General features: G+C 50.8%; 5 protein-coding genes across 5 annotated transcripts; 2 read left to right on the top strand and 3 right to left on the bottom strand.

The window, feature by feature from the left end:
- Nucleotides 1–9769: 9769 nt before the first annotated feature.
- LOC137846073 (olfactory receptor 14C36-like) lies at nucleotides 9770–10696 on the bottom strand. Its single transcript, XM_068663694.1, has one exon. The coding sequence runs from the start codon at nucleotides 10694–10696 to the stop codon at nucleotides 9770–9772; it is 927 nt and encodes a 308-aa protein (XP_068519795.1).
- Nucleotides 10697–27200: 16504 nt separating this feature from the next.
- On the top strand, nucleotides 27201–27783 carry LOC137846093 (olfactory receptor 14C36-like). Its single transcript, XM_068663782.1, has one exon. It carries the CDS (start codon nucleotides 27201–27203, stop codon nucleotides 27774–27776), a length of 576 nt encoding a protein of 191 aa, XP_068519883.1. The 3' UTR covers nucleotides 27777–27783.
- An 8885-nt stretch (nucleotides 27784–36668) lies between these two features.
- Nucleotides 36669–37250, bottom strand: LOC137846072 (olfactory receptor 14J1-like). Its single transcript, XM_068663693.1, has one exon. The coding sequence runs from the start codon at nucleotides 37248–37250 to the stop codon at nucleotides 36669–36671; it is 582 nt and encodes a 193-aa protein (XP_068519794.1).
- A 15670-nt stretch (nucleotides 37251–52920) lies between these two features.
- On the top strand, nucleotides 52921–53943 carry LOC137846071 (olfactory receptor 14C36-like). The gene has a single exon (XM_068663692.1). The coding sequence runs from the start codon at nucleotides 53017–53019 to the stop codon at nucleotides 53941–53943; it is 927 nt and encodes a 308-aa protein (XP_068519793.1). The 5' UTR covers nucleotides 52921–53016.
- A 12834-nt stretch (nucleotides 53944–66777) lies between these two features.
- Nucleotides 66778–67353, bottom strand: LOC137846070 (olfactory receptor 14C36-like). Its single transcript, XM_068663691.1, has one exon. The coding sequence runs from the start codon at nucleotides 67351–67353 to the stop codon at nucleotides 66778–66780; it is 576 nt and encodes a 191-aa protein (XP_068519792.1).
- Nucleotides 67354–70080: the final 2727 nt, after the last annotated feature.

Genomic DNA, 70080 nt, shown 5'->3' with positions numbered 1-70080 from the left:
CCTTAGAGACAGAGGGCATTAAACAATTATCTACCTTGCCTGGTCTCTCAGAGGACCCCTCTGTTGTGGGGTTGCTGAGGGTCGAAGAACAGCAAGTGCCAATCGCTACCACAACTGTGCACCGGCGGCAATATCGCACTAACCGAGACTCCCTGATCCCCATCCATAAGCTAATTCGTCAATTGGAGAGCCAAGGAGTGATCAGCAAGACCCATTCACCTTTCAATAGCCCCATACGGCCAGTGAGAAAGTCTAATGGCGAGTGGAGACTAACAGTGGACTATCGTGGCCTGAACGAAGTCACCCCACCACTGAGTGCTGCAGTGCCGGACATGCTGGAACTTCAGTATGAACTTGAATCGAGGGCAGCCAAGTGGTACGCCACAATTGATATCGCTAATGCATTTTTCTCCATCCCTCTAGCAGCAGAGTGCAGGCCACAATTTGCCTTCACTTGGAGGGGAGTCCAATATACTTGGAATAGGCTGCCCCAGGGGTGGAAACACAGCCCTACCATTTGCCATGGGCTGATCCAGTCTGCGCTAGAGCAGGGGGAAGCTCCTGAACACCTGCAGTACATCGATGACATTATTGTGTGGGGTGACACAGCAGAGGAAGTTTTCGAGAAAGGGAAGAAAATAGTCCAAATCCTTCTGAAAGCCGGTTTTGCCATAAAACAGAATAAAGTCAAAGGACCTGCACGAGAGATCCAGTTTTTAGGAATAAAATGGCAAGATGGACGTCGTCAAATCCCAATGGATGTGATCAACAAAATAACAGCTATGTCTCCACCAACTAACAAAAAAGAAACACAGACTTTCCTAGGTGTTGTGGGGTTTTGGAGAATGCACATCCCAAATTACAGTCTGATTGTAAACCCGCTCTACCAAGTAACCCGTAAGAAGAATGAATTTGAATGGGGCCCTGAACAACGACAAGCCTTTGAACAAATCAAGCAGGAAATAGTCCATGCAGTAGCCCTTGGGCCAGTTCGAACAGGACCAGATGTAAAGAACGTGCTCTACACTGCAGCCGGGGAGAACGGCCCCACCTGGAGCCTCTGGCAGAAAGAACCTGGGGAAACTCGAGGTCGGCCCCTGGGGTTTTGGAGTCGGGGATACAGAGGATCTGAGGCCCGCTATACTCCAACTGAAAAGGAGATATTGGCAGCATATGAAGGAGTTCGATCTGCTTCGGAGGTGGTCGGTACTGAAGCGCAGCTCCTCCTAGCACCCCGATTGCCGGTACTAGGCTGGATGTTCAAGGGAAGGGTCCCCTCTACGCATCATGCAACTGATGCTACATGGAGCAAGTGGGTTGCACTGATTACTCAGCGGGCTCGAATAGGAAACCCCAGTCGCCCAGGAATATTGGAAGTGATCATGGACTGGCCAGAAGGCAAATACTTTGGGATATCATCAGAGGAGGAGGTGGGTCGTGCTGAAGAAGCCCCACTGTACAACCAGTTGCCAGAGAATGAAAAGAAATATGCCCTGTTCACTCATGGGTCCTGTCGTATTGTGGGGAAGCATCGGAGATGGAAGGCTGCTGTATGGAGTCCTACGCGACGAGTTGCAGAAGCTGCTGAGGGAGAAGGTGAATCGAGTCAGTTTGCAGAAGTGAAAGCCATTCAGCTGGCTTTAGACATTGCTGAACGAGAAAAATGGCCAGTTCTCTATCTCTACACCGATTCATGGATGGTAGCAAATGCCCTGTGGGGATGGTTACAGCAATGGAAGCAAAACAACTGGCAGCGTAGGGGCAAACCCATCTGGGCTGCTGCATTGTGGCAAGATATTGCTGCTCGGGTAGAGAACCTGGCTGTGAAAGTAAGCCACGTAGATGCTCATGTGCCCAAGAATCGGGCTACTGAAGAACATCAAAACAACCAGCAGGTGGATCAGGCTGCTAAGATTGAAGTAGCTCAGGTGGACTTGGATTGGCAGCATAAAGGTGAATTATTTATAGCCCGATGGGCCCATGACACCTCAGGCCATCAAGGTAGAGACGCAACATACAGATGGGCTCGTGTTCGAGGGGTGGACTTGACCATGGACGCTATAGCACAGGTTATTCATGACTGTGAAACATGTGCTGCAATCAAGCAAGCCAAACGATCAAAGCCTCTTTGGTATGGAGGACGATGGCTGAAATATAAATATGGAGAGGCCTGGCAGATTGATTACATCACACTCCCTCAAACTCGCAATGGCAAGCGCCACGTACTTACAATGGTGGAAGCAACCACCGGATGGCTGGAAACATATCCTGTGCCTCATGCCACCGCCCGGAACACCATCCTGGGCCTTGAAAAGCAAGTCCTATGGCGACATGGCACCCCAGAAAGAATAGAATCAGACAATGGGACTCACTTCCGAAACAACCTTATAGACACTTGGGCCAAAGAACATGGTATTGAATGGGTGTATCACATCCCCTATCATGCACCAGCCTCCGGGAAAGTTGAACGATACAATGGCCTGTTAAAGACTACCTTGAAAGCAATGGGCGCTGGGACGTTCAAAAACTGGGATACGCATTTGGCAAAGGCCACCTGGTTAGTCAATACTAGGGGATCTACCAACCGAGCTGGACCTGCCCAATCAAACCTGTTACGTACTGTAGATGGGGATAAAGTTCCTGTAGTGCATGTAAAAAATATGCTGGGTAAAACAGTCTGGGCTACTCCTGCCTCAGGAAAAGGCAAACCTCTTCGTGGAATTGTTTTCGCTCAGGGACCTGGATACACTTGGTGGGTGATGCAAAAGAACGGAGAGGTCTGGTGTGTACCTCAAGGAGATTTAATACTGGGTGAGAATAGCCCATGAACTGAATTGTACCATGTTAAATAGTATATTATACTGTATGTTATCACTACCATGATTACTATAGGTGACTAATTAGAATGTATGGAAAAGAGTGTAACCTGAGCATGACATAAATGGTATGGAATAAGGGGTGGATAGATGTCCTGGTTTCAGTTAGCACAGAATTAATTTTCTTCCTAGTAGCTGGTGGAATGCTGTGTTTTGGCTTAGGATGAGAAGAGTGCTGATAACACCCCGATGCTTTAATTGTTGCAGAGCAGTGCTTATACTAAGCCAAGGACATCTCAGCCTTTTGCTCTGTCCTGCCAACGGGCAGGTTGGGGGTGCAGTAAGAGCTGGGAGGGGACAGACCCAGGACAGGTGACCCAAACTAGCCAAAGGGGTATTCCATACCATCTGACGTCATGCTAAACAATATATAGGGGTGGCTAGCTGGGGGGTAGGGGCCGGACTGCTCGGGGTTAGGCTGGGCATCGGTCAGCGAGTGGTGAGCAATTGCATTGTGCATCACTTGTTTGTACATACTATTATTACTTTCCTATTATCACCATTGTATTATTATTGTTATTATTTTATTATTATTTTATTATTATTATTATTTTCCTGTCTTATTAAACTGTCTTTATCTCAACTCACGGGCTTCACTTTCCATTTCTCTCCCCCGTCCCAGAGAGGGAGGGGGGAGGGTGAGCGAACGGCTGCGTGGTGTTTAGCTGCCGGCCGGGTTAAACCACGACAGACAGCAGCTCTGAAAGCAGACAAAAGCCTTCAGGCATTTCCCTTTTAGGAGGGCAATGCTGTTCTGGAGGCCAGTTGTGTCACCCAAGTGCTGACTGCCTGTCCCTGCCTGCAGTCTCAGCACAGCCACACAGCAGCTCTGGCATCAAGCTAGAGGAGCAGCCAGGCCTTACACCACCAGCAGGGCTCAGAAGGAGAGGGTGGCAGTGTCAGGAGAGCAGCTCTGGATGGACCAGAGCTGGTGCTCCCTGGCCGTTCTGCTCGGCCTGACTCATTTTCTCTTCCCCTCTGCACATGGCTGCTGCCCATGCAGATAAGGTCTCCCAAGAAAGATCTAAGAAAATGTCACTTTAATTGGATAACATACAGAAGCAAAATGAAGAATTATATTTCTTTGTGGACAACTTTCGTAAGAATAAAACCAAGAGAAAAATAATCAGAACAAGGACATAAGAGAGGCTTTGCTTATCAGGAGTACCTTTAAGAAGGATTTGCAGAAATAGGCTGTCAGTTTATTGCTTATGAAATACAGCTGCTCATCAATTTCTGTACAGCATCCTTGAGATCCTCGTTCCTCATGCTGTAGGTGAGGGGGTTCACTGCGGGAGGCACCATCGAGTACAGAACTGCCACAACAAGGTCCAGGGAAGAGGAGAAGATAGAGGGGGGCTTTAGGTGGGAAAACATGACTGTGCTGACATTTAGAGAGACCACAGTCAAGTGAGGAATGCACGTGGAAAAGGCTTTGTGTGTGGGAGACAAAGTGTGAGTTGAGAGCCTATGGGTGAGGATTAAAGGGCAGGCCAACAGGGGTGACATTGTGGTGGTTGTTTACCACAGGCCACTGGATCAGAAAGAGGAAGTGGATGAGGCCTGTAATAAATGACTGAGTCCCAAATAGGATTGCAATTAAAGTTTACAATTTATTAAATGACTAGAGGCAAGCAAACAGTGCTGGGTGCGCCAAGAGTCTACTGACTCAATTTCTGGTAAGAAGAGGAGTGAAAGATGACCTGTATAAAGTGAAACTATTGCTAAAGTTCTTACAAAAAATGGGGCCCCCAGCAACAGCTTTGGTCGTGTTTGAGGTAAAAACTTGGGAGAACACAGGGACAACTATATGGGATGCTGCCTCATGGGGACATACAACAGCTGCTGAGGTGATGACGACCTGGCACTTAGTAACTGAGACACTGAGATGATGGCAAATGGAAAAAAGGGTACAGACAGTGGCCGCTCAGGCTACGCAGGCGGGTGAAATAAAAAGCGGTGACTGCATACTGCCAAAGGAAGTAAACCTGACAGACTTGGGAACAGAGGCAGAGACAATATCTCAGCATGTCAGCATTGCCACTGCCACCGCCCACAAGTCCAGCGGCACTGCCCACGGGGGGTCCCTTTGATCCCTGAGATTGTTCAATATCTCAGCAGCCCTCAGCGCCCCGCTGTTGCCACTGCCCACAAGGCCAGTAGCGCCGCCTGCGGAGGATCCTTTTGACCTTTGATCATTGGAAATAACTTCATAGAGAAGCAATAAAGGGGAAGGGGAGGGGCGGGGGGTGAAAGAGGGGGCAGGGCTCATTTTCCAGTCCAAGTTCAGGATCGTGGGCAAAATGACTGGAACTGCTTCCAGCGGTACCTTATTAAAGAACTGTGTAAGACGGTGATCACTTATGGGTTATTGGCCCCGTGTATGCAGTCCCTGCTGGAGAATGTCATGACAGGACAGCTTTTAACCCCCCTTTGACATACGACAAATGGCGGCCATGATATTAACTCCGACACAAAAATCATTATGGGAAGAGAAATGGAGAGCCTTGTGTGAACACGCAGTGCTCCAAAATTTAGAAAGGCAGTCAGGGGATCTGCTTTTCAGATCTGGTATGCCTCAACTGATGGGTACAGACCCGATAGTGGATCCACGCCTTTAGGCACGTCTAGATCCAGATATCCTCTGGCTGACTGCGATCCTAGCCCTCCAGGCAATGTTAAGAATCCCAGAGACTGCAAAGCCCGTGCAGTCCTTTACAAAGGTCCAGCAGGGGGTGTCTGAACCATACATGCAGTATATAGATCAGCTTTGCGAGGCACTATATAAGCAGATTGGCAATCAGGAAGCAAAAGGAACCTTGCTACAAAAGCTAGTGGTAGAAAACACAGATACCAATTGTAAAAAAGATGTTACAGGCTCTGCCTGTGAATACAACAATAGCTCAGATGATAAAGGCGTGTAACTGAGTGGGTTCTATCGAACATCATACTGAATTGCTGGCATCCGCTTTTGCAACAGCACTAAGCATCAGTCAGGACCCCAAGGATCAGAAAAAATGCTATTGATGTGGAGATCTGAGCCACCTAGTCTTCGCATGCCCCCGGCAGTTCCATCCACTTTGTGTCCCAGGTGTGGGAGGGGACACCACTGAGCAAGCCAATGCCGCTCTAAATTCAATGCAGAAGGGCAGCTTTTGCTGCCACGTCAGGGAAATTGTAAAGAGAAGCGCTGGGCAGGGCCGTGTGACACAAGCACCCCTGCCTCCAGGTCAAAGAAGGAACTTTCCACAAGGGAGGGCTCCAAATGTAATGCTAACACAGGGTCCAGTGCCACCTGTAGTCCCACTGCCATGGTTACCACCATGGACACCCTCTCAGCCAGAACCAGAGAGAGCACAGGAGTGGATGTCTCCACAGTAACAGATGCAACTTTGTGGGCTACTCATGTTCATAAAGTTCCATTGAATGTCAAAGGACCAACTGGGAATGACTACAGTGCATAGCAGCTAGAACGATCAAGTACAGCCTTGACTGGATTGTTTGTTTTTCTGGGGATAATTGATGCCAAGCATAATGGACAAATCCAAACTATAGCTTGGATGCCGTCTCCACCGTTGTCAATACCAAAGAGAACTATAATTGCTCAATCGATTCTTTTCCAAGCAGTAGTACTGGCTCTGGACTCTATCAGGGGAGCAACCGGATTCCCCAAGGTGTTTTGGGCTGCCGACATAACCTAGCATCAGCCAATGCTTACTGTTACCCTTTGGAATAACTGAGCACCCACACTCCAGTCAATGCAAGATGCTGGTGGACATTGGAGCGGATGTTACCATCATTCCCATTAAAGACTGGCCCTCTGCTTAGCCCATGACAACTCCCACAGGCAGATTGGTTGGAGTGGGAGGAATGTCAAACACCTTTCAGAGTGCCACGATGCTTACTATAAAAACCCAAGATGCTTACTATAAAAACCCAAGAAGTGCCATGATGCTTACTATAAAAACCCAACTTACTATAAAAACTATAAAAACTCCCACAGGCAGATTGGTTGGAGTGGGAGGAATGTCAAACACCTTTCAGAGTGCCACGATGCTTACTATAAAAACCCAAGAAGGTACTACGTGCACAGTACACCCTTACATTGCTAATATCCCCATCAGCCTGATGGGGTGAGATGTGATGGGACAATGTAAATTCACCATCTACTCCCCTGAAAATCTGTGCCAGGGCTCCACTGGGCCTGGCAGCAGGGGTGCCAGCATCTCATGGACCTCCGTTTCCTGGTGCCGTGGCTGACTCTGGCCCTGATGTTGTTGGAGAGGCCAAGAACCACCTTTGTCCCAGAAGCTGTGGTGCCTTCCAAGGGGATGGGGCTGTGGTGAGCATGCCCAGAGCCCTGCAGCAGCCTGTGGAAAGGCAAACATAAGCACAGCGGCCACAAGCCCTGCCTGCCCTCCTCCTGCCATGCTCTGTCAGGCAGCTGCAGCAGAGGGGACCCACAGCCAGCCCCTGGCTGGGCTCTGCCAATCACCTCTCCAGTGCCATCACTGCTGCCTTGGGGCACTCTGTGACATGCTGGGTGACCTCACAAGGCCTGCTAGCCAGCACATCTCCTGGAGGGCAACCAGGCCTCACAGCGCCTGGGACCTCACCACCATCCTTCCAGCCTACTCCTCTCCCATTCCCTCAGCCCTGGCCTTGTCTCTGCTGGCAGGAGCAGCCTTAGGAGGCGCTTCCTGGCTTCTCCTCGCCTCCTGCCAGCTGCTGCCCACTCAGGCTCCTGTCTCACTATTTCAGTCCCTGACAAAAGGTCCCTCCCCAGCTTTTCTGTAGGCCTCCTTTAGGTACTGGAAGGCTACTGTAGGGTTTCTCCAGGCTGAAGGGAACCAGCTTTCTCAGCCTGTCTTCACTGAAAAAATACCCTGGCCTTCCTATCATCTTTTTGGCCTCTTCTAGACTCATTCTCATACCTCTATGCCCTTCCTGAGCTTGCGGCCCAGAGGTGAATGCAGTACTCCATGTGGGGTCTCATGAGAGCAGCATAGAGAAAAAAAATCACTTCCCTTGACCTGCTGGACAAAATTCCTTTGATGCCACCCAGAAAATGTTTGGCTTTCTGGGCTGCAAGCACACATTGCCAGCACATGCGGAGTTTCTCATCCACCAAAATGCCTACGTCCTTCTCCTCACAGCTGCTCTCTATCCATTCTCCACCCAGCCTGCATTTGTGCTTGGGATTGCCCCAAACCAGCTGCAGGACCCTGTACTTGGCCTTGTGTCATGTCATGAGGTTCTCACAGGAAAATCTCTCAAGCCTGTCAAGGCCCCTGTGGATGGCATCCCTTCCCTGCCACGTGTCAACTGCACCACCCAGCTTCGCATCATCAGCAAACTCACTGAGACTGCACTCAATCACACTGTCTACATACCAACAGATGTTGTACTACCAATGCTGTAAGCCCATTGGAGATGGCCACCAGGGTTGCTGGGCACGATCTGCCCTCAGTGAAGCCATGTTGGCTGTCACCAACAGCCACCAGTTGGCTGTCACCACCAGTCCAGAAAGACAGGGTAGCATGACATAGCAGAGAGGGATACTTGCAATGAAACTGTGCAAGAAGGGTGGCAGAAATGTCAAGGGAACACTGGGGCCAACCACCCAGAATAATGTCAGGGCTCTGGGAGGTCCCCATATCTGAGCTGGCCTCGTGCACTGCTCATCCACGTAGGGCTGGTCAGAGACACAAGTCCCTGCCTTGCACACCCACACAGGCAGAGTACTGAAGCGCTTGTAGGGTCCCCTTGGCTCCTGCAGCCACTGCCAGAGGCTGGGAGGCACGTCAGCCCTGTGGAGAATCACCCTGCTCTGCCCTCCTCTGAGATGCCCCGAGGCAGGAGGAATGGGCACAGGACCTTGGAGGTTCAAGGAAGCACATCCCAGAGCTGCATTCAGGTCTTGCACTTTGGCCTCCAGTTGCTGCATGGCCACACAACAGCACTAGCACTAAGATACAGGAGTGGCCAGGCCTTTCACAGGAGCTGCATTTAGGTCTTGCACTTTGGACTAGTCAGTCTCTGACAGTGCTTTCCACCTGGACTATTCTGTGCTATTCAGGCAGATGCCCCATGGACGTTACTCTCAGGATGAAAGGACCTAGAGATGCTGTCTGCCCCACTGGCCTTCATGTCACCCCTAGGGATAGGTGATGGCCTTTGGGCTCACTCTTGTTCCTCTCTCCACGTGTGTACGATGTGCCTGTTGGTAGTATCAGGTGCAAAGAGTTTCTGTTCCCATGTCTCCCCTGCACCCAGTCTGCTCTTGTCTCCCGACATCCTATGTCCCAGGAAGCCTTTGGGATGCTCTTTGAGCATGTTCTGATGTGACAGCAACCCCAAAAGATGACCTGAGCCTTCAGACACGTCCCTTTTAGGAGGGAAATGCTGTTCTAGAGGCTAGCTGTGTCACCAAAATGCCCACTGGCCCTGCTTCTGGTCCCAGCACAGCCACACAGCAGCAAGCTAGTAGCTAGCACCAAGCTACAGGAGCAGCCCGATCTTACATCACCAGCAGGGCTCAGCAGGAGAGGCTGGCAGTGGCAGGTAGGATCAACTCTGCTTAGACCCAGTGCTGGTGCTCCCTGGCCATGTTGCTGGGCCACGACCCTTTTCCTTCCACCTCTGCACATGGTCACTGCCTCTGTAGTCACACAAAAGGCCTCAGAGAAAAGATATAAGAAAAAAAATATACTTCATATGGTTTAAATTTAGAACAAAGATGAGGGATATTATTTCAAAGTGAACAAAATTACTCAGAATATTACAGGAAAGTAAGAACAAAACCAAACAACAAATAAAACCAATTGGCATCGCCTATGGTGAGTAAGGTTTTCAATGGTTTTCAGAGGAGGAGAGGCAAGAATGTTAATTGATTATGAAAAACACCTGGTCATCACTTTCCACATAGCATTCTTGAGCTCCTGGTTCCTCATGCTGTAGATGAGGGGATTCACTGCTGGAGGCACAACCGCATACAGGACTGCCAGCACCAGGTCCAGGAATGGGGAGGATATGGAAGGTGGCTTCAGTTGAGCAAAGATGATGGTGCTGATGAAGAGGGAGACCACAGCCAGGTGAGGGAGGCACGTGGAAAAGGCTTTGTGCTGTCCCTGCTGCGAGGGGATCCTCAGCACAGCCCTGAAGATCTGCACGTAGGACAGTAAAATGAAAAGAAAGCACCCCCCAAATAGAATAGCACTGACCACAAGAACTTGAACTTCCCTGAGGTAGGAGTCTGAGCAGGAGAGCTTGAGGATCTGAGAGATTTCACAGAAGAACTGGTCCAGGGCATTACCACAGCAGAGAGGTAGTGAAAAAATATTGGCAGTGTGCAGCACAGCATGGAGAAAGCCACTGCCCCAGGCAGCTGCTGCCATGGTGGCACAGGCTCTGCTGCCCAGGAGGCTCCCATAGTGCAGGGGCTTGCAGATGGCAATGTAGCGGTCATAGGCCATGACCGTGAGAAGAGAAAATTCTGCTGAAATTAAAAAGACTAGCAAAAAGACCTGTGCAGCACATCCTGAGTAGGAAATCTCCCTGGTGTCCCAGAGGAAATTAGCCATGGCTTTGGGGATAGAAGTGGAGATGGAGCCCAGGTCGATGAGGGCAAGGTTGAGGAGGAAGAAGTACATGGGGGTGTGGAGGCGGTAGTTGCAAGCTACAGCAGTGAGGATGAGGCCGTTTCCCAGGACAGCAGCCAGGTAGATGCCCAGGAAGAGCCCAAAGTGCAGGAGCTGCAGCTCCCATGTGTCTGCAAAAGCCAGGAGGAGGAACTCAGTGATGGAGCTGCTGTTACACATGTACTATCTCTGAGCAAGGGAGCCTGTCCAAAAGAAGCAAAGACAGTGCAAAATTTAATTTCTTCTCTGACTAAAATCCATTGCATGTCTCATAGAATACCCTACAAACACCACACTGCCTCATTGGCTTCAGGAAGAGCTTTCTGCAGCTCCTTGGCTTACCTCTGGTTGGTGCTCTGAGGGTGCCACAACAAGCAGGGGGCTGTGCTGTGGACTCTGTAGCAGTCCGTCCTGGTCTACGGCATCATGTAAAAGGGAACCAGGAGTCATCTGAGAAGTCCACAGGCCAAGGACATCTCTCTGATCTCAGAACATGAGGAGAAGGTCAAATAATCCCTTAAGAAACAACAAAGGTGGCTCAAAGCGGCAGCAATGCTCAAGGAGCCTTAGTCTCTAATACGGATGTTACTACTCCATTACCATCCCTCTGCCTCAGCACCCAGTCAGAGAAATGGAAACAGAGACTGTAGAAATTGCATTGCCTTCAGGTAGCTCTTGCCTTGCAGTTCTACTGTGCAATGCCCTGCAGAGGTGTGGGGCTGTAAGCAGCCTGCCCCAGGCAGCAGACTCTGGGCAGCAGCAGGATCCTGCTCTGCCCTGCCGAGGGTCATCGTTCCGCCCACAGCTTCTCACCACAGCGCCTGGGCAGCTTCCCGGGCAGGCTGAGTGCTGAGCCTGGCAGGCAACAGAGACCCTGCCCCAGCACACAGTCCGTGGAGCACAGCAGGGACCCTGCTCTGCACCACAGCCCTGGACACTGCTGTCTCCATCTCTAGCTTCACAGCCTGCAGCTGGCCCCAAGATGAGGGAATCCTCGGGCCCTGCACGCTGACCCTGCAGCACACAAGCCCTGCATGCCCTTCAACTCCAACACCGAGTGTCCTCCTGACAGCTCCCATCGGCTGAGGGCTGTGCCAGCTCCAGGAGAGCCTGGTGGGATGCACAGTGGTATTGCCCTGCACCCAGAGACCTACCATGGGGAGGTGGCTGTGAAGATTTCTCCCCCAGCCAGCTCTCCTCTCCCTTCCCTCGCTCCTACACCCAGGGCGCCTTGAAACTCTATCCCCCTTCTCTCCTCTCTCCATGTCAGCTGCACACAGTGCCCCCAGCCCTGCTGCACCTTGCAGAGGAGCTGCTGCGGGGTGGCTGAAGCAGCTTCACAAGTAGTCCAAACCTGAGACAAACCCCACAGGCTCTCACAGTGTTAATGGCCCCACTGAGGAACATTACTGTGAGTGCCTCCCCAGGGACTTGTTAGAGCAGAAAAATGCAGGCAGTGATGATGGGGACACCAAGACCAAGTAAAGATGGCCCTGAGGCTGAGGAAACTTTGATGTGTCTCATCAAGTCCAACAGTTAGGCACTAAGCCCATCTTCCAGGAAGGGAGATCCTGTCCCTCCGGTGGGGTTTACGGCTCTTGCTTGGCCAGTTCAGGATGGGGATGGACAATGCCAAGTACAAGGCTACAGGAGGATATCTCATGGGCTCCTGGACTCCTGCAGGTCTTCAGTATCCACGCTGCTTCCCCACGTTGTTCTCACCTGAACACCATCCTGACATGACCAATGTCTCTCCATCTACATCAGTACTCCATGAAACACAAAGCCAGTGGCTCTGGGTGACCTCTGTCCTTCAATAAACCTTTCTCCTCCACCTCAGTCTTAGTGCTCGCAGCTGCATTTTGTGATATTCATTCATTCTCATGCTCTTTCCTACTGGGCAGAAAAGCACCTACATGTTGGAAGCCACCCCTCTTTGCACACTTCTCTACTGCCTGGAGCCACCACAACACAGGGCCAAAGGAGACCAGGTCTCTCAAACTGTTCATTTCATGTGCTTCTAGCCCTGAAGCCCACATTGGCAGACCTCCCTTCCACACTCTTCACTTTCTCTGCACTCCTGCAAAACCTGGAGCCGCACCCTGAGATACACTGCTCCAGAGGTAGCCACAGCAGCACTGAGCCAAGGGGGATAACTCAAGTGATCTGGGTTGCCCATGCTGCCCCTAGTGCAGCCCTGTAAGGAGCTGGCCTTGCTCCCTGTCAGCATGTCCCACTGGCTCTTAAGGTGTCCTCATAGTACCCAGGCCTTCTCATCAGGGTCCCCTCTCAGCTGCTTACGTCCAACCCTGCACTCATGGATGCAGGTATTCTGCCCCTGTGCAGCACTGGCCACGTCTCCTTGCCAACTTCAGGGGTTTCTGTTGGCTGAAGGCTGGAGATTCCCAAGGTCAATACCCCCTGCACTGAAGCTGCATTTTGTCACCTATTCATGGTTGGATCCACATAGCTCACTCTGATGGTCAAGTTGCTCATAGGATAACAGCATGAGGAGTGCCAGGACTCTACAGGCACTGAAAGAGGTACTCATTTAGAGGAAATTCTGACCAGGGCAGGAATTGCCATGAGAACCATCTCTGAAACACCCAATGACACTACAAAGCAAGCAAAGCCAGGACCAAACTGAATGAATGTTGGGCTTGTTCTCTGCTAGGGTATTTTCTGGTTGAACATGCACCTGTACAGACACACATACAATATGCACCCCTCCAGCAGCTGGACTTGGACCCTCTGTCTAGCCAGGAGCATGCCCCATGATCCCCTACTGGTCAGGAGTGCCTTCTCATTCATGCCAGCCTCCTGCCACTTTGCTTACTTAATGTGTGTCAGGTTGGACCATTCATGAGCTTGACGAGGAGACGATAGACCAAGGAGAAATGGTTTGAATCCCAAAGAAGGGGAGATCTAGATTAGGTATGAGGAAGAAATTCTTTTCTTATCAGGATGATGAGTCCTAGGAAGAGGCTGCCCAGGGAAATTGTGGATGCCCCATCCCAGAAAGTGTTCAAGGCCAGGTTGTTCAGGGCTTTGAGCAAGCAGGTCTAGTGGAAGGTATCCCTGCCCATGGCAGGGCTGTTGCATTTATAGAATCTTTAAAGTCCCTTCCAAAAGGCCATATCCCAAAGGAATCCTCCAGGAAGGTCCCTCCGCAGACCCTGCTCACCTCAACTCCACTGCTTTGCCTTGGTCCTCTCTCTCAGCATCCTCAGCTCTACCCTCTCACCTCTTTCAAATCCCTGAGCACTTCATGTTGAGTTCTAAGGATGAGGTCCTGCAGGTCACCTCACTTCACTGGCTCCTCAGTCACCCATGTCAGCCAGATGTCATCAAGGAGCTCCCAAAGCCTCCTGGGTGGTTTGTGTAAGGGTACGCAGAAGTGTGCCTTTTCCAGTGCAGCGACGGATGCTGATAAGGGAGACCATGATGGGAGCCAGACCTGGTCAGTTGTGCCAATTGGTAAGGAATGGGACAGAACATGGGGATGCTGACACACACAAGGCGGTCTGACTGAGGAGTTCTAAACTGAAGGAGGAATTTGAAGGGGCATTAAAAAAATAATGAGCAATGAGTTTGAGACATGAGTGTACTCAGGTGGCCAACAAGACCATCAGTATCTTGGCTGGGATCAGAAACAGTGCGGCCATCAAGGCGAGGACAGCGACTGTCCCCCTGTACTTGGCTCTGCTGAGGCCGCACCTCGAATACTGTGTTCAGTTTTGGGCCCCTCACTACAAGGAGGACATGGACGTGCTTGAGCGTGTCCAGAGAAGGACAACAAAGCTGGTGAGTGATCTTGAGAACAAGTCTTATGAGGAGCGACTGAGGGAGCTGAGGTTGTTTAGCCTGGAGAAAAGGAGGCTCAGGGGCGACCTTATTGCTCTCCCAACTCCCTCTTAAGGGGTTGTAGCAGGGAGGGTTTTGGCCTTTCTCCTAAGCAGCAAGCAACAGGAGAAGAGGAAATGGCTTCAAGTTTCACTGGGGGAGGTACGGGGTGGATATGAGGCAACATTTCTTCCCTGAAAGGCTTGTGAGGCCTTGGAAGAGGCTGCACAGGGAAGCAGTTGAGTCACTGTCCCTGCAGCTATGCAAAAGTCGTGTAGATGTGGTGCTTGGGGATGGGGTTTGGTGGTAGACTTGGCAGCGCTGGGTTAGTGCTTGGACTTCAGAAGACCTCAGAGGTCTTTTCCAGCCTACACGATTCGACGATTCTATGATAATAAACAGAAGTGCTGAGACGCGGACCTGACCAAGCAAATATAGAGACAAGGACAAGACACAAACCATGAGGATTCTTCTGAACAGAAGAGTAAAGAAAGCAGCTAGAAATAAATCTTTTTTAAGAGAACTATCCAAGCTAGAGAAAGAGGAAAGCATATGTCTGTAACTTTAAACTTTCAGAAAATTAAAAGCTTGCTAAATATGGACAAGAAACACACAAAGAAATAAAACCACCATCACTTTTGATTAAAACTACAAGAATTGTTTGTTCGTCATTACCTGTGAGGCTTATGGAATTTGCCAGAACTTTTTTGTTTTGTTTTTCTGGGGGTGAATCTGTCAAATTCTTTTAAATTTAACTGTCACTGACAAACCTTTGAGTTCAAAGATATAGATACTGAGTGGTGTCCCAGTGGGCAGGAGGGCATTGGTGGCTGTCTGATTGAGGTGTCCTAGTGGGGCAGGGGAGCAGCTGTGGCTGTGTCAAGCAGGTGTCAAAGTGGACAGGAGGGTAGCACTGCCTGTGTCACCCAGGTGTCACAGTAGGCAGGGGGGCAGAGGTGCATGTGTCACCAAGGTGTCATAGTGGGGCTGTGACATGGCAGCCCACTGGTGAAAAAGGGCCAGGGGTGCAGAAAGGCCTCAGTTGGGATAGAAGCCCCTGGCAGCAGGCAGCAGAGGGCAGAACAGGGCAGGACAGGGAGGGGAGTGAGCAATGGCCAAAGTCCTGCTGCAGCCTGAGCAGGGGCTGGCTTTGAGCAGCCCCCACAGCACAAGGGGAACCAAGTGTCTGCTGCAGAAACGGTGTTGCAGACCTTCAGCCCAGGCGGTGATATGAAAGTTTCTGGGTGTGCTGGGAAGATGCTTGGGTACGCTGGGGAGATCCCTGGTTATTCCAGGAAGAGGCACGGGTTCTCCAGGGATAGGTTTTGGTGTCAAGGGAGGTGCTTGCTTGCCCTGAGCAAAACAGTCAGGTGCTCCAGGAAGATGTTGGATTCACAGAATCACAGAATTTCTAGGTTGGAAGAGACCTCAAGATCATCGAGTCCAACCTCTGACCTAACACTAACAGTCCCCACTAAACCATATCCCTAAGCTCTACATCTAAACGTCTTTTGAAGACTTCCAGGGATGGTGACTCCACCACCTCCCTGGGCAGCCCGTTCCAGTGCCTAACAACCCTTTCAGTAAAGAAATTCTTCCTAACATGTAACCTAAAACTCCCCTGGCGTAACTTTAGCCCATTCCCCCTCGTCCTGTCACCAGGCACATGGGAGAACAGGCCAACCCCCACCTCGCTACAGCCTCCTTTAATGTACTTATACAGAGCAATAAGGTCACCCCTGAGCCTCCTCTTCTCTAGGCTGAACAAGCCCAGCTCCTTCAGCCGCTCCTCATAGGACTTGCTCTCCAGGCCCCTCACCAGCTTCGTCGCCCTTCTTTGGACCCTCTCAAGCACCTCGATGTCCTTCTTGTAGCGAGGGGCCCAAAACTGAACACAGTACTCGAGGTGCGGCCTCACCAGAGCCGAGTACAGGGGGACGATCACCTCCCTAGCCCTGCTGGTCACAGTGTTTCTGATACAAGCCAGGATGCCGTTGGCCTTCTTGGCCACCTGAGCACACTGCTGGCTCATATTCAGCCGACTGTCCACCATCACTCCCAGGTCCTTCTCTGCCTGGCAGCTCTCCAACCATTCCTCTCCCAGCCTGTAGTTCTGCTTGGGGTTATTGCGTCCCTGGTGCAGGACCCGGCACTTGGCCTTGTTGAACTTCATACAGTTGACCTCAGCCCATCGGTGCAGCCTATCCAGATCCTCCTGCAGAGCCTTCCTACCCTCGAGCAGATCGACACACGCACCTAGCTTGGTGTCATCTGCAAACTTACTGAGGGTGCACTCAATGCCGTCATCCAGATCATTGATGAATATGTTAAAGAGGACCGGCCCCAGCACCGAGCCCTGGGGGACGCCACTAGTGACTGGCCTCCAACTGGATTTGGCTCCATTTACCACAACTCTTTGGGCCCGGCTATCCAGCCAGTTTCTAACCCAACGAAGCGTGCGCCAGTCCAAGCCAAGAGCAGCCAGTTTCTTGAGGAGAATGCTGTGGGAGACGGTGTCAAAAGCCTTGCTGAAGTCAAGGTAGACCACATCCACAGCCTTTCCCTCATCCACCCAGCGCGTCACTTTGTCGTAGAAGGAGATCAGGTTCATCAAGCAGGACCTGCCTTCCATAAACCCATGCTGGCTGGGCCTGATCGCCTGCTTGCCCTTCAAGTGCCGCATGATGACTCCCAAGAGGATCTGCTCCATGAGCTTCCCTGGTACTGAGGTCAAACTGACAGGCCTGTAGTTCCCCGGGTCTGCCCTCCGGCCCTTCTTGTAGATGGGCGTCACATTTGCTAGTCGCCAGTCAGCTGGGACCTCCCCCAATAGCCAGGACTGCTGATAAATGATTGATAGGGGCTTGGCCAGCTCCTCTGCCAGTTCTCTCAGTACCCTTGGGTGGATCCCATCCGGCCCCATCGATTTGTGGACATCCAAGTGCCGTAGCAGGTCACCAACCAGTTCTTCGTGGATGGTGAGGGCCACATCCTGCTCCCCATCCCCTTCCACCAGTTCTGGGTACTGGGTATCCAGAGAGCAACCGGTTTTGCCGCTAAAGACTGAGGCAAAGAAGGCATTGAGCACCTCTGCCTTTTCCTCATCTCTTGTAACTAAGTTTCCCCCCACATCCAGTAAAGGATGGAGATTCTCCCTAGTCCTCCTTTTTGTGTTGATGTATTTATAAAAGCGTTTTTTGTTATTTTTAACAGCAGTAGCCAGATTGAGCTCCAGATGAGCTTTGGCCTTCCTAATCTTGTCCCTGCACAGCCTCGCTACATCCTTATAGTCCTCCTTGGTGGCCTGCCCAATTTTCCAAAGATTATAAACCCTCTTTTTTCTCCTAAGCTCAAGCCACAATTCTCTGTTCAGCCAGGCTGGTCTTCTTCCCCGCTGGCTCATCTTTGGGCGCATGGGAATAGACCGCTCCTGCGCCATTAGGATTTGCCTCTTAAAGAGCGCCCAGCCTTTCTGGACCCCTCTGCCCTTCAGAACCGCCTCCCATGGGATTCCACCAACTAGTGTCCTGAGCAGCCCAAAGTCAGCCCTCCGAAAGTCCAATACAGTGGTTTTACTGGTTCCCTTCCTGGCCCCGCCAAGAATAGTGAACTCCACCATTTCGTGGTCACTCTGCCCAAGACTGTTCCCGACAATCACATCCTCCACCAGTCCTTCTCTGTTTGTGAAGAGAAGGTCTAGCAGGGCACCACCCCTGGTAGGTTCAATAATCAGCTGCGTCAGGAAGCTATCTTCCACGCTCTCCAGAAACCTCCTAGACTGCTTCCTCTGGGCTGTGTTGTGCTTCCAGGATATGTCAGGGAAGTTGAAGTCCCCCACGAGTACAAGCGCAGACGATTTTGCAGCTTCTGTCAGCTGCCTGTAGAAGTCAGCTGCCTGTAGAAGTCAGCTGCCTGTAGAAGAGATGCTTCGCAGGTCAACAAAGACAGGTGGTGTGCCCAGGGAGGGGTTTGCGTGTTCCACCAAGATGTTTTAGGACTTCCAGGGAGATGCCTGAGTGACCTTGAGTGGGTCACTCAGGGTCCTTGAGGGGAGAACCTTGGGTGCAGTCAGAATTTGCTTATGTGCCCTGGGGAGGGAGCTGCTTGTGTGCTCTGGGAATGTCCTTGGGCTCCCTAGGAAGATGCTCCTATTCCCCTGGGAGATACTTGGGTGCCCCAGTATGTGCCTGAGTACTGCACAGTAGTTTGTCTCCTCCAGGGAGGGTCCTGAGTGCTCCAGGAGTATTGTTGAGTTCCCTGGGCAGGTGTTTGTTTGTCCTGTTGAGATGCTTGGGTGCTCCAACAAGATTGCTGAGTACTCAATTACGATGCTTGGATGCTTCGGGGAGATGTTTCCTCAGGTGAGAAGCACTGTTTTTATGGAAACAAGCTCGTGTCCCCCTGGGAGGTGCTTGTGGACCACAGGGAAGCACTGGGTGTCCCCAGGAAGATGCCTGGATGCCCCCGGTGGTGTTTGTGTGCCTTGAGGAGATGCTACAGTGCACAAAGGAGATGCTTGGGTACTCCAGAGACATGCCTGGGTGCCTCTGTGTTACACTTTCTAGCTCCACATTGGTGCTTGGGTGTTCTGGGAATGTTCTTGTGTGCCTCCAGGATAAGACTCTGTTCTGCAGAGAAGACTGTGTGCTCCTGAAAGGTGCTTGAATGCCCTGAGGAGATGCCAGCATGCCCTGGGAAAATGCTTGGGTACACCAGGGAGATCCTTGGTATTCAAAGGAGGTGATCGTGTTCCCCAGGGAGGTGTTTGTCTGTCCCAGGGAAATGGATAGTTCCTCCTGGAACCTACTGTTGCCTTACTTTTTGCTACTAGAAGATGCATGGGTCCTCCAGGAGAATGCAAGCGTCCTTTGGGGAGATGTTTTGTGTGCCCCACGTGGTGTTTTGGAGCCCTGGGGAGATGCTTGGCTTCTCCACTCAGATGTAGGAGTGCGGTGGGGAGATTCTTGGGTGCTCCTATGAGGTGTTTGGGTGTTCCAGACAGGTGCTTCTGTGCTGCAGGGAGATGCTTAGGTGACTGGGGGAGAAGCTTGTGTGATTAGCAGTTAACTTGGTGTGCTCCAGGGAGGCTTTTTGTGTGCCCAAGAGATATACTTATCATGCAATCATGGCATCATAGAATGGCCTTGGTTACAAGGGAACTCGAGGATCATCTAACTCCAACCCCCCTGCCATAGGCAGGGATGAGACCCACTAGATCACGTTGCTCAGGTCGTCATCTTATTTGGATTTGAAGTGAGCTAACCTGGTCTTATTTCCCTGGGGAGAAGTTTGTGTGCTTGGGGAATATCCTTGGGCTCTGTAGGAAGCTGCTCAATTCCCAGGGGTCACTTGGATGCCCAAGGAGGTGCCTGGGTACTGCAGAGAGCAGTTTGTGTCGTACAGGAAGGGGCTGGAGTGCTCCAACTGTGCTCTTGGTTGCCTTAGGAATTTGCTTGGGTGTCCCTGTGAGAAGTTTAAGTGTTCCTGGGAGGAGCTTGTGACCCAGAGGCAGGTGCTGGCAGCCTCTAGGGAGGTGCTTAGGTGCCACTTGCGGTGCTTGGCGGCCAAAGGAAAATGCTTGCATACCCCAAGAAACTCCTTGGGCCCTCTGGGAAGGTGCTTGAATTCCCCAGGGAGAGTCTTGCGTACCCAGGGAGATGTTTGGCTGACCCATGCTGACGTATGGTTTCTCCAGAGAGGAGCTTCATTGCAGGAGGGACATTCCCGGGTGCTTGAAAGATTGTCCTGGTTTCAGTTAGAACAGAGTTAATTTTCTTCCTAGTAGCTGGTAGAATGCTATGTTTTGGCCTAGGATGAGAAAATTGCTGATAACACACCAATGTTGTAATTGTTGAAGAGCAGTGCTTATACTAAGCCAAGGACGTTTCAGCTTCTTGCTCTGTCCTGCCAACAGGCAGGCTGGGGGTGCAGCAAGAGCTGGGAGGGGACAGACCCAGGACTGGTGACCCAAACTAGCCAAAGGGGTATTCCACACCATCTGACGTCATGCTAAAAAATATATAGGGGTGGCTAGCTGGGGGAGGGGGCCAGACTGCTCGGGGTTAGGCTGGGCATCGGTCAGCGGGTGGTGAGCAATTGCATTGTGCATCACTTGTTTGAAGACATAATCCGTAGTAGTACTATTACCATCATTGTACTATTATTGTTATTATTATTATTGTTATTATTATTTTCCTGTCTTATTATTACTGTCTTTATCTCAACTCACGGGCTTCACTTTCCATTTCTCTCCCCCGTCCCACAGAAGGAGGGGGGAGGGTGAGCGAACGGCTTTGTGGTGTTTAGCTGCTGGCTGGGTTAAACCATGACAAAGATATTCTTTGTTGCTCCAGAGTGGTGTTTATGTGCCCTAGGCATAGGATTCTGTGCCCGTAGGAGATGCCTGTGTGCTCTTGGAAATGTTTTTTTGCTCCTGCGGACTGCTTGGGTCCTGAAAACATTCATGCTTGGGTGCCCAGAAGTCATGCTTGGGTGGTCCAAGGAGATTCCTGGAGCCTTCAGGGACATGGAAAGTGTCTTGGAATGTTCCTGCAGTGGTCCAGAAACATGCTCGGGACCCCACAGGATATTCAAGGATCCCCTGGTTACATTCTTACCTGTCCCCAGAAGTTACTAGAGTGTTCCCGGAAGGTGCTTTTATGCTCTGGGGAGATGGTTGGGTGCTGCAGGAAAATGCTTGTATGCCAAGATGGAGATGCTTCTGTGTCCTGGGGAGATACTTGGTTGCTCCAGGGGCATTTCTGAGTGTTGTGCCTCAAGAGAGGTGCTTGTTTCCTTTGGGAAGATGATTGGGTGCCCTGTGGAAATGCCTTGCTACCCCAAGGAGTTCCTTGGAACCTCAAGGGAGATGCTTATCTACAGTTTGGATAAGCCTGGGTGCCCCAGAGAGATGCTTGATGCACCAGAGACATGTGGTGTGCCCAACCGAGGGGCTTCGGTTGTCCATGGAGGTTTGTGGGTGACCCAGGGAGATCCTTGGGCATCCCAAGGGAGATGTGTGTCTTCACTTGAGAGGGGCTTGATGGCTGTAGGTAGGTGCTTGGGAGCTCCCACATGCCCTATAGCAATGATTGATGCTTTTGTGCCCCCTGGAGGTGCTTGGTTGCTGTAGGCTCTAGCAATTCCCTGTATGCCACAATCATCTCACTTAGGCAGGCAGGAATTTCCCAGAGAACTCAAGCATGCCCACACTTCCCCGATTCTCTGATCCCTGGAGGTGCTTGTTGGCCCCAGTGAAAGGGAGATAAGAGAATCTTAGTAGATGGGATGCTGATTAATGAATACCTAGATTGCTGGATTGAACTAGTAGCTGTTGCTGTTAACTATTGTACAAACTAATTGGAGGAAGAAGTTTTGGGGCCCTTCGCAAAGGGTAACTGCTAATGAAAATAGAGCACCTGTCTCAAGCACCAGCTGAAACTGCTCCTGTGGTTCAGACAAGAACCAAGGACCCAAAGTGCAAGCGCCAGAAGAAGAGGTAAGAAGTTCAGATACAAGGAAGAGGAAGGAAGAGCCATGCTTCATCTCAAGAGACCACCTGAGATGACCACTAGAGAGCAGTACACAGGCGCGGATGGGAAGACCACATGTAGATTAGTACTTGGAATTAATTTTAATACGAGATGGGCATACGTATAAGCCCATTACAAAATACATGCAAATGTAAACATACACTTTATATAGCTAGAGCACACATTGTTTAGTGTGAGCGTAACTTTGAGGAATTATCCCTTACGCTTCTGGTGCTGAAATAAAGGCATACGCACTTCATAACTTACTTCATTGTGAGTTGTGGAGTGTTTCTGCGTATCACCAGGGCGATGCTTGCTTTCTCCAGAGGGGACCTTGGGTGTTCCAGGGAGATGCTTGGTGAGTCAGCAAGAAACTAAGCACCCCTGGGCAGGTATCTGAGTGCATCAGGAGGTGATTGGTTTTCCTGGGGATATGCGTAGGTGCCCAAAGAGGTGCTTGTGTTCCCGCGGAGGTGCTTGGGTACTGCAGGGCAGGAGCCTGCTTCATAAAGATTGAGCGCTCCAGGGAAATACTTGTGTGTCCAGGGAGACAGTCAGGTGCTGCAATGAGCTGCTTGGGTGCTCCAGATTGATGCCTTCTTTTCCCTGGAGGTGCTTGGGTTCCCTGGACTGATATAGAAATGTTCCAGCGAGTGCATTGTGTGCTCGGTAAAGCTGCTTACATTTCTCTGGGGAGATGCTTGAGTGCCTCTGGAAGTTTCTTGGGTGCTCCAGGAAGGTACTTGGATGCGGTGGGGCATTCTTGGAGGTGTTTGCTTTCCCATGGAATAAGTTAGTGTGTGTTGGGGAGAGAGTCGGGTGCCCCCAGGATTTTCTTGGGTGTCCCTAGGAGTTGAGCAAGTAGCCCTGTAGATGTGTTTGTGTCCTACAGAGGTGGCTGGGTATTGAAAGGATAGGCCTTGGTGAGCAGGAGGGCAGCAGTGGCTGTGTCACCCAGGTGGGCAGTGTGAAGACTTTCCTCCAAATATCTAATGGAAATTAATGCTCTATTAGTTTAAGACCACATCCAGGAAGAAGCATGGGTGCTCCAGAATGTTGCTTGAATGCCCTGGGAAGATGCTTTGCTGCTCAAAAAGGGAGTTTGTGTTCTCTGGTTATGAGCTTGAGTGCCCTGGGATGATGGTTTTTTTCTTATTTTTCACTGCTTTGAAACTTGGGTGCATTGGAGAGTAGAAATCAAGTATGTGGAAGATCCCATTCCTTGTAATACTAGAAGACTGCGATTCCTTTCTTAATCTCCTAATAAGAAAAACAATGACAAATTAGCAGTAAGCACAAATGAAAGCTTAAGAACACTTTCTATTACTATAAAAATATAGATCCTGTAATACAGTTAGTGGTATTTAGCAAATAGTGTGCTACCACCATCACAATGACCTATAACCCCTTCTAGCTTCAGATGCGTCCTTATGCATCCAAAATAGAGAGTAGGATATGAACTATATGGATCTGTATCAGCAGTGGTTTCACAAGAATTAGAAAGAGTTAGAAACAGTTCCTGAAAAGCCACAACCTGAAGAAGTTAATTTGTTTGTTACAGCTAAAGGAAGAAATGGAAAACCAAGAAAGCTAATTCCTTTCAATTTAAGTATTAGAAGTTAAGTTACAGAAGTTCACAGGCCCTGAGATAACATAAATAAAGCTGTTCTCAAGCTAAAAGATCTCATTTCTTCAGCATTTCTTCTGGATGCCTCATGCAGATTTCTGCTGAGTTCTGACAAGTCGGAAAGCAGCAGGAAGAGACCAGAGAATTTGACTCATTAGTGTAAAACTGGCATGGGCAGCAATCTCCCAAATTACAGATGTTCAAGCATACTAGTTAAAAAGAGATTAGAATGTGACTAGAGAGACATCTCAAACTCCTGTTATACACTTCAATTTCTTTCCAAGGATGGAACGGATACTATGTATTACCATGCCTGACTGGCTGTAGAGGGAGAGAGAGGAAGTGAAAGACTTAGAAAAGCACCTTCCCTTCATAGCCCTCCCATCCGCAAAACGGTTCTCAAGAAAAACTACTCACAGACTAAGTTTAACTGCTTTGAAAGGGTTGTGCGGGTGGACCAATTGCCTTCAAGTTCAAGCTTTTTCCTGCTGAAACTGCCAACAGTTATGCCAAATATATCAATGGTTTTGCAATACAGAGAAACATTTTCCAGACTGAAACGAGAAAGTCTGACTTTTGTTGTTGTCTGAGCACAGACAACTAAGCAGTAAAGAGCAATGCTAAATAACCGTGATAGCCAGAATGCACGAATACTGCATAACAGTGACAGAAAATGCTATAATACAAAAAGAAAAATTACCTCCACCAAATCCGTTTTGTCATAGTCTTCCCAATGTTTGTAAATACGTTGATTAATCATGCCATATACTTTGTCCAAGGGAAATATGTCAGATCCCTGAGTTAGCTCAATGACAGTGTGCAACAGAAAGCAATGGGAGGGTGGGGTGGGAAAAAACAAATAACAAATGGGCCAGATGGGATCCACCCGACGATACTGAGACAAGTGGCAGAGGAGCTGGCCAAGCAGCTTACCATCATTTATCGGCAGTCCTGGCTATCAGGGGAGGTCCCAGTTGACTGGCGGCTAGCAAACATGACGCCCATCTACAAGAAGGGCTGGAGGGCAGACCCGGGGAACTATAGGCCTGTCAGTTTGACCTCAGTGCCAGGGAAACTCATGGAACAGATTATCTTGAGTGCCATCATGCAGCACTTAGGGCAAGCAGACAATCAGGCCCAGTCAGCATGGGTTTATGAAGGGCAGGTCCTGCTTGACGAACCTGGTCTGCTTCCATGACAAAGTGACGCATTAGCATTAACATTGAAGTTCTCGCCTCTTAAAAATAAGCGACAGTGCATGTCCAGGTGAAGACACAATCCTGTTTGATGCTGGAACAACCCTCTTCAAAGCCATAGAATATCCTTTGCTTTTATTTTCATAGAATTAACGTCTAGTCATAATCTCTCCCTCCTTGCATAGATCTGAGGATAGCGTCGATGCAGAGAGCACAGCGCAGCTTCAGTACATAAGGATTTTATATCTGCACCACAGTATCCTAATAAACAAAACCCACATGTTACATCAGTCAAGGCCCAGGTTTACAATATGCAACATTCAAAGAATTTGTAAAGCCCAAACCAAACAAGTTATCAGGGACTGGAAAGTGCTACCGCTCTGCAAGGAAGTTTTGTTATGTTGCTCACTGCCTGCTATGTCTCCTTATCCCCCTCCACGAGCCTAGGAGATGTCCTTCTGTAGCCTTGTACTTGGCATTGCCCTTGCCCACATTGCACTGATCCAGGAGGAGCCCTAAATCCCACTGGAGGGACAGGATCTCCCTTCCCAGAGGCTGGGGTCAGGGCCTGTCTGTTGGACTTCACGGGACACATCAGGGTTTCCTCAGCATCAAGACCACCTTTACTTGGGCTGGTATCCCCATCATCACTGCTTGCAATTTTTTTTGCTCTAACAAGCCCATGGGGGGGCTTTGTCAGGAATGTCCCTCAGTGGGACTCATTAACGCCGTGAGAGGCTTTGGTGTTTGCCTCTGCATTCTCTACTTGAGAAATGTCTTCTATTTCCTCTCAGTGTCTGAGGCTCCTGGGCTCTGCCCAAACCCACCGGGAGGGTCAGTAAAACGTCTTGGGCTGGGCCTGTGCTGCTGAGCTGGGACAGCTAATGGCATCGAGGGACGGAACTCCTGGCAAGCAGACAGCAATGCAGAGACACAGCTCTGTCCAGGAGTATCTCCTCTGCAAGGTGCAGCAGGGCTGGGGGCAATGCCTGCAGCAGGCATGGGGAAAGGAGAGAACTGGGAATGAGGTTCAGGGCATCCTGGGGGGGAAATGCAGGGGGAGAGCTTGCTGGGGGAGAAATCTTCACAGCCACCTCCCCATGGTAGGTCTCTGGGTGCAGGGCAATGCCGCTGCGCACCCCGCCAGGCTCTCCTGGAGCTGGCACAGCCCTCAGCCGATGGGAGCTGTCAGGAGGACGCTCGGTGTTGGAGTTGAAGGGCATGCAGGGCTTGTGTGCTGCAGGGTCAGCATGCAGGGCTCGAGGGCTCCCTTCTTCTGGGGCAAGATGCAGGCTCTGCAGCCAGGGGTGCAGGCAGAGTGCCCAGGGCTGTGGTGCAGAGCAGGGTCCCTGCTGTGCTCCAGGGACTGTGTGCTGGGGCAGGGTCTCTGCTGCCTGCCAGGCTCAGCACTCAGCCTGTCCAGGGAGCTGCCCACGGGCTGTGGTGAGAAGCTGTGGGTGGAAGGATGCCCCTCGGCGGGGCAGGGCAGAGCAGGATCCTGCTGCTGCCCAGAGTCTGCTGCCTGGGGCAGGCTGCTCACAGCCCCACACCTCTGCAGGGCACTTCACAGCAGAATTCAAGGCAGGAGCTACTTGAAAGCAATGTGCTTTTTTACAATCTTCTTCTATTTTCCTGCTTATGAGCTGAAGCAGTCTGATGGTAATGGAGTAGTAGTGTCTGTATTAAAGACTAAGGCTCCTTGAGCATTTCTGTAGGTCTGAGGCATCTCACACATGTCAGCATACAAACACCACCTTTGTTCTTTGACACATTACAGTGCAAACATCACCTTTGTTCTTTTTTGAGGAATTATTTGACCTTCTCATGTCCTACAACAGGGACATGTCCCTGTCCAGTGGACTTCTCAGATCACTCCAGGTTCCCTTCTACTTGTGGTTGTAAGCCAGGACTGACCACTGCAGACTCCACAGCACAGCCCCCTGCTTGTTGTGGCACCCTCAGAGCACCAACCAGAGGTAAGCCAAGGAGCTGCAGAAAGCTCTTCCTGAAAGGAATGAGGCACAGATTATTGTGTGGTAAGGTGTTCTATGAGACATGGGATTGGTCATGGTCAGAGAAGAAATTAAATTTTGCACTGTCATTTCTTTGTTTTCTCAGGCTCCCTTGCCCAGAGGCAGTAAATGTGTAACAGCAGCTCCATCACGGAGTTCCTCCTCCTGGCATTTGCAGACTCACGGGAGCTGCAGCTCCTGCACTTCGGGCTCTTCCTAGGCATCTACCTGGCTGCTGTCCTGGGAAACGGCCTCATCATCACCGTCATAGCCTGCAGCCACCGCCTCCACACCCCGATGTACTTCTTCCTCCTCAACCTCGCCCTCATTGACCTGGGCTTCATCTCCACCACTCTCCCCAAAGCCATGGCCAATTCTCTTTGTGGTACCAGGGCCATTTCCTATGTAGGATGTGCTGCACAGATCTTTCTGTTAGTTTTTTTGTTTTCAACAGAGCTTTCTCTTCTCACGGTCATGGCCTATGACCGCTACATTGCCATCTGCAAGCCCCTGCATTATGGGAGCCTCCTGGGCAGCAGAGCCTGTGCCACCATGGCAGCAGCTGCCTGGGGCAGTGGCTTTCTCCACGCTGTGCTGCACACTGCCAATATATTTTCATTGCCTCTCTGCAATGGCAATGTTGTAGACCAGTTCTTCTGTGAAATCCCCCAGATCCTCAAGCTCTCCTGCTCGGACCTAAGGGCAGTTCAGGTTCTTGTGGTTAGTGCTTTTCTTGTGTGTGGGTGTTTTGTTTTCATTGCTCTGTCCTATGTGCAGATCTTCAGGGCTGTGCTGAGGATCCCCTTGCAGCAGGGACGGCACAAAGCCTTTTCCACGTGCATTCCTCACTTGACTGTGGTCTCTCTAAATGTCAGCACAGTCATGTTTTCCCACCTAAAGCCCCCCTCTGTCTTCTCCTCTTCCCTGGACCTGGTTGTGGCAGTTCTGTACTCGATGGTGCCTCCCGCAGTGAACCCCCTCATCTACAGCATGAGGAACGAGGATCTCAAGGATGCTGTACAGAAATTGATGAGCAGCTGTATTTCATAAGCAATAAACTGACAGCCTATTTCTGCAAATCCTTCTTAAAGGTACTCCTGATAAGCAAAGCCTCTCTTATGTCCTTGTTCTGATTATTTTTCTCTTGGTTTTATTCTTACGAAAGTTGTCCACAAAGAAATATAATTCTTCATTTTGCTTCTGTATGTTATCCAATTAAAGTGACATTTTCTTAGATCTTTCTTGGGAGACCTTATCTGCATGGGCAGCAGCCATGTGCAGAGGTGAAGGGAAAATGAGTCAGGCCGAGCAGAACGGCCAGGGAGCACCAGCTCTGGTCCATCCAGAGCTGCTCTCCTGACACTGCCACCCTCTCCTTCTGAGCCCTGCTGGTGGTGTAAGGCCTGGCTGCTCCTGTAGCTTGATGCCAGAGCTGCTGTGTGGCTGTGCTGAGACTGCAGGCAGGGACAGGCAGTCGGCACTTGGGTGACACAACTGGCCTCCAGAACAGCATTGCCCTCCTAAAAGGGCCATGCCTGAAGGCTCATATCTGCTTTCAGAGCTGCTGTCATACCTGAAAGTGCCCAAGGAAGAGAGTTCAAAGAGGCTCCTCGCTCTGCCAGGCCGGGCACCTCTGAGCAGCCCATGGCCACGGAAGAGCCGCTGTGGGAGGCGGTCAGCGGCAGGGTCTTGTCCATGTGCAGGGGAGACACGGGAACAGAAACCCTTTGCTGCTGCTGCTGCCAGCAGACACAGGAAGACTGAGCACAAAGGCCATCAACTATCCCCAGGGGTGACATGAAGGCCAGTGGGGCAGACATTGTCTGCAGGTCCCTTCATCTTGAGAGAAACAGCCACTGGGCATCTGCCTGAATAGCACAGAATAGTTCAGGTGGAAGGCACTTTCAGAGGCCATCTAGTCCAAAGTGCAAGACCTGAATGCAGCTCTGGGATGTGCTTCCTTGAACCTCCAAGGACCCTCTGCCCATTCCTCATGCCATGGGGCTTCTTAGAGGAGGGCAGAGCAGGGTGATTCTCCACAGGGCTGACATGCCTCCCAGCCTCTGGTAGGGGCTGCAGGAGCCAGAGGGACCCTGCAAGTGCTGCAGTACACTGCCTGTGTGTGTGTGTGCAAGGCAGGGACTTGTGTCTCTGAAAAGCCCCGTGTAGATGAGCAGTGCATGAGGCCAGCTCAGATGTGGGCATCTTACAGAGTCCTGACATTTCTCTGTGTGGGACTCTAGAAACATCCCCCAGTATTCCTGTGATATTTCTGTCACCCTCCTTGCCCAGGTTCATTGCAAATGCCTCTCTCTGATAAATCACACTACCCTTCTTCTGAACTGGTTGTGACAGCCAACATGGCTTCACGGAAGGGCAGGTTGTGCCTGACAATTCTGGTGGCCTTCCGTGATGGGCTTCCAGTATTGGTGGAGAGGGGAAGAGCAACTCACTTCATGAACCTTGACTAATGCAAATCATTTGACACTGTCCCACATGATGGCCTTGTCTCTCAGTTGGAGAGACATGGATGTGATGAATGGGTCACCTGGTGGGTAAGGAATTGGCTAGATGGTCACCCTCAAGGAGCTGCAGTCTACAGCTCAGTGTCCAAGTGGAGATCAGTAAAGAGTGGTGTTCCTCAGGGGTCAGCATTGGGACCAGCACTGTTTAACATTTTGCCAGTGACATGGACAGTGTGACTGAGTGCAGTCTCAGCAAGTATGCTGATGACACCAAGCTGGGTGGTGCAGTCGATACACTGGAGGGAAGGGATGGTATGCAGATGGACCTGGACAGGCTTGAGAGATTTTCCTGTGGGACCCTCATGAGGTTCAGAAAGGCAAAATGCATGGTCCTGCAACGGGATTGGGGTGATCCCAAGCACAACTGCAGGCTGGGTGGAGAATGGATGGAGAGCAGCTCTGAAGAGAAGGCCTGGGGTGTTAGTGTATGAGAAGCTCAACTTGCACCAGCAATGTGAGTTTGCAGCCCAGAAAGCAAACCGTATTCTAGGCGGCATCAAAGAAGTTTGGCCCAAAGGTTGAAGGAGGTGATTCTCTCCCTCAGCTCTGCTCCACGGAGACACCTTCTGGAGTACTGCGTTCAGCTCTGGGGCCCCAAACTCAAGAAGGACATGGAAGAATTAGAAGGAGTCTAGAAGAGGCCAAAAATGTCATTGAAAGTCTAGAGCAAATTTTCAGTGAAGACAGACTGAGAAAGCTGGTTCTCTTCAACCTGGAGAGACCCTATAGCAGCCCTCCAGTACCTAAAGGGAGCCTTTAGATGTTTCAAAACTAAAAGAGGGTACTTTAAAATTAGATATAAGGAAGAAACTCTTTTCTTTGGGGGTGGTGGTCACAGAAACCTGTTGCCCAGAGAAGTTGTGGCTGACCCATCCCTTGCCCCCTCATGGCCAGAAGCCTCCCGTGCTCAACCAAAATGGAGACCCCCTCTGCAAAGCTGCTGTTTAACCTCAGATTTTCTGCATAGGGCCTCCTCTGCACCACAGAGCCCCATCTCAGCTCCCACTTTGCTGGAAGTGCCTCCCAAGGCTGCTCCTGCCAGCAGAGACAAGGCCAGAGCTGAGGGGAGGGGGCTGGAAGGGCCATGGTAGTGAGGTCCCAGCCGCTGTGTGGCCTGGTTGCCCCACAGTAGATGTGCTGGCCAGCAGGCCTTGTGAGGTCATCCAGTGCATCACAGAACACCCCAAGGCAGAAGTGATGGCACTGGAGGGGTGGGTGGCAGAGCCCAGCCAGGGGCTGGCTGTCCCCTCTGCTGCAGCCACCTGCTGTAGCATGACAGGAGGAGAGCAGGCAGGGCTTGTGGCCGCTGTGCTCAAGGTTTTCAGTTTCTTTACATGGTTCCTAACCTGAGACTCATTCATGCAGGGTCAATCTTCCTTGCAGAGGACTTTGTGAAACTGGGATTTTGCAAATGAATCTCATTCTGTTTTCCAAGGAGAAGAGAGCCTCTCTTTCCCAGCTTCTGATGCTCTGCATCGGGGCAGAATAACTCCATACATCACGGCAGTCTTCGACTGGACTGCAGGAAGAGCAACCTGGAGGAAAAGAGCCTGGGCACAACCAGGGATGCCATATGAGCCGGCAGTGTTAAACACAGATATGGTCATGTCCACATTGGGCTGCCCTGGGAAGAGTGTATCCACCCCGGCAAGGGACCTATATTCCTCCATGACTCCACACTGGTATGGCCCTAACTGGAAGAGTGCTTTCCAGAGTTGGACTCCTTTTCGGAAGGTATAGGGAGGAAAGGAGAGGGTTCAGAGAAGGTGTGCCAAGACAGGGCTAGGGTCATGTGTGTAAAGGCTGAGAGACCTGTGCTTCTAATGTCTGGTGAAGCACAGGATCTGGGCAGTCTTGTAGGAGCTCCTGAGAGCTGGAAATCTGCTCTCAGAGATGATGGCACATTTTGGCTAAGGGGAAAAATCATGAGAAGGAAAGCCACCATAATCTGCTGTTTTGGAGGTCCAGCGTGGTGATGAGGAGAAAGAAATGCCACTCCAAGGGCAGTGCTGTGGTGATTCAGAGGGAGTCTGGTTCAGCCCATGGCTTGTGTTTCAAGTCAAAGGCAGTGAGGACAAGGAGTTCCTAGTATGGGCAGGGAGATGCTGTGGTGGGGAAGCAGATTGGATGTTCCCAGGCTGAAGGGGAGGTGGTTCAGGCATGGGACTGAATAGGACAACCTGTGGGGAGATGGCCAAGGGCACTGACAAGGGCTGGAAGGCCCTGACAGAGCAGAGGTCTTTGTCCCCGTGGCTATGGCTGTTATCTCTTCCACTAGAGCCTATGAGATGACACGTTGTGCTTCTGGCACTAGAACCATGTGGCCTCCTTGCAGCCCGGTGCAGTGGTGTTGTACTGTTGTCCTTCAGTTGCCATCACACCCCCCATATCCCACTGCCCCTTGAAGAGCAGTGTGAGGGACAGAAGCTCTCTTCCCAGAGGCTGGGTGTCGGGCCTTGGTGTTTACTTTGATAAGACACATCAAGGTTTCCTCAGTGTCAGGGCCACCTTTACTTTGCCTTTGCTTGTCTGTCATCACTGCCTCCGGTTTTCTTCTCTAACGAGTCCATAGGGGAGTAGTGGTGGTAATGGTCACCAGTGAGACCAATTAACACTCCCAGAAACTTCATCTCATTACAAGACAGAGAGTGCTCTTGTGCCCTCTTTCTGCCCAGCAGTTCCTTCAGGGCTTCTACATCTAATTCAGGAGATTTCAGGAGGATGGTGAATGAGGCAGATTTCAACAAGCAGTTGGTACTAAGGGAGTTTTCCCTTTGAGTAAGATTCTTTATTGATTTATTTCAATTGCCTGACCTCTGCCATTGCTATTGATCCAGAAGGTCACCTAAAGAGGCCTAGTTAGCTTTGAAAAGCAGTCCCTTGAGACCAAACACTCTGTGGGCAACCTTGCTCCTCACCTCCCCAAGCCCACCGTTTCTCTCAGGAGCCATGTGCGCCTTTCAGCACTTCTCCTTCCATCAGACTTCTCCATTCAGGTCTGCAGCTGCATGTTACAGCTCCTTTGCACCAACTCCTGTCCGTTTTCCCCACAGACCTGTCTGCACACAGGCACTGAGCAATGGAGAAGGACAGCCTTCCCATGGAGAACAATGTATCAATGTCTTAGAACTTTGCCTTTGTTTGTATTGTTTTGATGTTTTCTTTGCATTTTTATTGACTTTTTAAAAAATATTTCTGGTACTGTTAGGCCAATGACATTAAATAAGATTATTCCGTGTCTTGTACAAAGCACCGTGCCCACTAAAAACCTCAGTCTGCCCAGGAATGTCCATGAAAATTCACAGTCTTTGCACAAAGAAAATCACTCTGAACTGAAATGTTCTGGAGATGCTTGAGTTCCCTTGGAAATGCCTCAGTACCTAGGTGAGATGATTGTGGGATACAGGGATTTGCTTGAGCTTGAAGCAAGCGAACACCTCTATGGGGCACAAAAGCACCACTCATGGGCACCCCAGCAACTCCATAGGGCATGCATGAACATCCTTGGAACTCCCAAGAACCTCCCTACAGCCATCAAGCACCTCTCAGGAGAAGACACACATCTCCCTGGGATGCCCAGGATGTCCCTGAGTCACCCACAAACCTCCATGGACAACCGAAGCCCCTCAGCCTGACACACCACATGTCTCTGTGACACTCAAGCATCTCTTCAGAGCACCCAAGCTTATCCAAAGGGTAGAGAAGAATCTTCCTGGAGGAACCAAGGACCTCCTTGGGGTAGCATGGCATTTCCACAAGGCACCCAGTCATCTTCCCAAGGGAAACCAGCACCTCTCTTGAGGCACCAAGCATCTCTGCACAACACTCAAACATCTCCCTTGGAGCAATCAGATATCTTCCCAGGACACAGGAGCATCTCCGCCGGGTTCCCAAGCACCTTCCTGCAGCACACAAACATTTTCCCAGGGCATCCAAGCATCTTCCCGGAACACTCAAGTAACTTCTTGGAACACCTACAAATGTCCCTAGGGGATCCTAGAATTTCCTGTGCAGTCCCCAGCAAGTTTCTGGACCTTGCCAAGGACCAATCCAAGGCACCTTGCGTGTCCCTGAAGGCTCCAGGCATCTCCCTGGAGCAGCCAAGCATCACTGCAGGGCACTCAAGAATGAATATTTTAAGGTCTCAAGCATTGCACAGGAGCAGAAAAGGATTTCCAAGGGTGCTCAGGCATCTCCTCTGGGCACATAAGCAAATGCCTGGGCATATCAACACCTGTCTGGAGCACCCATGATTCTGCCTTAGTCAATCCCAGTGTCCTCCCCAAGTCACCCAAGCATATCCCTGTGGCACAAATCACTTCCCTGGAACACCCGAGCACCCCATTGGAGTACCCACCAGCCTCCCCACCCCACTCCAATCAAGATCTGACTGGAGAAACCAAGATATCCATAGGAACCCAAGCATATCCTGATGCAGTCAAGCATCAGCCCAGAGCATCCAAGCACCTCCCAGGGCAGACATGCAGAGTCCCTTTTGTGCCCAAGGAAGAGGTTTGTATGATCAGGGAGAAAGATTTGTTTCTCCAGGGAGGATTTTGGGTGCTCCAGGGAGATGCTTGTGTGACTTTGTGAGATGTTTGTCTCCAGGGAGATGGTGGAGTGCTGTGGGGAGATGTTTGGTTCCTGCACATTGGCATTTGTGTCCCCTGGGTGATGCCTGCATGCCTACAGATGCAGACTTGAATGATCCTTCTAGGTGCTTGTGCTACCCACAGAAGGGGTTTGGCCAGCTCCTCCACCAGTTCTCTCAGTACCCTCGGGTGGATCCCATCTGGCTCCATCGACTTGTGTACATCCAAGTGCTGTAGCAGGTTGCCAACCATTTTAGTTTTAGTTTCAAAACATTAGTCCTTATCTCATTATGACAGTCCCTGACAAAAGGTCTCTCCCCGGCTTTTCTGTAGGCCTCCCTTAGGTACTGGAAGGCTGCTATAGGGTCTCTCCAGGCTGAAGAGAACCAGCTTTCTCAGCCTGTCTTCACTGAAAAGGTGCCCCAGACTTTCAATCCCCTTTTTGGCCTCTTCTGGACTCATTCTCATACTTCCATGTCCTTGAGCTTGGGCTCAAGTGCTGTACACAGTACTCCAGGTGGGGTCTCATGGGACCAGAGCAGAGAAATAGAACCAGTGCCCTGGACCTAGTGGACAAACTCCCTTTGATGCAGCCCTGGATGGCTTTCTGGGCTGCAAGCACACATTGCCAGCACATGTGGAATATCTCATCCACCAAAATGCCTACGTCCTTCTCCTCAGAGCTGCTCTCTATCCATTCTCCACCCAGCCTGCATTTGTGCTTGGGATTGCCCCAACCCAGTTGCAGAACCTTGTATTTGGCTTTTTTCAATGTCATGAGGTTCTCACAGACCCCTCTCAAATCTGTCAAGGCCGCTGTGGATGGCATCCCTTCCCTGCCACGTGTCAACTGCACCACCCAGCTTCGCATCATCAGCAAACTCACTGAGACTGCACTCAATCACACTGTCTACGTACCAACAGATGTTGTACTACCAATGCTGTAAGCCCACTGGAGATTGCCACCAGAGTTGACGTGCACGATCTGCCCTTATTGAAGCCATGTTGGCTGTCACCACCAGTCCAGAAAGACAAGGTAGCATGACATAGCAGAGAGGGATACTTGCAATAAAACTGTGCAAGAAGGGTGACACAAATGTCAAGGGAACACTGGGGCCAACCACCCAGAATAATGTCAGGGCTCTGGGAGGTCCCCATATCTGAGCTGGCCTCGTGCACTGCTCATCCATGCAGGGCTGGTCAGAGACACCAGTCCCTGCCTTGCACACACACACAGGCAGAGTACTGAAGCGCTTGCAGGGTCCCCCTGGCTCCTGCAGCCACTGCCGGAGGCTGGGAGGCACGTCAGCCCTGTGGAGAATCACCCTGCTCCGCCCTCCTCTGAGATGCCCCGAGGCATGAGGAATGGGCACGGGACCTTGGAGGTTCAAAGAAGCACATCCCAGAGCTGCATTCAGGTCTTGCACTTTGGCCTCCAGTTGCTGCATGGCCACACAACAGCACTAGCACTAAGATACAGGAGTGGCCAGGCCTTTCACAAGAGCTGCATTTAGGTCTTGCACTTTGGACTAGTCAGTCTCTGACAGTGCCTTCCACCTGAACTATTCTGTGCTATTCAGGCAAGAGCACAGTGGCTGTTTCTCTCAGGATGAAGGGACCTGTAGACAATGTCTGCCTCACTGGCCTTCATGTCACCCCTGGGGATAGTTGATGGCCTTTGTGTTCAATCATCTTCCTCTGTGCCTGCTGGCAGCAGCAGCAGCAAAGGTTGTCTGTTCCTGTGTCTCCCCTGCACATGGACAAGGCCCTGCCTATGACCGCCTCCCACAGAGGGAAATGCTGTTCTGGAGGCCAGTTGTGTCACCCAAGTGCTGACTGCCTGTCCCTGCCTGCAGTCTCAGCACAGCCGCACAGCAGCTCTGGCATCAAGCTAGAGGAGCAGCCAGGCCTTACACCACCAGCAGGGCTCAGAAGGAGAGGGTGGCAGTGTCAGGAGAGCAGCTCTGAATGGACTAGCTCTGGTGAGGTCGCACCTCGAGTACTGTGTTCAGTTTTGGGCCCCTCGCTACAAGAAGGACATTGAGGTGCTTGAGCGGGTCCAGAGAAGGGCGATGAAGCTGGTGAGGGGCCTGGAGAACAAGTCCTACGAGGGGCGGCTGAAGGAGCTGGGATTGTTCATCCTCGAGAAGAGGAGGCTCAGGGGTGACCTTATTGCTCTCTACAGATACCTCAAAGGAGGCTGTAGCGAGGTGGGGGATGGCCTGTTCTCCCACGTGCCTGGTGACAGGACGAGGGGGAATGGGCTAAAGTTGCGCCAGGGGAGTTTTAGGTTAGATGTTAGGAAGAACTTCTTTACTGAGAGGGTTGTTAGGCACTGGAACAGGCTGCCCAGGGAAGTGGTGGAGTCACCATCCCTGGAAGTCTTTAAAAGACGTTTAGATGTAGAGCTTAGGGATATGGTTTAGTGGGGACTGTTAGTGTTAGGTTAGAGGTTGGACTCGATGATCTTGAGGTCTCTTCCAACCTAGAAATTCTGTGATTCTGTGATTCTGTGATTCTGTGACCAGAGTTGGTGCTCCCTGGCCGTACTGCTGGGCCACAACTGCTTCCTCCTCCAACTCTGCACATTGTACTGCCACTTCAGTCACAGAAAAGGTCTCAGGAAGGATATAAGTCAAAAGGATACTTTAATTGCTTTACATACAGAAGCAAAATGAAGAATTATATTTCTTTGTGGACAACATGTGATAGGATACAACAGGAAAACAAACAAACAAACAAAACAATTACATTAGACCGACAGGCTTCGCCTACCATAAGAAACATTATGAGTGTCTTATAGAAGAAGGCAGGCAGTATATTGCTCAAGAAAACCTGCCAGTCATCTGTTTCCGCATGGCATTTTTGAGCTCCTGGTTCCTCATGCTGTAGATGAGGGGATTCACTGCTGGAGGCACGACCAAGTACAGAAATGCCAGAACAAAATCCAGGGGAGGGGAGGAAATTGATGGGGGCTTCAGGTGGGCAAACATGGTTGTGCTGAGATAGAGAAAGACCACAGCCAGGTGAGGGAGGCACGTGGAAAAGGCTTTGTGCCGTCCCTGCTGTGAGGGGATCCTCAGCACAACCCTGAAAATCTGCACATAGGACAGTAAAATTAAAAGAAAGCACACCCCAAAGAGAAAAGCAGTAACTGCAAGAACTTGAACTTCCCTTAGGTAGGAATCTGAGCAGGAGAGCTTGAGGATCTTGGGAATTTCACAGAAGAACTGGTCCAGGGCATTACCACAGCAGAGAGGTAGTGAAAAAATATTGGCAGTGTGCAGCACAGCATGGAGAAAGCCACTGCCCCAGGCAGCTGCTGCCATGGTAGTACAGGCTCTGCTGCCCAGGAGGCTCCCGTAGTGCAGGGGCTTGCAGATGGCAATGTAGCGGTCATAGGCCATGACAGTGAGAAGAAAAAATTCTGCTAGATTGAAAAAGACTAGCAGAAAGATCTGAGCAGCACATCCTGCATATGAAATGGCCCTGGAATCCCAAAGGGAATTGGTCATGGCTTTGGGGATAGAGGTGGAGATGGAGCCCAGGTCAAGGAGGGCGAGGTTGAGGAGGAAGAAGTACATGGGGGTGTGGAGGACATGGTTGCAAGCTACAGCTGTGATGATGAGGCCGTTTCCCAGGACGGCAGCCAGGTAGATGCCCAGGAAGAGCCCAAAGTGCAGGAGCTGCAGCTCCCATGTGTCTGCGAATGCCAGGAGGAGGAACTCAGTGATGGAGCTGCTGTTACACATGTACTATCTCTGATCAAGGGAGCCTGTCCAAACGAAGCAAAGACAGTGCAAAATTTAATTTCTTCTCTGACCAAAATCCATTGCATGTCTCATAGAATACCCTACAAACACCACACTGCCTCATTGGCTTCAGGAAGAGCTTTCTGCAGCTCCATGGCTTACCTCTGGTTGGTGCTCTGAGGGTGCCACAACAAGCAGGGGGCTGTGCTGTGGACTCTGTAGCAGTCCGTCCTGGTCTACAGCATCATGTAAAAGGGAACCAGGAGTCATCTGAGAAGTCCACAGGCCAAGGACATCTCTCTGATCTCAGAACATGAGGAGAAGGTCAAATAATCCTTTAAGAAACAGCAAAGGTGATGTTGGTACAGTCTGTAGGCTGAGCTGTGTGAGGTGCCTCAAAGTGGCAGCAATGCTCAAGGAGCCTTAGTCTCTAATACAGATGTTACTACTCCACTACCATCTCTCTGCCTCAGCACCCAGTCAGAGAAATGGAAACAGAGACTGTAGAAATTGCATTGCCTTCAGGTAGCTCTTGCCTTGCAGTTCTACTGTGCAATGCCCTGCAGAGGTGTGGGGCTGTAAGCAGCCTGCCCCAGGCAGCAGACTCTGGGCAGCAGCAGGATCCTGCCCTGCCCTGCCCAGAAGGTTCCTTCCACCCACAGCTTCTCACCACAGCCGTTGGGCAGCTTCCCGGGCAGGCTGAGTGCTGAGCCTGGCAGGCAGCAGAGACCCTGCCCCAGCACACAGTCCCTGGAGCACAGCAGGGACCCTGCTCTGCACCACAGCCCTGGCCACCCCTGCCTGCACCCCCCGGCTGCAGAGCCTGCATCTTGCCCCAAGAGAAGGGAGCCCTCGGGCCCTGCATGCTGACCCTGCAGCACACAAACCCTGCCTGCCCTTCAAGTCCAACACCGAGCGTCCTCCTGACAGCTCCCATCGGCTGAGGGCTGTGCCAGCTCCAGGAGAGCCTGGCGGGGTGCACAGCAGCATTGCCCTGCACTCAGAGACTTACCATGAGGCGGTGGCACTGAAGACTCCCCAGTGAGCTCTCCTCTGCCTTCCCACCTCAGACTGCCCTGAACTTTTCTCCCCCTTCTCTCCTCTCCCCATGCCACTTGCAGACAGTGCTCCCACCCCTGCTGCGCCTTGCAGAGGAGCTTTTCCTGGGTTGCTGAAGCAGCTTCTCAAGTAGTCCAAGTCTGATGCAAACTCTTAGTGTTAATGGTCCCAATGAGGGACGTTAATGGCTAAACATCCCCATGGACTTGTTAGAGCAGAAAAGGGACAGGGAGGCAGAGGTAAAGTAAAGGTGGCCATATTCTCAAGGAAACCTTGTGTCCCATGAAGTCCAACAGTCAGGCCCTGATAGGCTCCCCCTGTTCCTCCAACAGGGTTTAGGGCTCTTTCTGAGTCAGTTCAGTGTGGGGATGGGCAATGCCAAGTACAAGGCTACAGGAGGATATCTCCTAGACTCCTGGAGGAGGATGAGGAAGTATCAGTGACAGAGACGAGAGCCAGAGAGCAGCAGATAAAGATGTTCCCTCCGTTGGGGTCATTCAGCCTAGCAAAAGAACCTCGACCATAACCACCACACGCTGGCCTATGCTGTCCCATGTCTGCACCTGTTTCCCTGCAGGACTTCGGTATCCACACTGCTCCCCCACTTTGTTCTCACCTGAGCACCTTCCTGACTTGACCGATGCCTCTCCATCTACATCAGTACTCCATGAAACACAAAGCCAGTGGCTCTGGGTGACCTCTGTCCTTCAATAAACCTTTCTCCTCCACCTCAGTCTTGGTGCTCGCAGCTGCATTTTGTGATATTCATTCATTCTCATGCTCTTTCCTACTGGGCAGAAAAGCACCTACATGTCGGAAGCCTCCCTTTTTTGCATACTTCTCTACTGCCTGGAGCCACCACAACACAGGGCCAAAGGAGATCAGGTCTCTCAAACTGTTCATTTCATGTGCTTCTAGCCCTGAAGCCCACATTGGCAGACCTCCCTTCCACACTCTCCAGTTTCTCTGCACTCCTGCAAAACCTGGAGCCGCACCCTGAGATACACTGCTCCAGAGGTAGCCACAGCAGCACTGAGCCAAGGGGGATAACTCAAGTGATCTGGGTTGCCCATGCTGCCCCTAGTGCAGCCCTGTAAGGAGCTGGCCTTGCTCCCTGTCAGCATGTCCCACTGGCTCCTAAGGTGTCCGCGTAGTACCCAGGCCTTCTCCTCAGGGTCCCCTCTCAGCTGCTTACGTCCAACCCTGCACTCATGGATGCAGGTATTCTGCCCCTGTGCAGCACTGGCCACGTCTCCTTGCCAACTTCAGGGGTTTCTGTTGGCTGAAGGCTGGAGATTCCCAAGGTCAATACCCCCTGCACTGAAGCTGCATTTTGTCACCTATTCATGGTTGGATCCACATAGCTCACTCTGATGGTCAAGTTGCTCATAGGATAACAGCATGAGGAGTGCCAGGACTCTACAGGCACTGAAAGAGGTACTCATTTAGAGGAAATTCTGACCAGGGCAGGAATTGCCATGAGAACCATCTCTGAAACACCCAATGACACTACAAAGCAAGCAAAGCCAGGACCAAACTGAATGAATGTTGGGCTTGTTCTCTGCTAGGGTATTTTCTGGTTGAACATGCACCTGTACAGACACACATACAATATGCACCCCTCCAGCAGCTGGACTTGGACCCTCTGTCTAGCCAGGAGCTTGCCCCATGATCCCCTCCCATTCCCTAAACACACAAACTGTATTGAGTCTCTCCTGTACAGAATCACCAAACCTTTGATGCTGAGAGACAGCAAGCTCCCACCATTTATCTGCCTCCTTCTCCTGTTGATTTTGGTCAGGAGTCCCTTCTCATTCATGCCAGCCTCCTGCCACTTTGCTTACTTAATGTGTGTCAGATTGGACCATTCATGAGCTTGACGAGGAGACGATAGACCAAGGAGAAATGGTTTGAATCCCAAAGAAGGGGAGATCTAGATTAGGTATGAGGAAGAAATTCTTTTCTTATCAGGATGATGAGTCCTAGGAAGAGGCTGCCCAGGGAAATTGTGGATGCCCCATCCCAGAAAGTGTTCAAGGCCAGGTTGTTCAGGGCTTTGAGCAAGCAGGTCTAGTGGAAGGTATCCCTGCCCATGGCAGGGCTGTTGCATTTATAGAATCTTTAAAGTCCCTTCCAAAAGGCCATATCCCAAAGGAATCCTCCAGGAAGGTCCCTCCGCAGACCCTGCTCACCTCAACTCCACTGCTTTGCCTTGGTCCTCTCTCTCAGCATCCTCAACTCTACCCTCTCACCTCTTTCAAATCCCTGAGCATTTCATGTTGAGTTCTAAGGATGAGGTCCTGCATGTCACCTCACTTCACTGGCTCCTCAGTCACCCATGTCAGCCAGATGTCATCAAGGAGCTCCCAAAGCCTCCTGGGTGGTTTGTGTAAGGGTACGCAGAAGTAGAGGGTCTGTCCTTCCAGGGTATCTGTTTAAGGGTCTTTTCCAGTGTAGCAAGGGATGCTGATAAGGGAGACTGTGATGGAAGCCAGACCTGGTCAGTTGTGCCAATTGATAAGGAATGGGACAGAACATGGGGATGCTGACACACACAAGGCGGTCTGACTGAGGAGTTCTAAACTGAAGTAGGAATTTGAAGGGGCATTAAAAAAAAATAATAACGAGCAAGATGAATATGAGACATGAGTGTGCTCAGGTGGCCAACAAGACCATCAGTATCTTGGCTGGGATCAGAAATAGTGCGGCCATCAAGGCGAGGACAGCGACTGTCCCCCTGTACTTGGCTCTGCTGAGGCCGCACCTCGAATACTGTGTTCAGTTTTGGGCCCCTCACTACAAGGAGGACATGGACGTGCTTGAGCGTGTCCAGAGAAGGACAACAAAGCTGGTGAGTGATCTAGAGAACAAGTCTTATGAGGAGCGGCTGAGGGAGCTGAGGTTGTTTAGCCTGGAGAAAAGGAGGCTCAGGGGCGACCTTATTGCTCTCCCAACTCCCTCTTAAGGGGTTGTAGCAGGGAGGGTTTTGGCCTTTCTCCTAAGCAGCAAGCAACAGGAGAAGAGGAAATGGCTTCAAGTTTCACTGGGGGAGGTACGGGGTGGATATGAGGCAACATTTCTTCCCTGAAAGGCTTGTGAGGCCTTGGAAGAGGCTGCACAGGGAAGCAGTTGAGTCACTGTCCCTGCAGCTATGCAAAAGTCGTGTAGATGTGGTGCTTGGGGATGGGGTTTGGTGGTAGACTTGGCAGCGCTGGGTTAGTGCTTGGACTTCAGAAGACCTCAGAGGTCTTTTCCAGCCTACACGATTCGACGATTCTATGATAATAAACAGAAGTGCTGAGACGCGGACCTGACCAAGCAAATATAGAGACAAGGACAAGACACAAACCATGAGGATTCTTCTGAACAGAAGAGTAAAGAAAGCAGCTAGAAATAAATCTTTTTTAAGAGAACTATCCAAGCTAGAGAAAGAGGAAAGCATATGTCTGTAACTTTAAACTTTCAGAAAATTAAAAGCTTGCTAAATATGGACAAGAAACACACAAAGAAATAAAACCACCATCACTTTTGATTAAAACTACAAGAATTGTTTGTTCTTCATTACCAGTGAGGTTTATGGAATTTGCCAGAACTTTTTTGTTTTGTTTTGTTTTTTCTGGGGGTGAATCTGTCAAATTCTTTTAAATTTAACTGTCACTGACAAACCTTTGAGTTCAAAGACACAGATACTGAGTGGTGTCCCAGTGGGCAGGAGGGCATTGGTGGCTGTCTGATTGAGGTGTCCTAGTGGGGCAGGGGAGCAGCTGTGGCTGTGTCAAGCAGGTGTCAAAGTGGACAGGAGGGTAGCGTTGCCTGTGTCACCCAGGTGTCACAGTAGGCGGGGGGGCAGAGGTGCATGTGTCACCAAGGTGTCATAGTGGGGCTGTGACATGGCAGCCCACTTGTGAAAAAGGGCCAGGGGTGCAGAAAGGCCTCAGTTGGGATAGAAGCCCCTGGCAGCAGGCAGCAGAGGGCAGAGCAGGGCAGGACAGGGAGGTGAGTGAGCAATGGCCAAAGTCCTGCTGCAGCCTGAGCAGGGGCTGGCTTTGAGCAGCAAGCACAGCACAAGGGGAACCAAGTGTCTGCTGCGGAAACGGTGTTGCAGACCTTCAGCCCAAGCGTTGATATGCAAGTTTTTGGGTGTGCTGGGAAGATGCTTGGGTACGCTGGGGAGATCCCTGGTTATTCCAGGAAGAGGCACGGGTTCTCCAGGGATAGGTTTTGGTGTCAAGGGAGGTGCTTGCTTGCCCTGAGCAAAACAGTCAGGTGCTCCAGGAAGATGTTGGATTCCTGAGGGAGATGCTTTGCAGGTCAACAAAGACAGGTGGTGTGCCCAGGGAGGGGTTTGCGTGTTCCACCAAGATGTTTTAGGACTTCCAGGGAGATGCCTGAGTGACCTTGAGTGGGTCACTCAGGGTCCTTGAGGGGAGAACCTTGGGTGCAGTCAGAATTTGCTTATGTGCCCTGGGGAGGGAGCTGCTTGTGTGCTCTGGGAATGTCCTTGGGCTCCCTAGGAAGATGCTCCTATTCCCCTGGGAGATACTTGGGTGCCCCAGTATGTGCCTGAGTACTGCACAGTAGTTTGTCTCCTCCAGGGAGGGTCCTGAGTGCTCCAGGAGTATTGTTGAGTTCCCTGGGCAGGTGTTTGTTTGTCCTGTTGAGATGCTTGGGTGCTCCAACAAGATTGCTGAGTACTCAATTACGATGCTTGGATGCTTCGGGGAGATGTTTCCTCAGGTGAGAAGCACTGTTTTTATGGAAACAAGCTCGTGTCCCCCTGGGAGGTGCTTGTGGACCACAGGGAAGCACTGGGTGTCCCCAGGAAGATGCCTGGATGCCCCCGGTGGTGTTTGTGTGCCTTGAGGAGATGCTACAGTGCACAAAGGAGATGCTTGGGTACTCCAGAGACATGCCTGGGTGCCTCTGTGTTACACTTTCTAGCTCCACATTGGTGCTTGGGTGTTCTGGGAATGTTCTTGTGTGCCTCCAGGATAAGACTCTGTTCTGCAGAGAAGACTGTGTGCTCCTGAAAGGTGCTTGAATGCCCTGAGGAGATGCCAGCATGCCCTGGGAAAATGCTTGGGTACACCAGGGAGATCCTTGGTATTCAAAGGAGGTGATCGTGTTCCCCAGGGAGGTGTTTGTCTGTCCCAGGGAAATGGATAGTTCCTCCTGGAACCTACTGTTGCCTTACTTTTTGCTACTAGAAGATGCATGGGTCCTCCAGGAGAATGCAAGCGTCCTTTGGGGAGATGTTTTGTGTGCCCCACGTGGTGTTTTGGAGCCCTGGGGAGATGCTTGGCTTCTCCACTCAGATGTAGGAGTGCGGTGGGGAGATTCTTGGGTGCTCCTATGAGGTGTTTGGGTGTTCCAGACAGGTGCTTCTGTGCTGCAGGGAGATGCTTAGGTGACTGGGGGAGAAGCTTGTGTGATTAGCAGTTAACTTGGTGTGCTCCAGGGAGGCTTTTTGTGTGCCCAAGAGATATACTTATCATGCAATCATGGCATCATAGAATGGCCTTGGTTACAAGGGAACTCGAGGATCATCTAACTCCAACCCCCCTGCCATAGGCAGGGATGAGACCCACTAGATCACGTTGCTCAGGTCGTCATCTTATTTGGATTTGAAGTGAGCTAACCTGGTCTTATTTCCCTGGGGAGAAGTTTGTGTGCTTGGGGAATATCCTTGGGCTCTGTAGGAAGCTGCTCAATTCCCAGGGGTCACTTGGATGCCCAAGGAGGTGCCTGGGTACTGCAGAGAGCAGTTTGTGTCATACAGGAAGGGGCTGGAGTGCTCCAACTGTGCTTGCATACCCCAAGAAACTCCTTGGGCCCTCTGGGAAGGTGCTTGAATTCCCCAGGGAGAGTCTTGTGTACCCAGGGAGACATTTGGCTGACCCATGCTGACGTATGGTTTCTCCAGAGAGGAGCTTCATTGCAGGAGGGACATTCCCGGGTGCTTGAAAGATTGTCCTGGTTTCAGTTAGAACAGAGTTAATTTTCTTAGAATCATAGAATCATAGAATATTCTGAGTTGGAAGGGACCCTTAAGGATCATCAAATCTAACTCTTGACATCGCACAGGTCTACCCAAGTTCAGACCATGTGACTAAGTGCACAGTCCAATCTCTTCTTAAATTCAGTCAGGCTCGGTGCAGTGACCACTTCCCTGGGGAGCCTGTTCCAGTGTGCAACCACTCTCTCTGTGAAGAACCCCTTCCTGATGTCCAGCCTAAACTTCCCCTGCCTCAGCTTAACTCCGTTCCCGCGGGTCCTGTCGCTGGTGTTAATGGAGAAAAGGTCTCCTGCCTCTCGACACCCCCTTACGAGGAAGTTGTAGACTGCGATGAGGTCTCCCCTCAGCCTCCTCTTCTCCAGGCTGAACAGGCCCAGTGCCCTCAGCCGTTCCTCGTACGTCTTCCCCTCCAGGCCTTTCACCATCTTCGTAGCCCTCCTCTGGACACTCTCCAACAGTTTCATGTCCTTTTTATACTGTGGTGCCCAGAACTGCACACAGTACTCGAGGTGAGGCCACACCAGCGCAGAGTAGAGCGTGACAATCACCTCCCTTGACCTACTAGCGATGCCGTGCTTGATGCACCCCAGGACACGGTTGGCCCTCCTGGCTGCCAGGGCACACTGCTGGCTCATATTCAACTTGTTGTCTACCACGACCCCCAGATCCCTCTCTTCTAGGCTGCTCTCCAGCGTCTCATCGCCCAGTCTGTACGTGCAGCCAGGGTTTCCCCGTCCCAGGTGCAGGACCCGGCACTTGCTCTTATTGAACTTCATGCAGTTGGCGATCGCCCAGCTCTCCAACCTATCCAGATCCCTCTGCAAGGCCTTTCCACCCTCATTCGAGTCCACAACTCCTCCAAGTTTGGTGTCATCAGCAAACTTGCTCAAAATGCCTTCTATTCCTACATCCAGATCGTTTATAAAAATATTGAAAAGTACCGGCCCTAAAATGGAGCCTTGAGGGACCCCACTGGTGACCGCCCGCCAGCCTGACGCAGCCCCATTCACCATAACCCTTTGGGCCCTGCCCGTTAGCCAATTGCTCACCCATCGTATGATGTTTTTATTTAGCTGTATGGTGGACATTTTGTCCAGTAGGATCCTATGGGAAACCGTATCAAAAGCCTTGCTGAAGTCCAAAAAAATCACATCAGCTGGTTTCCCTTGGTCCACCATACGGGTGATCTTATCATAAAAGGAAATCAGGTTAGTTAGGCAGGACCTACCCTTCACAAACCCATGCTGGCTGGGACCAATGACTGCATTGTCCCCCAGGTGCGCCTCAATAAGTTCGAGAACCATCTTCTCCATGATTTTACCAGGCACTGATGTGAGACTGACAGGCCTGTAATTGCTAGGGTCTTCTTTCTGACCCTTCTTGAAAATCGGCACAACATTTGCCAGCTTCCAGTCTACCGGGACCTCTCCAGACTCCCAGGATCGTTGAAAAATAATTGAGAGAGGTTCCGCGATGACGTCCGCCAGCTCCTTCAGCACCCGGGGATGAATCCCATCCGGACCCATGGACTTGTAGGGATCCAGGTGGAGTAGCAGATCCCGCACACGTTCAGGGTCGGTTGGGAGTTTGTCATCCCCACCGTCCCGGTCCTCCAGCTCGGGGCACCCTGGGTCCCGAAGCCCATCATCGGCATTTCTTCCTAGTAGCTGGTAGAATGCTATGTTTTGGCTTAGGATGAGAAGACTGCTGATAACACCCCAATGTTTTAATTGTCGCAGAGCAGTGCTTACAGTAAGCCAAGGACATCTCAGCTTCTTGCTCTGTCCTGCCAACGGGCAGGCTGGGGGTGCAGTAAGAGCTGGGAGGGGACAGACCCCGGACTGGTGACCCAAACTAGTCAAAGGGGTATTCCATACCATCTGACGTCATGCTAAACAATATATAGGGGTGGCTAGCCGGGGGAGGGGGGCCGGACTGCTAGGGGGTTAGGCTGGGCATCGGTCAGCGGGTGGTGAGCAATTGCATTGTGCATCACTTGTTTGAAGACATAATCCGTAGTAGTACTATTACCATCATTGTACTATTTTTGTTATTGTTATTATTGTTATTATTATTATTATTATTGTTATTATTATTTTCCTGTCTTATTATTACTGTCTTTATCTCAACTCACGGGCTTCACTTTCCATTTCTCTCCCCCGTCCCACAGAAGGAGGGGGGAGGGTGAGTGAACGGCTTTGTGGTGTTTAGCTGCTGGCTGGGTTAAACCACGACAAAGATATTCTTTGTTGCTCCAGAGTGGTGTTTATGTGCCCCAGGCATAGGATTCTGTGCCCATAGGAGATGCCTGTGTGCTCTTGGAAATGTTTTTTTGCTCCTGCGGACTGCTTGGGTCCTGAAAACGTTAATGCTTGGGTGCCCAGAAGTCATGCTTGGGTGGTCCAAGGAGATTCCTGGAGCCTTCAGGGACATGGAAAGTGTCTTGGAATGTTCCTGCAGTGCTCCAGAAACATGCTCGGGACCCCACAGGATATTCAAGGATCCCCTGGTTACATTCTTACCTGTCCCCAGAAGTTACTAGAGTGTTCCTGGAAGGTGCTTTTATGCTCTGGGGAGATGGTTGGGTGCTGCAGGAAAATGCTTGTATGCCGAGATGGAGATGCTTCTGTGTCCTGGGGAGATACTTGGTTGCTCCAGGGGCATTTCTGAGTGTTGTGCCTCAAGAGAGGTGCTTGTTTCCTTTGGGAAGATGATTGGGTGCCCTGTGGAAATGCCTTGCTACCCCAAGGAGTTCCTTGGAACCTCAAGGGAGATGCTTATCTACAGTTTGGATAAGCCTGGGTGCCCCAGAGAGATGCTTGATGCACCAGAGACATGTGGTGTGCCCAACTGAGGGGCTTCGGTTGTCCATGGAGGTTTGTGGGTGACCCAGGGAGATCCTTGGGCATCCCAAGGGAGATGTGTGTCTTCACTTGAGAGGGGCTTGATGGCTGTAGGTAGGTGCTTGGGAGCTCCCACATGCCCTATAGCAATGATTGATGCTTTTGTGCCCCCTGGAGGTGCTTGGTTGCTGTAGGCTCTAGCAATTCCCTGTATGCCACAATCATCTCACTTAGGCAGGCAGGAATTTCCCAGAGAACTCAAGCATGCCCACACTTCCCCGATTCTCTGATCCCTGGAGGTGCTTGTTGGCCCCAGTGAAAGGGAGATAAGAGAATCTTAGTAGATGGGATGCTGATTAATGAATACCTAGATTGCTGGATTGAACTAGTAGCTGTTGCTGTTAACTATTGTACAAACTAATTGGAGGAAGAAGTTTTGGGGCCCTTCGCAAAGGGTAACTGCTAATGAAAATAGAGCACCTGTCTCAAGCACCAGCTGAAACTGCTCCTGTGGTTCAGACAAGAACCAAGGACCCAAAGTGCAAGCGCCAGAAGAAGAGGTAAGAAGTTCAGATACAAGGAAGAGGAAGGAAGAGCCATACTTCATCTCAAGAGACCACCTGAGATGACCACTAGAGAGCAGTACACAGGCGCGGATGGGAAGACCACATGTAGATTAGTACTTGGAATTAATTTTAATATGAGATGGGCATACGTATAAGCCCATTACAAAATACATGCAAATGTAAACATACACTTTATATAGCTAGAGCACACATTGTTTAGTGTGAGCGTAACTTTGAGGAATTATCCCTTACGCTTCTGGTGCTGAAATAAAGGCATACCCACTTCATAACTTACTTCATTGTGAGTTGTGGAGTGTTTCTGCGTATCACCAGGGCGATGCTTGCTTTCTCCAGAGGGGACCTTGGGTGTTCCAGGGAGATGCTTGGTGAGTCAGCAAGAAACTAAGCACCCCTGGGCAGGTATCTGAGTGCATCAGGAGGTGATTGGTTGATTGGTTTTCCTGGGGATATGCGTAGGTGCCCAAAGAGGTGCTTGTGTTCCCGCGGAGGTGCTTGGGTACTGCAGGGCAGGAGCCTGCTTCATAAAGATTGAGCGCTCCAGGGAAATACTTGTGTGTCCAGGGAGACAGTCAGGTGCTGCAATGAGCTGCTTGGGTGCTCCAGATTGATGCCTTCTTTTCCCTGGAGGTGCTTGGGTTCCCTGGACTGATATAGAAATGTTCCAGCGAGTGCATTGTGTGCTCGGTAAAGCTGCTTGCTTTCTCTGGGGAGATGCTTGAGTGCCTCTGGAAGTTTCTTGCGTACTCCAGGAAGGTACTTGGATGCGGTGGGGCATTCTTGGAGGTGTTTGCTTTCCCATGGAATAAGTTAGTGTGTGTTGGGGAGAGAGTCGGGTGCCCCCAGGATTTTCTTGGGTGTCCCTAGGAGTTGAGCAAGTAGCCCTGTAGATGCTTTTGTGTCCTACAGAGGTGGTTGGGTATTGAAAGGAGAGGCTTTGGAGAGCAGAAGGGCAGCAGTGGCTATGTCACCCAGGTGTCACAGGGGGCAGTGTGAAGAATTTTCTCCAAATATCTAATGGAAATTAATCCTCTATTTAAGACCACATCCAGGAAGAAGCATGGGTGCTCCAGAATGTTGCTTGAATGCCCTGGGAAGATGCTTTGCTGCTCAAATGGGGAGCTTGCGTTCTCTGGTTATGAGCTTGGGTGCCCTGGGATGATGGTTTTTTCTTATTTTTCACTGCTTTGAAACTTGGGTGCATTGGAGAGTAGAAATCAAGTATGTGGAAGATCCCATTCCTTGTAATACTAGAAGACTGCGATTCCTTTCTTAATCTCCTAATAAGAAAAACAATGACAAATTAGCAGTAAGCACAAATGAAAGCTTAAGAACACTTTCTATTACTATAAAAATATAGATCCTGTAATACAGAGTTAGTGATATTTAGCAAATAGTGTGCTACCACCATCACAATGACCTATAACCCCTTCTAGCTTCAGATGCGTCCTTATGCATCCAAAATAGAGAGTAGGATATGAAGTATATGGACCTGAATCAGCAGGGGTTTCACAACAATTAGAAAGAGTTAGAAACAGTTCCTGAAAAGCCACAACCTGAAGAAGTTAATTTTTTTGTAACAGCTAAAGGAAGAAATGGAAAACCAAGAAAGCTAATTAATTTTAATTTAAGTATTAGAAGTTAAGTTACAGAAGTTCACAGGCCCTGAGATAATATAAATAAAGCTGTTCTCAAGCTAAAAGATCTCATTTCTTCAGCATTTCTTCTGGATGCCTCATGCAGATTTCTGCTGAGTTCTGACAAGTCGGAAAGCAGCAGGAAGAGACCAGAGAATTTGACTCATTAGTGTAAAACTGGCATGGGCAGCAATCTCCCAAATTACAGATGTTCAAGCATACTAGTTAAAAAGAGATTAGAGTGTGACTAGAGAGACATCTCAAACTCCCGTTATACACTTCAATTTCTCTCCAAGGATAGAACGACTACTACGTATTACCATGCCTGACTGGCTGTAGAGGGAGAGAGAAGAAGTGAAAGACTTAGACACCCACCTTCCCTTCACAGCCCTCCCAGCCCCAAAATGGTTCTCAGGAAAAACTACTGACAGACTAAGTTTAACTGCTTTGAAAGGGTTGTGTGGGTGGACCCATTGCCTTCAAGTTCAAGCTTTTTCCTGCTGAAACTGCCAACAGTTATGCCAAATATATCAATGGTTTTGCAATACAGAGAAACATCTTCCAGACTGAAACAAGGAAGTCTGACTTTTGTTGTTGTCTGAGCACAGACAACTAAGCAGTAAAGAGCAATGCTAAATAACCGTGATAGCCAGAATGCACGAATACTGCATAACAGTGACAGAAAATGCTATAATACAAAAAGAAAAATTACCTGCATCAAATCTATTTTGTCATAGTCTTCCCAATGTTTGTAAATACTTTGGTTAATCATGTCATATACTTTGTCCAAGGGAAATATGTCAGATCCCTGAGTTAGCTCAATGACAGTGTGCAACAGAAAGCAATGGGAGGGTGGGGTGGGAAAAAGCAAATAACAAATGGGCCAGATGGGATCCACCCGACGATACTGAGACAAGTGGCAGAGGAGCTGGCCAAGCAGCTTACCATCATTTATCGGCAGTCCTGGCTATCAGGGGAGGTCCCAGTTGACTGGCGGCTAGCAAACATGACGCCCATCTACAAGAAGGGCTGGAGGGCAGACCCGGGGAACTATAGGCCTGTCAGTTTGACCTCAGTGCCAGGGAAACTCATGGAACAGATTATCTTGAGTGCCATCATGCAGCACTTAGGGCAAGCAGACAATCAGGCCCAGTCAGCATGGGTTTATGAAAGGCAGGTCCTGCTTGACGAACCTGGTCTGCTTCCATGACAAAGCGACGCATTAGCATTAACATTGAAGTTCTCGCCTCTTAAAAATGAGCGACAGTGCATGTCCAGGTGAAGACACAATCCTGTTTGATGCTGGAACAACCCTCTTCAAAGCCATAGAATATCCTTTGCTTTTATTTTAGTAGAATTAATGTCTAGTCACAATCTCTCCCTCCTTGCATAGATCTGAGGATCGCGTCGATGCAGAGAGCACAGCGCAGCTTCAGTACATAAGGATTTTATATCTGCACCACAGTATCCTAATAAACAAAACCCACATGTTACATCAGTCAAGGCCCAGGTTTACAATATGCAACATTCAAAGAATTTGTAAAGCCCAAACCAAACAAGTTATCAGGGACTGGAAAGTGCTACCGCTCTGCAAGGAAGTTTTGTTATGTTGCTCACTGCCTGCTATGTCTCCTCATCCCCCTCCACGAGCCTAGGAGATGTCCTTCTGTAGCCTTGTACTTGGCATTGCCCTTGCCCACATTGCACTGATCCAGGAGGAGCCCTAAATCCCACTGGAGGGACAGGATCTCCCTTCCCAGAGGCTGGGGTCAGGGCCTGTCTGTTGGACTTCACGGGACACATCAGGGTTTCCTCAGCATCAAGACCACCTTTACATGGCCTGGTATCCCCATCATCACTGCTTGCACTTTTCTGCTCTAACAAGCCCATGGGGGGGCTTTGTCAGGAATGTCCCTCAGTGGGACTCATTAACGCCGTGAGAGGCTTTGGTGTTTGCCTCTGCATTCTCTACTTGAAAAATGCCTTCTATTTCCTCTCAGTGTCTGAGGCTCCTGGGCTCTGCCCAAACCCACCGGGAGGGTCAGTAAATGCCTTGGGCTGGGCCTGTGCTGCTGAGCTGGGACAGCTCATTGCATGGAGGGACGGAACTCCTGGCAAGCAGGCAGCAATGCAGAGACACAGCTCTGTCCAGGAGTATCTCCTCTGCAAGGTGCAGCAGGGCTGGGGGCACTGCCTGCAGCAGGCATGGGGAAAGGAGAGAACTGGGAATGAGTTTCAGGGCATCCTGGGGGGGAACGCAGGGGGAGAGCTTGCTGGGGGAGATATCTTCACAGCCAGCTCCCCATGGTAGGTCTCTGGGTGCAGGACAATGCTGCTGTGCACCCCGCCAGGCTCTCCTGGAGCTGGCACAGTCCTCAGCCGATGGGAGCTGTCAGGAGGACGCTCGGTGTTGGACTTGAAGGGCAGGCAGGGTTTGTGTGCTGCAGGGTCAGCATGCAGGGCCCGAGGGCTCCCTTCTCTTGGGGCAAGATGCAGGCTCTGCAGCCGGGGGGTGCAGGCAGGGGTGGCCAGGGCTGTGGTGCAGAGCAGGGTCCCTGCTGTGCTCCAGGGACTCTGTGCTGGGGCAAGGTCTCTGCTGCCTGCCAGGCTCAGCACTCAGCCTGCCCGGGAAGCTGCCCAACGGCTGTGGTGAGAAGCTGTGGGTGGAAGGAACCTTCTGGGCAGGGCAGGGCAGGATCCTGCTGCTGCCCAGAGTCTGCTGCCTGGGGCAGGCTGCTTACAGCCCCACACCTCTGCAGGGCATTGCACAGTAGAACTGCAAGGCAAGAGCTACCTGAAGGCAATGCAATTTCTACAGTCTCTGTTTCCATTTCTCTGACTGGGTGCTGAGGCAGAGGGATGGTAATGGAGTAGTAACATCTGTATTAGAGACTAAGGCTCCTTGAGCATTACTGCCGCTTTGAGGCAACTTTGTTGTTTCTCAAGGGATTATTTGACCTTCTCCTCATGTTCTGAGATCAGAGAGATGTCCTTGGCCTGTGGACTTCTCAGATGACTCCTGGTTCCCTTGTACATGATGCCGTAGACCAGGACGGACTGCTACAAAGTCCACAGCACAGTCCCCTGCTTGTTGTGGCACCCTCAGAGCACCAACCAGAGGTAAGCCAAGGAGCTGCAGAAAGCTCTTCCTGAAGTCACTGAGGCAGTGTGGTGTTTGTAGGGTATTCTATGAGACATGCAATGGATTTTGGTCAGAGAAGTAAATAAATTTTGCACTGTCTTTGCTTCTTTTGGACAGGCTCCCTTGATCAGAGATAGTACATGTGTAACAGCAGCTCCATCACGGAGTTCCTCCTCCTGCCATTCAGAGACACATGGGAGCTGCAGCTCCTGCACTTTGGGCTCTTCCTGGGCATCTACCTGGCTGCCGTGCTGGGAAATGGCCTCATCCTCACTGCTGTAGCTTGCAACTACCGCCTCCACACCCCCATGTACTTCTTCCTCCTCAACCTTGCCCTCATTGACCTGGGCTCCATCTCCACTTCTATCCCCAAAGCCATGGCTAATTTCCTCTGGGACACCAGGGCAATTTCCTACTCAGGATGTGCTGCACAGGTCTTTTTGCTAGTCTTTTTAATTTCAGCAGAATTTTCTCTTCTTACTGTAATGGCCTGTGACCGCTACATTGCCATCTGCAAGCCCCTGCACTATGGGAGCCTCCTGGGCAGCAGAACCTGTGCCACCATGGCAGCAGCTGCCTGGGGCAGTGGCTTTCTCCATGCTGTGCTGCACACTGCCAATATATTTTCATTGCCTATCTGCAACGGCAATGTTGTGGACCAGTTCTTCTGTGAAATCTCTCAGATCCTCAAGCTCTCCTGCTCAGACTCCTACCTCAGGGAAGTTGAAGTTCTGGTGGTCAGTGCTATTCTATTTGGGGGTTGTTTTGTTTTCATTTTGCTGTCCTACGTGCAGATCTTCAGGGCTGTGCTGAGGATCCCCTCGCAGCAGGGACGGCACAAAGCCTTTTCCACATGCCTTCCTCACCTGGCTGTGGTCTCCCTCTTCATCAGCACCATCATGTTTGCTCAACTGAAGCCACCTTCCATATCCTCCCCATTCCTGGACCTGGTGCTGGCAGTCCTGTATGCGGTTGTGCCTCCAGCAGTGAATCCCCTCATCTACAGCATGAGGAACCAGGAGCTCAAGAATGCCATGTGGAAAGTGATGACCAGGTGTTTTTCATAATCAATTAACATTCTTGCCTCTCCTCTTCTGAAAACCATTGAAAACCTTACTCACCATAGGCGATGCCAATTGGTTTTATTTGTTGTTTTGTTTTGTTCTTACTTTCCTGTAATATTCTGAGTAATTTTGTTCACTTTGAAATAATATCCCTCATCTTTGTTCTAAATTTAAACCATATGAAGTATATTTTTTTTCTTATATCTTTTCTCTGAGGCCTTTTGTATGACTACAGAGGCAGTGACCATGTGCAGAGGTGGAAGGAAAAGGGTCGTGGCCCAGCAACATGGCCAGGGAGCACCAGCACTGGGTCTAAGCAGAGCTGACCCTACCTGCCACTGCCAGCCACTCCTGCTAAGCCCTGCTGGTGATGTAAGATCGGGCTGCTCCTGTAGCTTGGTGCTAGCTACTAGCTTGCTGCTGTGTGGCTGTGCTGGGACCAGAAGCAGGGCCAGTGGGCATTTTGGTGACACAGCTAGCCTCTAGAACAGCATTTCCCTCCTAAAAGGGACGTGTCTGAAGGCTCAGGTTGTGTTTTGGGGTTGCTGTCACATCAGTACATGCTCAAAGAGCGTCCCAAAGGCTTCCCGGGACATAGGATGTCGGGAGACAAGAGCAGACTCGGTGCAGGGGAGACATGGGAACAGAAACTCTTTGCAGCTGATACTACCAACAGGCACATTGTACGCACATGGAGAGAGGAACAAGAGTGAGCCCAAAGGCCATCAACTATCCCTAGGGGTGACATGAAGGCCAGTGGGGCAGACAGCATCTCTATGTCCCTTCATCCTGAGAGTAACGTCCATGGGGCATCTGCCTGAATAGCACAGAATAGTCCAGGTGGAAAGCACTGTCAGAGACTGACTAGTCCAAAGTGCAAGACCTAAATGCAGCTCTTGTGAAAGGCCTGGCCACTCCTGTATCTTAGTGCTAGTGCTGTTGTGTGGCCATGCAGCAACTGGAGGCCAAAGTGCAAGACCTGAATGCAGCTCTGGGATGTGCTTCCTTGAACCTCCAAGGTCCCGTGCCCATTCCTCATGCCTCGGGGCATCTCAGAGGAGGGCAGAGCAGGGTGATTCTCCACAGGGCTGACGTGCCTCCCAGCCTCCGGCAGTGGCTGCAGGAGCCAGGGGGACCCTGCAAGCGCTTCAGTACTCTGCCTGTGTGTGTGTGCAAGGCAGGGACTGGTGTCTCTGACCAGCCCTGCATGGATGAGCAGTGCACGAGGCCAGCTCAGATATGGGGACCTCCCAGAGCCCTGACATTATTCTGGGTGGTTGGCCCCAGTGTTCCCTTGACATTTGTGTCACCCTTCTTGCACAGTTTTATTGCAAGTATCCCTCTCTGCTATGTCATGCTACCTTGTCTTTCTGGACTGGTGGTGACAGCCAACTGGTGGCTGTTGGTGACAGCCAACAGGGCTTCAATAAGGGCAGATCGTGCCCATCAACTCTGGTGACAATCTCCAGTGGGCTTACAGCATTGGTAGTACAACATCTGTTGGTACGTAGACAGTGTGATTGAGTGCAGTCTCAGTGAGTTTGCTGATGATGCGAAGCTGGGTGGTGCAGTTGACACGTGGCAGGGAAGGGATGCCATCCACAGGGGCCTTGACAGGCTTGAGAGATTTTCCTGTGAGAACCTCATGACATGACACAAGGCCAAGTACAGGGTCCTGCAGCTGGTTTGGGGCAATCCCAAGCACAAATGCAGGCTGGGTGGAGAATGGATAGAGAGCAGCTGTGAGGAGAAGGACGTAGGCATTTTGGTGGATGAGAAACTCCGCATGTGCTGGCAATGTGTGCTTGCAGCCCAGAAAGCCAAACATTTTCTGGGTGGCATCAAAGGAATTTTGTCCAGCAGGTCAAGGGAAGTGATTTTTTTTCTCTATGCTGCTCTCGTGAGACCCCACGTGGAGTACTGCATTCACCTCTGGGCCGCAAGCTCAGGAAGGGCATAGAAGTATGAGAATGAGTCTAGAAGAGGCCAAAAAGATGATAGGAAGGCCAGGGTATTTTTTCAGTGAAGACAGGCTGAGAAAGCTGGTTCCCTTCAGCCTGGAGAAACCCTACAGTAGCCTTCCAGTACCTAAAGGAGGCCTACAGAAAAGCTGGGGAGGGACCTTTTGTCAGGGACTGAAATAGTGAGACAGGAGCCCGAGTGGGCAGCAGCTGGCAGGAGGCGAGGAGAAGCCAGGAAGCGCCTCCTAATGCTGCTGTTGCCAGCAGAGACAAGGCCAGGGCTGAGGGAATGGGAGAGGAGGGGGCTGGAAGGATGGTCGTGAGGTCCCAGGCGTTGTGAGGCCTGGTTGCCCTCCAGGAGATGTGCTGGCCAGCAGGCCTTGTGAGGTCACCCAGCATGTCACAGAGTGCCCCAAGGCAGCAGTGATGGCACTGGAGAGGCGATTGGCAGAGCCCAGCCAGGGGCTGGCTGTGGGTCCCCTCTGCTGCAGCTGCCTGACAGAGCATGGCAGGAGGAGGGCAGGCAGGGCTTGTGGCCGCCGTGTTTACGTTTGCCTTGCCACAGGCTGCTGCAGGGCTCTGGGCATGCTCACCACAGCCGCATCCCCTTGGAAGGCACCACTGCTTCTGGGACAAAGGTGGTTCTTGGCCTCTCCAACAACCTCAGGGCCAGAGTCAGCCACAGCACTAGGAAACGGAGGTCCATGAGGTGCTGGCACCCCTGCTGCCAGGCCCAGTGGAGCCCTGGCACAGATTTTCAGGGGAGTAGATGGTGAATTTACATTGTCCCATCACATCTCACCCCATCAGGCTGATGGGGATATTAGCAATGTAAGGGTGTACTGTGCACGTAGTACCTTCTTGGGTTTTTATAGTAAGCATCGTGGCACTCTGAAAGGTGTTTGACATTCCTCCCACTCCAACCAATCTGCCTGTGGGAGTTTTTATAGTTTTTAAAGTAAGTTGGGTTTTATAGTAAGCATTGTGGCACTTCTTGGGTTTTTATAGTAAGCATCTTGGGTTTTTATAGTAAGCATCGTGGCACTCTGAAAGGTGTTTGACATTCCTCCCACTCCAACCAATCTGCCTGTGGGAGTTTTTATAGTTTTTATAGTAAGTTGGGTTTTTATAGTAAGCATCATGGCACTTCTTGGGTTTTTATAGTAAGCATCTTGGGTTTTTATAGTAAGCATCGTGGCACTCTGAAAGGTGTTTGACATTCCTCCCACTCCAACCAATCTGCCTGTGGGAGTTGTCATGGGCTAAGCAGAGGGCCAATCTTTAATGGGAATGATGGTAACATCCGCTCCAATGTCCACCAGCATCTTGCATTGACTGGAGTGTGGGTGCTCAGTTATTCCAAGCATTGGCTGATGCTAGGTTATGTCGGCAGCCCAAAACACCTTGGGGAATCCGGTTGCTCCCCTGATAGAGTCCAGAGCCAGTACTACTGCTTGGAAAAGAATCGATTGAGCAATTATAGTTCTCTTTGGTATTGACAACGGTGGAGACAGCATCCAAGCTATAGTTTGGATTTGTCCATTATGCTTGGCATCAATTATCCCCAGAAAAACAAACAATCCAGTCAAAGCTGTACTTGATCGTTCTAGCTGCTATGCACTGTAGTCATTCCCAATTGGCCCTTTGACACAGAATCACAGAATCACAGAATCTCTAGGTTGGAAGAGACCTCAAGATCATCGAGTCCAACCTCTAACCTAACACTAACAGTACCCACTAAACCATATCCCTAAGTTCTACATCTAAACGTCTTTTGAAGACTTCCAGGGATGGTGACTCCACCACCTCCCTGGGCAGCCCGTTCCAGTGCCTAACAACCCTTTCAGTAAAGAAATTCTTCCTAACATCTAACCTAAAACTCCCCTGGCGCAACTTTAGCCCATTCCCCCTCGTCCTGTCACCAGGCACATGGGAGAACAGGCCAACCCCCACCTCGCTACAGCCTCCTTTGAGGTATCTGTAGAGAGCAATAAGGTCACCCCTGAGCCTCCTCTTCTCTAGGCTGAACAAGCCCAGCTCCTTCAGCTGCTCCTCATAGGACTTGCTCTCCAGGCCCCTCACCAGCTTCGTCGCCCTTCTTTGGACCCGCTCAAGCACCTCGATGTCCTTCTTGTAGCGAGGGGCCCAAAACTGAACACAGTACTCGAGGTGACATTCAATGGAACTTTATGAACATGAGTAGCCCACAAAGTTGCATCTGTTACTGTGGAGACAGCCACTCCTGTGCTCTCTCTGGTTCTGGCTGAGCGGGTGTCCATGGTGGTAACCATGGCAGTGGGACTGCAGGTGGCACTGAACCCTGTGTTAGCATTACATTTGGAGCCCTCCCTTGTGGAAAGTTCCTTCTTTGACCTGGAGGCAGGGGTGCTTGTGTCACACTGCCCTGCTCATCGCTTCTCTTTACATTTCCCTGCCGTGGCAGCAAAAGCTGCCCTTCTGCATTGTATTTAGAGCGGCATTGGCTTGCTCAGTGGTGTCCCTCCCACACCTGGGACACAAAGTGGGTGGAACTGCCGGGGGCATGTGAAGACTAGGTGGCTCAGATCTCCACATCAATAGCATTTTTTCTGATCCTTGGGGTCCTGACTGATGCTTAGTGCTGTTGCAAAAGCGGATGCCAGCAATTCAGTATGATGTTCGATAGAACCCATTCAGTTACACGCCTTTATCATCTGAGCTATTGTTGTATTCACAGGCAGAGCCTGTAGCACCTTTTTTACGATTGGTATTTGTGTTTTCTACCACTAGCTTTTGTAGCAAGGTTCCTTTTGCTTCCCGATTGCCAATCTGCTTATATAGTGCCTCGCAAAGCTGATCTATATACTGCATGTATGGTTCAGACACCCCCTGCTGGACCTTTGTAAAGGACTGCACGGGCTTTGCAGTCTCTGGGATTCTTAACATTGCCTGGAGGGCTAGGATCGCAGTCAGCCAGAGGATATCTGGATCTAGACGTGCCTAAAGGCGTGGATCCACTATCGGGTCTGTACCCATCAGTTGAGGCATACCAGATCTGAAAAGCAGATCCCCTGACTGCCTTTCTAAATTTTGGAGCACTGCGTGTTCACACAAGGCTCTCCATTTCTCTTCCCATAATGATTTTTGTGTCGGAGTTAATATCATGGCCGCCATTTGTCGTATGTCAAAGGGGGGTTAAAAGCTGTCCTGTCATGACATTCTCCAGCAGGGACTGCATACACGGGGCCAATAACCCATAAGTGATCACCGTCTTACACAGTTCTTTAATAAGGTACCGCTGGAAGCAGTTCCAGTCATTTTGCCCACGATCCTGAACTTGGACTGGAAAATGAGCCCTGCCCCCTCTTTCACCCCCCGCCCCTCCCCTTCCCCTTTATTGCTTCTCTATGAAGTTATTTCCAATGATCAAAGGTCAAAAGGATCCTCCGCAGGCGGCGCTACTGGCCTTGTGGGCAGTGGCAACAGCGGGGCGCTGAGGGCTGCTGAGATATTGAACAATCTCAGGGATCAAAGGGACCCCCCGTGGGCAGTGCCGCTGGACTTGTGGGCGGTGGCAGTGGCAATGCTGACATGCTGAGATATTGTCTCTGCCTCTGTTCCCAAGTCTGTCAGGTTTACTTCCTTTGGCAGTATGCAGTCACCGCTTTTTATTTCACCCGCCTGCGTAGCCTGAGCGGCCACTGTCTGTACCCTTTTTTCCATTTGCCATCATCTCAGTGTCTCAGTTACTAAGTGCCAGGTCGTCATCACCTCAGCAGCTGTTGTATGTCCCCATGAGGCAGCATCCCATATAGTTGTCCCTGTGTTCTCCCAAGTTTTTACCTCAAACACGACCAAAGCTGTTGCTGGGGGCCCCATTTTTTGTAAGAACTTTAGCAATAGTTTCACTTTATACAGGTCATCTTTCACTCCTCTTCTTACCAGAAATTGAGTCAGTAGACTCTTGGCGCACCCAGCACTGTTTGCTTGCCTCTAGTCATTTAATAAATTGTAAACTTTAATTGCAATCCTATTTGGGACTCAGTCATTTATTACAGGCCTCATCCACTTCCTCTTTCTGATCCAGTGGCCTGTGGTAAACAACCACCACAATGTCACCCCTGTTGGCCTGCCCTTTAATCCTCACCCATAGGCTTTCAACTCACACTTTGTCCTCCCCTAGGCAGAGCTGCATAGATTTATAGATGTCATCCTGTACCTTAACACCAGCATCCCTGATGATATCCCACTCCCCCATCGAGTACAGCTTAAAATCCAATCAATTAGCCCTGCCAGCTCATGACTGAGAACCCTCTTCTCCCTTTGGGAAAGATGAATCCTGTCCAATGTTAGCAAGCCTGGTGCCAGGTAAGTTTTTCTGTCACCAAAGAACCTGAAATTTTGGCGATGACACCAGACACAGAGCCATGTGTAAATGGACACAATCCTTTTGTTCCTGTTGCTGTCAGTACTGGGGAAAATGGAGGAGAAGAGATGACTTGTACAGCAAAGTTCCTGATCATCCATCACAAATCCTTGCAGTCCCTTTTGAATGCTCTTGGGCTATGTGTTGCTTCTCCTCCCAAATGCAGGACAAGCAATGGGTAATAGTCTGAACCAAGTTGGGAAGTCTCCTTTTGATGTCCTTAACCCAGGCCCCAGGAAGGCAGCAGACTACCCTTAGAGAAAGGTCCCTTCTACATATTGGACCCTCTGTTCCCCTGATAGTGGAATCACCCACAACTAAAACCTGCCTTTCCTTCCTCCTGCCGGTGGTCACTGTACAGGGGGTTGGCCTTTCCAACCCTCGCAGTATCTTTGGTGGAGAGGGATTGTAGCCTTCTCCATCCATCGATTGCCTTTCAGCCTCCAGGGCCTTATACCTGTTGCTCAGGTTTACCTGATAGGGTGATATGGGTGAAGGCAGATTTTACCTGCCACCTCAAGCCTGGACTTGGTTCCATTCATTCATATCCTTGCAGCTTCTGCCTTGTGTCTGCTGGGAGATGAATACTGCATTCCCTTCATGTTGGGTAATTTCTGGTGCCTGCTCTTGTTCCAGAGAGGCCAGAGTTAGGCACCACCAGTCTATCTCTCTCTCTGAACCCCAGATGTCCTTTGTTTTTTTCAACCTCTTTTCATACCTAAGCTACTATGCAGAGCAGGTCTTTCACCCTCTCACGTCTCATGCAATTGCTGTCACTGCAGCTGCCCAAAGGTGGTGTGAAGCTTTGGCACTCCCTACAGCCTGACACCTGCATGGCTGCATGCATTTTCAGAAGCTCAGTTTAGGTCCCCACCTCCTTTTTGGCAAGTGTGGAGGTGGCCTTCTGCTGACTGTTTGCAATGAGTGGTCTCTAACGGGAGCTAACTGCAGCACCCTGCCTGCATGAACAGACACACAGACTGCCACACCATACCCTGACTGGCGCCCCGTGCCCTGTTTGCCTGCTCAGTGCACAACACTCCTGGTTGTTCGCACTCCCTAGGGGCTTCCTTCATACTACAGAGGGAAACCCCTGCACACTTTGATCCCCTGCTTGTCTGCAGAATACCTCTTCCCTGGAGCCGATCACCTTGGCAAGTGAGAGTCACTGTAACTGGTTCAAATTGGTTTAAATACACAGGCATGATGAATAACTAGGTTTAATGGTGAACAACAATTCTAATGAAACTGGAAAAATAAAACACAAAGCAAGAATATAAATCAGGCTTGGCGTATCACGAGTAACGTTCTGAGTGATTTTCAAAAAAATGCAGTCAGCTTATAGCTTATGAAATACACCCAATCCTGAGTTTCCACATTACATCCTTGAGCTCCTGGTTCCTCATGCTGCAGATGACAGGGTTCACTGCTGGAGGCACCACTGAGTCCAGAACTGCCAGCACAATGTCCAGGGAAGGGGAAGAGATTGAGCGGGGGCTTCAGGTGGGCAAACATGACTGTGCTGACAAACAGGGAGACCACAGCCAGGTGAGGGAAGCACGTGGAAAAGATTTTGTGCCGTCCTTTCTGCGAGGGGATCCTCAGCACAGCTCTGAAAACAAACACATAGGACAGAGAAAAGGAAACAAAACAATCACCAAATAGAAAAGCAATAAGCACAATCATCACAGCTTCCCTTAGGTAGGAGTCTGAACAGGAGAGCTTGAGGATCTGGGGGATTTCACAGAAGAGATCCCAGGCATTGCTTTGCATGAGAAGTATTGAAAAAGTATTGGCAGTGTGCAGCACAGCATTGAGAAAGCCATTGCCCCATACAGCTGCTTCCATGGTGGCACAGGCTCTGCTGCCCAAGAGGCTGCCATAGTGCAGGGTCTTGCAGATGGCACCTCTAAAACCTCTCCTTTCCTCCCTATTCCTTCAGAATAGGAGCCCTGCACTGGGAAGCTCTCTACCAGTTAGGGCCACACCAGTATGGTGTCGTGGAGGATTATAGGTCCCTTGCCTGAGTGGACACACTCCTTCTAGTGCAGCCCACTAGTGAAGCCCAAGGTTGCCCACAGAGTGTTTGGTCTCAAGGGACTGCTTTTCGAAGCTAACTAGGCTTCTTTAGGTGACCTTCTGGATCAATAGCAGTGGGAGAGGTCAGGCAATTGAAATAAATCAATAAAGAATCTTACTCAAAGGGAAAACTCCCTTAGTATCAACTGCTCATAGAAATCTGCCTCATTCATCATCCTCCTGAAATCTCCTGAATTAGATGTACAAGCCCTGAAGCCTTGAAGGAACTGCTGGGCAGAAAGAGGGCACAAGAGCACTCTCTGCACTGTAATGAGCTGAAGTTTCTGGGAGTTTTAATCGGTCCCACTGGGGACCATTACCACCACTACTCCCCTATGGACTCGTTAGAGAAGAAAACAGGAGGCAGTGATGACAGACAAGCAAAGGCAAAGTAAAGGTGGCCCTGACGCTGAGGAAACCTTGATGTGTCTTATCAAAGTAAACACCAAGGCCCGACACCCAGCCTCTGGGAAGAGAGCTTCTGTCCCTCACACTGCTCTGCAAGGGGCAGTGGGATATGGGGGGTGTGATGGCAACTGAAGGACAACAGTACAACACCACTGCACCGGGCTGCAAGGAGGCCACAAGGTTCCAGTGCCAGAAGCACAACGTGTCATCTCATAGGCTCTAGTGGAAGAGACAACAGCCATAGCCACGGGGACAAAGACCTCTGCTCTGTCAGGGCCTTCCAGCCCTTGTCAGTGCCCTTGGCCATCTCCCCACAGGTTGTCCTATTCAGTCCCATGCCTGAACCACCTCCCCTTCAGCCTGGGAACATCCAATCTGCTTCCCCACCACAGCATCTCCCTGCCCATACTAGGAACTCCTTGTCCTCACTGCCTTTGACTTGAAACACAAGCCATGGGCTGAACCAGACTCCCTCTGAATCACCACAGCACTGCCCTTGGAGTGGCATTTCTTTCTCCTCATCACCACGCTGGACCTCCAAAACAGCAGATTATGGTGGCTTTCCTTCTCATGATTTTTCCCCTTAGCCAAAATGTGCCATCATCTCTGAAAGCAGATTTCCAGCTCTCAGGAGCTCCTACAAGTCTGCCCTGAGCCTGTGCTTCACCAGACCTTAGAAGCAAAGGTCTCTCAGCCTTCTCACACATGACCCTAGCCCTGTCTTGGCACACCTTCTCTGAACCCTCTCCTTTCCTCCCTATACCTTCCGAAAAGGAGTCCAACTCTGGAAAGCACTCTTCCAGTTAGGGCCATACCAGTGTGGAGTCATGGAGGAATATAGGTCCCTTGCCGGGGTGGATACACTCTTCCCAGGGCAGCCCAATGTGGACATGACCATATCTGTGTTTAACACTGCCGGCTCATATGGCATCCCTGGTTGTGCCCAGGCTCTTTTCCTCCAGGTTGCTCTTCCTGCAGTCCAGTCGAAGACTGCTGTGATGTATGGAGTTATTCTGCCCCGATGCAGAGTATCAGAAGCTGGGAAAGAGAGGCTCTCTTCTCCTTGGAAAACAGAATGAGATTCATTTGCGAAATCCCAGAGTTTCACAAGGTCCTCTGCAAGGAAGATTTACCCTGCATGAATGAGTCTCAGGTTAGGAACCATGTAAAGAAACTGAAAACCTTGAGCACAGCGGCCACAAGCCCTGCCTGCCCTCCTCCTGCCATGCTCCAGCAGGTGGCTGCAGCAGAGGGGACCCACAGCCAGCCCTTGGCTGGGCTCTGCCACCCACCCCTCCAGTGCCATCACTGTTGCCTTGGGGTGCTCTGTGATGCACTGGATGACCTCACAAGGCCTGCTGGCCAGCACATCTACTGTGGGGCAACCAGGCCACACAGCGGCTGGGACCTCACTACCATGGCCCTTCCAGCCCCCTCCCCTCAGCCCTGGCCTTGTCTCTGCTGGCAGGAGCAGCCTTGGGAGGCACTTCCAGCAAAGTGGGAGCTGAGATGGGGCTCTGTGGTGCAGAGGAGGCCCTATGCAGAAAATCTGAGGTTAAACAGCAGCTTTGCAGAGGGGGTCTCCATTTTGGTTGAGCACGGGAGGCTTCTGGCCATGAGGGGGCAAGGGATGGGTCAGCCACAACTTCTCTGGGCAACATGTTCCTGTGACCACCACCCCCAAAGAAAAGAGTTTCTTCCTTATATCTAATTTTAAAGTACCCTCGTTTAGTTTTAAAACATATAAAAGCTGCCTTTATGTACTGGAGGGCTGCTATAGGGTCTCTCCAGGTTGAAGAGAACCAGCTTTCTCAGTCTGTCTTCACTGAAAATTTGCTCTAGACTTTCAATGACTTTTTTGGCCTCTTCTAGACTCCTTCTAATTCTTCCATGTCCTTCTTGAGTTTGGGGCCCCAGAGCTGAACGCAGTACTCCAGAAGGTGTCTCCGTGGAGCAGAGCTGAGGGAGAGAATCATCTTCAACCTTTGGGCCAAACTTCTTTGACGCCGCCCAGAATACGGTTTGCTTTCTGGGCTGCAAACTCACATTGCTGGTGCAAGTTGAGCTTCTCATACACTAACACCCCAGGCCTTCTCTTCAGAGCTGCTCTCCATCCATTCTCCACCCAGCCTGCAGTTGTGCTTGGGATCGCCCCAATCCCGTTGCAGGACCATGCATTTTGCCTTTCTGAACCTCATGAGGCTCTCACAGGAAGATCTCTCAAGCCTGTCCAGGTCCATCTGCATATCATCCCTTCCCTCCAGTGTATCGACTGCACCACCCAGCTTGGTGTCATCAGCACACTTGCTGAGACTGCACTCAGTCACACTGTCCATGTCACTGACAAAGTGTTAAACAGTGCTGGTCCCAATGCTGACCCCTGAGGAACATCACTCTTGGACCCCTGAGGATCTCCACTTGGACACTGAGCTGTAGACTGCAGCTCCTTGAGGGTGACCATCTAGCCAATTCCTTACCCACCAGGTGACCCATTCATCACATCCATGTCTCTCCAACTGAGAGACAAGGCCATCATGTGGGACAGTGTCAAATGATTTGCATTAGTCAAGGTTCATGAAGTGAGTTGCTCTTCCCCTCTCCACCAATACTGGAAGCCCATCACGGAAGGCCACCAGAATTGTCAGGCACAATCTGCCCTTCGTGAAGCCATGTTGGCTGTCACAACCAGTTCAGAAGAAGGGTAGTGTGATTTATCAGAGAGAGGCATTTGCAATGAACCTGGGCAAGGAGGGTGACAGAAATATCACAGGAATACTGGGGGATGTTTCTAGAGACCCACACAGAGAAATGTCAGGACTCTGTAAGATGCCCACATCTGAGCTGGCCTCATGCACTGCTCATCTACACGGGGCTTTTCAGAGACACAAGTCCCTGCCTTGCGCACACACACACACAGGCAGTGTACTGAAGCGCTTGCAGGGTCCCTCTGGCTCCTGCAGCCCCTACCAGAGGCTGGGAGGCACGTCAGCCCTGTGGAGAATCACCCTGCTCTGCCCTCCTCTAAGAAGCCCCATGGCATGAGGAATGGGCAGAGGGTCCTTGGAGGTTCAAGGAAGCACATCCCAGAGCTGCATTCAGGTCTTGCACTTTGGACTAGATGGCCTCTGAAAGTGCCTTCCACCTGAACTATTCTGTGCTATTCAGGCAGATGCCCAGTGGCTGTTTCTCTCAAGATGAAGGGACCTGCAGACAATGTCTGCCCCACTGGCCTTCATGTCACCCCTGGGGATAGTTGATGGCCTTTGTGCTCAGTCTTCCTGTGTCTGCTGGCAGCAGCAGCAGCAAAGGGTTTCTGTTCCCGTGTCTCCCCTGCACATGGACAAGACCCTGCCGCTGACCGCCTCCCACAGTGGCTCTTCCGTGGCCATGGGCTGCTCAGAGGTGCCAGGCCTGGCAGAGCGAGGAGCCTCTTTGGACTCTCTTCCTTGGGCACTTTCGGATATGACAGCAGCTCTGAAAGCAGACATGATCCTTTCTGGCATGGCCCTTTTAGGAGGGCAATGCTGTTCTGGAGGCCAGTTGTGTCACCCAAGTGCCGACTGCCTGTCCCTGCCTGCGGTCTCAGCACAGCCACACAGCAGCTCTGGCATCAAGCTACAGGAGCAGCCAGGCCTTACACCACCAGCAGGGCTCGGAAGGAGAGGGTGGCAGTGTCAGGAGAGCAGCTCTGGATGGACCAGAGCTGGTGCTCCCTGGCCGTACTGCTGGGCCTGACTCATTTTCTCTTCCCCTCTGCACATGGCTGCTGCCCATGCAGATAAGGTCTCCCAAGAAAGATCTAAGAAAATGTCACTTTAATTGGATAACATACAGAAGCAAAATGAAGAATTATATTTCTTTGTGGACAACTTTCGTAAGAATAAAACCAAGAGAAAAATAATCAGAACAAGGACATAAAAGAGGCTTTGCTTATCAGGAGTACCTTTAAGAAGGATTTGCAGAAATAGGCTGTCAGTTTATTGCTTATGAAATACAGCTGCTCATCAATTTCTGTACAGCATCCTTGAGATCCTCGTTCCTCATGCTGTAGATGAGGGGGTTCACTGCGGGAGGCACCATCGAGTACAGAACTGCCACAACCAGGTCCAGGGAAGAGAAGAAGACAGAGGGGGGCTTTAGGTGGGAAAACACGACTGTGCTGACATTTAGAGAGACCACAGTCAAGTGAGGAATGCATGTGGAAAAGGCTTTGTGCCATCCCTGCTGTGAGGGGATCCTCAGCACAGCCCTGAAGATCTGCACATAGGACAGAGCAATGAAAACAAAACACCCACACACAAGAAAAGCACTAACCACAAGAACCTGAACTGCCCTTAGGTCCGAGCAGGAGAGCTTGAGGACCTGGGGGATTTCACAGAAGAACTGGTCCACAACATTGCCGTTGCAGAGAGGCAGTGAAAAGGTATTGGCAGTGTGCAGCACAGCATGGAGAAAGCCACTGCCCCAGGCAGCTGCTGCCATGGTGGCACAGGCTCTGCTGCCCAGGAGGCTCCCATAATGCAGGGGCTTGCAGATGGCAATGTAGCGGTCATAGGCCATGACCGTGAGAAGAGAAAGCTCTGTTGAAAACAAAAAAACTAACAGAAAGATTTGTGCAGCACATCCTACATAGGAAATGGCCCTCGTACCCCAAAGAGAATTAGCCATGGCTTTGGGGAGAGTGGTGGAGATGAAGCCCAGGTCGATGAGGGCGAGGTTGAGGAGGAAGAAGTACATGGGGGTGTGGAGGCGGTGGTCGCATGCTACGACGGTGATGATGAGGCCGTTTCCCAGGACAGCAGCCAGGTAGATGCCTAGGAAGAGCCCGAAGTGCAGGAGCTGCAGCTCCCGTGAGTCTGCAAATGCCAGGAGGAGGAACTCCGTGATGGAGCTGTTGTTACACATTTACTGCCTCTGGGCAAGGGAGCCTGAGAAAACAAAGAAATGACAGTGCAAAATTTAATTTCTTCTCTGACCATGACCAATCCCATGTCTCATAGAACACCTTACGACACAATAATCTTTGCCTCATTCCTTTCAGGAAGAGCTTTCTGCAGCTCCTTGGCTTACCTCTGGTTGGTGCTCTGAGGGTGCCACAACAAGCAGGGGGCTGTGCTGTGGAGTCTGCAGTGGTCAGTCCTGGCTTACAACCACAGGTAGAAGGGAACCTGGAGTGATCTGAGAAGTCCACTGGACAGGGACATGTCCCTGTTGTAGGACATGAGAAGGTCAAATAATTCCTCAAAAAAGAACAAAGGTGATGTTTGCACTGTAATGTGTCAAAGAACAAAGGTGGTGTTTGTATGCTGACATGTGTGAGATGCCTCAGACCTACAGAAATGCTCAAGGAGCCTTAGTCTTTAATACAGACACTACTACTCCATTACCATCAGACTGCTTCAGCTCATAAGCAGGAAAATAGAAGAAGATTGTAAAAAAGCACATTGCTTTCAAGTAGCTCCTGCCTTGAATTCTGCTGTGAAGTGCCCTGCAGAGGTGTGGGGCTGTGAGCAGCCTGCCCCAGGCAGCAGACTCTGGGCAGCAGCAGGATCCTGCCCTGCCCTGCCCAGAAGGCTCCTTCCACCCACAGCTTCTCACCACAGCCCCTGGGCAGCTCCCTGGACAGGCTGAGTGCTGAGCCTGGCAGGCAGCAGAGACCCTGCCCCAGCACACAGTCCCTGGAGCACAGCAGGGACCCTGCTCTGCACCACAGCCCTGGGCACCGCTGTCTCCATCTCTAGCTTCACAGCCTGCATCTTGCCCCAAGAGAAGGGAGCCCTCGAGCCCTGCACGCTGACCCTGCAGCACACAAGCCCTGCATGCCCTTCAACTCCAACACCGAGCGTCCTCCTGACAGCTCCCATCGGCTGAGGGCTGTGCCAGCTCCAGGAGAGCCTGGCGGGGTGCACAGCGGCATTGCCCTGCACTCAGAGACCTACCATGGGGAGGTGGCTGTGAAGATTTCTCCCCCAGCCAGCTCTCCTCTCCCTTCCCTCGCTCCTACACCCAGGACGCCTTGAAACTCTATCCCCCTTCTCTCCTCTCTCCATGTCAGCTGCACACAGTGCCCCCAGCCCTGCTGCACCTTGCAGAGGAGCTGCTGCGGGGTGGCTGAAGCAGCTTCACAAGTAGTCCAAGCCTGAGACAAACCCCACAGTCTCTAACATTGTTAATGGCCCCACTGAGGGACATTACTGTGAGTGCCTCCCAGGGACTTGTTAGAGCAGACAAATGCAGGCAGTGATGATGGGGACACCAAGACCAAGTAAAGATGGCCCTGAGGCTGAGGAAACTTTGATGTGTCTCATCAAGTCCAACAGTCAGGCACTAAGCCCAGCTTCCAGGAAGGGAGATCCTGTCCCTCCGGTGGGGTTTACGGCTCTTGCTTGGTAAGTTCAGCATGGGGATGGACAATTTCAAGTACAAGGCTACAGGAGGATATTTCCTGGGCTCCTGGAGTTCTGCAGGGCTTCAGTATCCACGTTGCTTCCCCACATTGTTCTCACCTGAACACCTTCTTGACTTGACCAACGTCTCTCTATCTGCATCAGTACTCCATGAAACACAAAGCCAGTGGCTCTGGGTGACCTCTGTCCTTCAATAAACCTTTCTCCTCCACCTCAGTCTTAGTGCTCACAGCTGCTTTTTGTGATATTCATTCATTCTCATGCTCTTTCCTACTGGGCAGAAAAGCACCTACATATCGGAAGCCACTCTTTTTTGCATACTTCTCTACTGCCTGGAGCCACCACAACACAGGGCCAAAGGAGATCAGATCTCTCAAACTGTTCATTTCATGTGCTTCTAGCCCCGAAGCCCACATTGGCAGACCTCCCTTCCACACTCTCCAGTTTCTCTGCACTCCTGCAAAACCTGGAGCCGCACCCTGAGATACACTGCTCCATAGGTAGCCACAGCAGCACTGAGCCAAGGGGGATAACTCCAGTTGTAATACACCATAAATATTTGTTCATTGTCCTTTGTATTATAAAAACAAGGAGTTCTGTTTGAGGAGTGGGAGTTGTGAAAGCTCCCTGCTGAAGTAAGGAGCTGTATAATGCTAGGCTAAACACTATGAAAATTCTTTTGCTTAGTGTAACAAAAAAGAGAACCCCCTCCCTTTCTCTCCTTCTGCATCTCAGTTGCCTCTTTTGTTCAAAGACACTGTTGCAAAGCTCATGTAACCACCTCCTGATAACTTGCTAAACTAGTGAATCAACATCCTGCCTTCCTGTCTCATGCTGGGCCAACATGACCAAAAAAAAAAAAAAAAAAAAAAAAAAGTTG

The sequence above is a fragment of the Anas acuta genome, chromosome 30 (assembly GCF_963932015.1).
Source record: "Anas acuta chromosome 30, bAnaAcu1.1, whole genome shotgun sequence".
NCBI classification, from domain to species: domain Eukaryota; kingdom Metazoa; phylum Chordata; class Aves; order Anseriformes; family Anatidae; genus Anas; species Anas acuta.
This window is presented reverse-complemented; position numbering and strand designations above follow the sequence as displayed.

What these genes read in the sequence shown, in the direction of transcription:
- LOC137846093 (XM_068663782.1), top strand. Translation starts at nt 27,201, where the DNA reads ATGGCCTATGACCGCTACATTGCCATCTGCAAGCCCCTGCATTATGGG.
- LOC137846071 (XM_068663692.1), top strand. Translation starts at nt 53,017, where the DNA reads ATGTGTAACAGCAGCTCCATCACGGAGTTCCTCCTCCTGCCATTCAGA.
- LOC137846072 (XM_068663693.1), bottom strand. Translation starts at nt 37,250, where the DNA reads ATGGCCTATGACCGCTACATTGCCATCTGCAAGCCCCTGCACTACGGG.
- LOC137846073 (XM_068663694.1), bottom strand. Translation starts at nt 10,696, where the DNA reads ATGTGTAACAGCAGCTCCATCACTGAGTTCCTCCTCCTGGCTTTTGCA.
- LOC137846070 (XM_068663691.1), bottom strand. Translation starts at nt 67,353, where the DNA reads ATGGCCTATGACCGCTACATTGCCATCTGCAAGCCCCTGCATTATGGG.